Source organism: Neurospora crassa, linkage group III, assembly GCF_000182925.2.
Source record: "Neurospora crassa OR74A linkage group III, whole genome shotgun sequence".
Taxonomy (NCBI): Eukaryota; Fungi; Ascomycota; class Sordariomycetes; order Sordariales; family Sordariaceae; genus Neurospora; species Neurospora crassa.
In genome coordinates, this window is record NC_026503.1 from 2,232,027 (window position 1) to 2,299,486 (window position 67,460).

Here is a 67,460-nt window from a genome sequence, read left to right on the forward strand (position 1 = left end):
CTTTCTTTAAATAATTAATCCCGAAATACCTTCCGCCTCTAAAATAATAAATATTCCTATTCAAATCTCTACCTAGCTCCTAAATTGTTACAATATTATAGGTCTCCTCTTACTCGAATAGAAGTTTTCCCCTCTTATATAACTTCCTTATATTTTAATAGAGTATTTTTAATTAAATTATTAGTTACCCTAGGATAGGGTTCCTTCTAATCCCTCGGCGGAGGATAAGGGTACTATTTCCCTAGGGGGGGCTATAGTTATATAAGCGCTATTACCGCTACGTAATTAATTTCCCCCTACGCTTTATAAATATATATAATATTTATTTATTAGACTTTATAGGGTTATAGGCTTCGGCCGGCTAGATGGGCCGATTAATTTTTTTAACCGTCCCTTCTTTATACCTCTTCTAATATATTTCTTTAAGGTAGTAATAATATAGGAATTAGGGGGAATATTTAGTAGGACGCCTTTATTTATAATTTCTATTATCGGCTCTAATATTTTTCTAATTAAGTTCTTATAGAGGGCGAACGCCCGCGGCCTTTTAATGTATATAATAGACGCCTTTATAATTGCCTTCTAGAAAATAAAATACTTCTTATAATTATATATATAATACCCCTTCTTCCTATATAGTTTATAATAGACGAATAACTTATTATTATTAAATAGACAATTTACCTCGCTAAAATAATCTCCTTTATATTTAATTTCGCTATAGCGGGCGTAAATATTATTTTAATAGTAGAATTTTACTATATATCCAATTCTTTAATATTTAAAGTATTATTAAACGTTATTCGAAATTTAGAACAGTTCGTATAAGTATACACTACCGTCTTAAAAAAAAAAGTTATCCTAGAGGAAATATATTGCTAATACAATAATAATTTTTATAAGGAGTAAGCTTCTATTCTCTCCGTCTCTTCTCTTCTATAACCGAATTCTAATAATAAATACCTCCGGGTTCTTCTCCTTTACTATATTCGAAATAACTTCTACTATAATATAATTATTAATATTATTTTAAAATATACCCTAAATTAATATACCTATAGTACTTATAGTAATAAAAGTATTAAGGCCGAAAATTTCTTTAACTTATATTTAATTTCGCTAATACTAAGTATATATAGGCTCGTCGAATATAATTATATAATTTCTAATTGTTAGTATCTTAATAACTATATAAATTACTAAGCCGGGTTTCTTTTTACCTAAGTAAATAATTAAGGTTATTTTCGTATTTTCGTTCGAACGGTTTATAAACTCGGCGGTAATTGTCGCTCCCTTAATAGTAAATTATTATTCAAGGTTAGAGGGAATAAACTTTTTAATAATAATAGGTAATTATTAAAGGGTAATATTAATCTTACTTAGGCTAATTTTTACTATAATATTAATTTAATACTTTAGTACTTCTTAAATACCCTTCTTAATCTCTTTTAAAATATCCTTCTTTAAGTCGTCGAAATCCTTCTTAGTAATAAATTGGTCGGTTCCAATTTTATTAACCTTAGGTCGCGTAGACCTACTTTTTCCGACGTATACCTTTATAAATTCGAGAAGTAGTTCTCGAACCTAACGACAATCCTTAATTGAGATAATATCGTAGTCTATAAATTTATTCGCTCTAGCAATAAATTTCTTCAATATTTTATTATCTTCTTCCGTTTTATCTAAAGTCTTTGTATTAAGTACGGTTTCGGGATCGTTACATACTGAGATTTCTGCGAGCGGGTTGTAGACGCTGTTTTTGAGTCTACGAGTACCGCTATTAATAGCCATCGGTAATAACGATACAATACCGTCGCTACGCTCATCGTAGGATATTGTGAGGGACGTAAACGACCCTCCTAAATCGATTGCCGTTGTCAGTTTTCGTTTTAGAGCACTCCTCGACTAGAAATCGGCGTTTCCGGTTTTAAAGCAGTTTTAATATTATATATAGAGTTCTTATTATATTTAATATTAAGGGTAAAAGAGCGATTAATATACTCTAATATTAAATCGATCTCCTTCTATTTACTACTAATTGTAATATACTATACTAATTTAAACTTTAGGATAGCCTCGGACAATTTAAAATTTATTATATTTATATATAATAACTATAAGAAGTATAATATTTCGGGCCTATAATTTATACTTTTTTTATTATAGAAGAAGAAGGGTAGAAAATTAACAATCTTTCGAAGAATATTGTAATTACTAAATTTAATTATACGGGTAAGAATAATTAGTACCTATACGATATATAGGTATCGATAAATACTATAGAATTATATATTTATACTATTACTAGGACTATCCGGGTATTTTCTAATATATTTTGCTAAAGTAAATATTTCGTTATATATAGAATTAAACTGCGTAAAAAGATAAAAGAGGCTATTAACCCGAAAAGTATCTATAATTACTATTTTTATAGTTTTCTTATTTAAGAGACTAGGATTTAGGAACCCCCTATTAATAAGGTTCTATATTAGGAAGGCGAAAATCCTAGAATAAAATATATTATAAAGAAATTATAATGCGTAGTAAAACTTAGTTTTTTGCGGCTTGATGTTCTTAGTTCTACTAAGGCTATAAATATCCTATTTAATAAAGTATTAGAAATATTAAAAGATTAAATTAATAAAATTGAATTTAATATAGAAAAATACTAGGACGGATACTATTTATTCTTTCTAATTATATACGGCCTACGCTTTTAATTGAGTAAAAATAATTTTATAGATATACGATATTGTTTTTTAATTATTGTAAATAAAAAAAAGCCTATTACTAAATTATTTTTAGCTTATTCCTAATAGGCCAAGGAATAATTTATTATAAAAATAATAAATATTAATTAGTTTACCCTTATTTTTATTAATAATAGGGGTTTAGAGAATAAAGCTTCGGAATATTTGATAACGCTTAACTTTAAGGAAGGTATATATTAGAAGACCGTCCTAATTACTAATAACCGGGAATAGGGATTGTAATTTCTCTATAATAAGCGAATTGACGGTAGGACGGAACGTACGTAGTATTAGGGCAAGGGAAGGAATGACCTAGAACTTTTGGAATAGAACGGTAGGTTAGAATTAGGATAGTCAGAATAGTCTAGAGATATTAGGATTATTTATTAGTAAATAAGTTGTAAGGTTGTATATAGTATCCTTTTGACTAATATTGGGGCTTTGGACGGTATTAAGATAATTATAATTATTATAAATAATAATAAGACTAGGATTAGATATAATGCATTTAAAATTTTATTAAAATTGTTAATTTAATTATAGAATATCTACGAACCGAATTAACTATTATAATAGTTATAAGTATTTTAATAATAGTACTTATCCTACTATACGAAATATATATACTTAATTTAACTAATATATCTTAAATACGCTTTGCTACACCGTTGGTACGTATGTAAAGACTTATAATTTAAGGAAAAAAATCCGATTTACGGGGAACGCAAATATTTATAAGAATTATAAATATTATATAAATATAAAGTAACGTGAGTTCGATATAACGAGCGCAGCGTTTATACTTCGGTTATTAGGTATATTAATAGGATATTAATACTTTAAGGAGTAAATATAATTAAGGGGCGCGCTATTAAAATTATATTATACTTTACCGTACAATATTTAAAATCTACCGGGTACTATACAAATCTTCGATATTATAGGGCGTATTGCCCCCCCTAATTATAGAGGAAGTATTAAACTTTACGAATAATAAAAATAAATTAAAGTTAATAGGCTCTTCAATTTCGGCGATTTTAGGGTTAAAATAATAAAGTTCGGAGTCTTTATTTCGAGAGCCGTTGGATTTAGTAGGTTCGGACTATCGGAGGCTGGGTTTTTTATTATTTTTAGTATTTTTAAATTGGCATTACAATAGAAATATTAATTCCTCCTTAAGTATTTAATTAAAAGCTTCTATATCGAACGAACTACTTTTATCTTTAAATTGTATAATAATACTTTAACGAAGGAGGGCTTCGCATATATTTTTATTATATAAGAATATAATAAATTCCTTTATATAGGCTTTAAATAACCGATTATCGCTTTAGGTTACTTTAACCCAACTATAAATAAATTACTTAAAGTTTTCCTTCTTAAAATAAAGGCTATATTAATATTATTTAGTATTATAAGTTAATAATTTATTAAAGTTATACGGTTATATTAGCACTTTAGGAATAATTAATAAAATATATAAAATGGGGGTAGGAGTTGGGTTTGAGGTATTATAGTTCGAAATAAGTATAGAATAATTAAGAATAAGCGTAGTTAGAAGTAGGTTTAGTTCGGACGTAAAGTCGGGCGAATTAGGTGTAAATATAGAGTAATTATTATATAAAGGCGGAAGCGGCGTTTTGTAAAACGAATATTCTATTAAATTTAATAGATCGATTAAATTAAATATTATACCCTACTACGCTTTATTCTAATTAGAATTTCGTATTAAAATTGTTTGTTCGGCGAGTAGTTAATTGTAACGGCGGGGGTTAATTTATTCTAATTGTAGTAAATAAATTACTTTAACTATAGTAAAATCCTACTAAAAGTGTTTGTTATTTTGCAGCCGACGGCTAAAAAACGCAAAACCCGCTCAGACCTACTACTGCAAAAACGGGTGGGGTGGGGTGGTTTTGGAGGTGTGTGGGTTATTGAGAACTGAGAAACGGGTGGGGTGGGGTGGTTTTGGAGGTGTGTGGGTCATTGAGAATTGAGACTACAATATATACCGGGCATTGCTTGAGCTGAGGATCCAGCATCGCACCGGTGTCTGAGAACTATTTTACGACATTAACAGCAGGGCTGAGATGGATAGTAGTATCTGTATAGCTATCCAAGACGGTAACCACGGCATCATTTGACAAGACGTAGAAAAGAAGATATCGCCAAGGCCGCAAAACCCGAATGGCACACCCACCCACTCACTGACCCAGTTGCCGAGCCGAAGCTAACGCAACTTGACAGCCTCCGACGACACCCTTAACCGTCCATCGTACATACATGTGTACAGCACATCTCCGTGAATGCTTGGCTTGCGTCTTTTTGAATGATGGGAGGCCTCCCGTAGCCTAGTCGGTCGTTCGACGTTAATGAAGATGAGGTGGATACTAGATCACTATCTCTCGGTCCGACTTGTGGAAACTTTTACAATGACCAGAACTAAGAGGTGGTTGACGTTGGAATATACGAAGGTAGGTGAATGGTGTATGTAGTAGGTTGACTTCCTTACGTATCTACCTAGTGACAGCTGACAGTAGTCTTGTAGCAAAAACGAAAAGCGGGAAAAGCTAAATAAATGGTTATTGTGGCCTTTCATACTTGGTTGCCTATCTATCGAAGGGGTTTGCTGTTTTGGCCAGTGTTCAGACGAACATACTCAGGCGGTCAAGAACTTGAAGAGCAGGAGGAGTGTTAACACTCTTACTCTACCTCTAGGTATAAGCATGTGATGACTGATTGTCTGCCAAGCCGACTTTGAGATGTTGCCGGCACATATATTGCTCGGTAGATATGGTGTCACATAAGCGAATGGTGACAATGACGTATGGGAAACGAGGAAGATGAAGCATGCTTGAAGTCTATGCGCTGGATCTCTTTAGGGCTACACAGGTTGTTACCGTGGGTATGATTTTCTTCTCAGCAAATAGGTTCAAGATAAGTAGGTTTAATGTGAGTGCTCAGACGAGTGAGTATTCGATTACTTCATGGATGAAGATATGAATGTGAGGTTGGTCTTCTATGAATCCGCTCTTATAACGGCTGGGAATGTCCTGGCATGTATCGTGTAACATATCGATAGCCAAGCCAGCTTGCTGTGGTCTCTGTATCTGATGTATCTGCACATGACTTGAGCCTTCTACGGTATGTTGATAGGTCTTTGTTTGATAGGTCTTGGTACTACCGTCCTTCATCATACTTCGCTATATAGGATCATCTAGTTCATCCCCTTGGAAAGAGACGTACCGCATATTTGCACTCGATATCGTTTCACTCAACTAGGCATAGCGCCGGGTATATCTGGCTTCGAGCAATCTGCTAAATGAGTTGATTCGGCTCGCAAGGTTACCTCGACGAGGTTAATTGGGAATGATGCAGGCAAAAGATTGAGTGAGAAAGAGCGGTAGTGTCGTCCAATTCAAAATGTAACATCCAATGCAATGCTCGCTGTCTGATCTGCGGCGTTTGGTAGGATTCCGGCAGCGGCCGTTCGTCTTTGACAATCTTCACTGGACAATCCCCCTCCCATCTCCCATCGGACACATCCTTCCGTGACATTCTCATAGCGTCATTCCAGGTTCCAGGCCCTCCAATCACTCCATTGACAGGGCTTCCCCAGGCAGCCAAAGCTCCCTGTATAAAGCCCAATATGGTCCGTTGCTGCGGTTGACCGCTCTCAGCTTACTCACAGCAGGATGGGCAGGACGGGCAGCGATACCCCACTGATTAGCGACTTGGCGGACAGGTGCCGAAACATTGTCGTTGCCCCTTTTGTATGTAGTGTATGTAGTCTAAGGGTTCTCAAGGGCCGTGCCAGTGTTTTTTTTTTTTTTTTTCCTCTTTTCTTTGCGAGGCTGACAATGTCATTGGGCTTGAACGACCCCTGATGCGTATGATGGAAGAGGGAGGAAATCTGCTTGTGGGTAGAAGGAAATAACGTGTGTCACGCAAGTCATGGTTTTTGGGGGTAGTGTCTGATAGTACTGTTAGTGGATGGGTGTTCAGTCGGAATACAACCCATCATATTCCATGCGCATTTTGTGGCCCTGGAGCCTACCAAGGCGTCTGCCGGAGGAGAGTGGATGGATAGTCTGGGGCCCTGCTCTCAAGGTGCATACACCTAAACCCTCCCTCGACCGCAAGATGGCCCATCCTGAGGTCACTGGTAACACCAAGGCGAGGCGGGCTATCACAGGTTTATGCTGTGGTTGGCACTGCCAAGCACTAGCTTCTTGAATCACAGGGAAAGCTTGGCCTGTCGTGTCTTGTTAGACATTCCCTTCCGCCCCGGAAGGCAGCAGGGGGGGGAAGTAATCTAGGGAATACTCGTATGCCGGGACCATGAGAACCTGGGGAAAAGACCTTTTCGAAGTGAATCTCTCCGCTTTAAGTGTCGGCAATCGAACTCAATCAACAGCCGAGGAAGAAAAAAAGACGGACTAAGGCTTCCAGAAATCATTAGCTTGATAGGGCAGTGGGGGAGGTTATCCCCTCATGCCCGTGTTACTCATCACCGAGCACGAGGCGCGGGAAAGGAAGCAATTTGGCGTAGACCGACTAAAAACAGGGAGCTAGGTATTCCCTTCGGTAGAAGTAGCAGGAGTAGCGTACATAGGACCGGCCGTAGCCCATACCTAGGTACCTCTAGGAAGCTGTAGTAGGCACTTGGCAGGCAGCAGAAGGAGGGGAGGCGGCCCTACTGGACGTTAAGTTGGTCTCTTTCACCAGTCAACAGGCCACCTCACGGGCAGTCCATCCACAGTTTAGCCCTGTTTGGTTCCATGCTCCAGTCCGACAAAGCAGAGGATCCGTCATTCGGTCAGCCCCGGTGTCACTGTCCGCTTGCAGAGTGGACGGTACCTGCCAGACTTTACCCACCAAAGCCCACTCCAAAGGGTCGCCAAGACAAAAGGAGAAAAAAAAAACGAAGCATACTCAAGACAGCCGACTCCAGTCGCTCCATTCACAAGGGGTCTGGACCACCCTGGAAGCTCGACTCCAGGTTGGGCGGTGATATTTATTTAAATCACTGGCGTTGCCAACCACGCTCGGGGCCGGTCTTGTTCACAAGGGCACGCTTCCGTCTCCCAGGGTTTATAGAGAGAGGCAGCCTGACGTCGGTGTGTTGGTTTCTGAATCCATCTCCCAACAGAGCAAGGCCAAGCAGCGGAATGCAGAGCCCTTCCATAAAGCTTGGATTCGACACATGACGCTATAGCCAGACACGCTCACACGGTACATACATAAACACACTCACATACATACATGCACGCACCGCAACTCACAAACGTCACCTACAGAGTCTCTACCGCTCCCTACTTTTACACCTACACCCCCCGGCCGGCACTGGCACCTTCCATCTCCCATCCCGCCTTTGTCCCGTCTTACACCTCTACCTCGAGGCACGTCGACATCCAGGGAGCTACCTCTATCTTTCCTCCTATCCAGATAGCCGCAATCAACCTTTTCGCATACCTCATCACGGGCAGAGCTAGTCTGCTCGTACAACCTATCCCTGCGCATTCCATACCTAAAATCAGGCGAGATTCCATCCAATATCCGGATCTCTTCCCGATAGCCCACCTGGATCTGGACACCGAGACTCATCTCCTCCGACCGCGACGACTCTTCACATCTTTGTAGCAGCAGCCTTCAGCCTTGCCAACTATCCGCGCGCCACCCAGTCCAGGCAAACATCGTCGTCACCACATCCAGCACTTGCGGGTTTGCTCAAATCCCACCCTTTTAGCTTCCCTTTCCTGGTCACGACCCGGCCGAATACACTCGCCAAACTCCACGCTGGCGGCGTTGTTTCCAACCCCTATCGCCTGAAAGCTGCGTGAACGGACCCTTCACGCCAGCTTCTCCCCGAACATCTTGCCATCCCTCATCCACCTCTGATGCTGGTTGAAGCCAGATAACCCTTGCTGGCCTTCCATCGAGGCCGATCAGTCGCCCGGATAATAGGCTTTGGACTCGTTAACCCTTGGCCCCATTATTGTGCCCCCCCAACCAGCACCATCATCGCGATGGCAAAAAGCCTTTCCGACATGGTGGAGCTGATATCCTCACCCACGGCCGTGAAGAGCCTCGACTCGGATGTGTCACCTAGGACCCAGAACTCATCGAAGCCCAAGGACTATTTCTCGCCGCAACCAAGGGCCCATTCCAGCGACTCCGAAAACCAGACGCCCGCGGCCGATTACCGAGCAGCAACCACATCCCCTACGAGTGGGACCAGCGCCTCGAGGCGCGTCAGCATCGTCTCCCCTCTTTCCTTGGCCGATAGCTTTCAGGATGAGTCTCGGCGGACGTCACAGAGCGGCGGAAGCAGTAGCGAACGCCCTCCTGTCGGATCTAGAAAATCCTCCGCCGTATCCATATCCTTCCAGGCTCCACGCCATCCCGCACTGCCGCAAGGCAAGCCCCGAAAGACCGACAACAGACGGCTGCGTGCGTCATCGCCTTCCCCTGTGAGGTAAGTTATCTCTCTCCGGAGAGTTGTTTGTTTCTGGTTTTTACCACGCCCAACATCGCACCATATATATCCTTCTGTATCACCCCTCCCGCCCAGATCCGTCCGATGTTCGGCGCCAGTGGTGCCTTGTTTCGAACGAGGATAGCCCGTGCTCGACACCTTCCTCATCCCTGGCGTGATTTTAAGCTTTTGCCCCATGGTTTGTCGCCGGGAAAGCTTGCCCCATGGCCTCCCCCATCCCGTGGACCCTGTCATGGCTCGTTCTCCCCTTTTCAGCGATGGACAATCGGCACCTCAGTTGGCCGTGCTTCGCAAAGAGTCAATTGTCGTGGCAGCATTGGAGTATGTCACAAGCGCAACAAAACGAGCCCGACTAGGTGTCGTCTATGCAGTCGACATGTTGCGCCGCATTGGGGATTGTCTGGGCTGAGGTAAACAGCCTCGAATCATGACGATCGTGGTGCCAGTGGAAAGTACAATATGGAATTACATACATCAACAGCCCAGACACCGGAGCAGTGCACTGGCTGATGAGCCTCCATCGAGTTCCGTTCTCCCGCGGGAACTGGAACCCGCATCACACGCCAAAGAACCTAAAAAAGCTCAGGCTCGGGCCCGGCATCGTTCTGGCCTCATCCCTCCATCAGAAGATCCCATTCGCCAGCGGTCCGCTTAGGTAGCTTGCACCCCGCTAGAGGTACCTACCCCACCGGCGCCGGTCGTGGTTACCGTTTCCAGCACCTCTACGGATGCCAAGGGCGGCCAAGGGGGGGGGGGGGGGGGGGGCGCCCACGGTGACCCCTCCCGTCCTCTGGACTCCAGGTCTTTTGGGGGGATGCCCAAGGTAGCTCTGGGCCGGGCGATGGCTCGTGGGAATTTTGCGCTCATGCAGTCGGGTGCTCTGGTGGGGGGAATGACGGGCGCGGCAGTCCAGGTCGAGACCCTTTCAAATCTGCACATCCACATGCACAATTGGATCCCCGTCATGACGCTCTGTCCCCCCTTTCGATCATCCACGCATTGCTCCCCGTACATCACTCTGAACTTTTGATGTCTCAAACAAAAAGTTCAGCATTTATCCCAGCACATGGCCATCCTTGCTACATATCCAATTTGCTTCCAGTCACACTTGCAACACATCTCATCATCTTGCAATTCAGCTTGCCACCTGCATAGTCGCCGTCGCTTTTGGTGTCATGTCGTCGTCGTTAACAAAAAGTTCTAATTCGGCTCCCAGGTTCCGACAACACGTTGGTTTTGACAACCTACCCGCCGGCGATTCGACCAAGAACAACACATCCTCCTTTACGCTCCATGTAAAACACCAGGGGTACCAGCCATCCCGAAGGTCTCGTACCTTTATGGTGGGTGTGGACGAGCATGCCTATTCCGATTATGCGCTGGTTTGGCTGCTCAACAACATGGTCGATGATGGAGATCAGGTAGTGTGTGTGCGCGTCATTGAGAATCCCATTCGTCCAGGGGAAAAGTCCTACCAGGAGGAAGCGAAGAAGCTGTTGCAGACCATTCAATCCAAGAACGAGCAGAATAGAGCTATCAGCATTATTCTCGAGTGGGCCGTTGGAAAACTGCATTCTACTTTTCAGAAATTAGTACGTCCTCGTTCTGACCACTGACCCGGTCCGTCTTGCTTTTACTAACACACGAGCGTAAATGTAGCTTCATCTCCACCAACCCTCGATGCTCGTTGTCGGCACAAAGGGCAGGTCCCTTGGCGGAATCCAGGGCCTGATGAACACGCGCAACTCCTTTTCAAAATACTGCCTCCAATACAGCCCTGTCCCCGTGGTCGTTGTTCGACCAGACGATAAGCGGCTCAAAAAGAAGGAGAAACGTACCCACGACCCGAACCGACAGAGCTATGCTGCCATGCTGGCATACAACGACGGAAAACACGAAGCCAACAGTGACGCAAGCAGTCTCTACGAGATGGAAAAGAATATTTCTCCGGATGAAGAGGCACACCGAGTGGCTGCCGCAATTGGGTTGCCAGCAGCATTCGATCCGACCATTAAGCCGTACGAGCCCAACAAGCCTCGCAACCGACGAACATCTCTACCCTCCGCTCCTTCTCCCACAGCAGCCGGGACAAGCTCCGTGTCTCTGTCGCGATCGACGCAAGCAAACGAGAGTGGCGACGAAGATACGGCCGAGGAAGAAGACGAGTACGAGATTGAAGCGGTCTCGGGCGACCAACTTCTAGCAGCAGATGGACGGAAGAAATTAGCACTTGAAAGAGAACAGAAGAAGCGACTCCACGCTATGGAAGTGGGAGAAGCCGCTGCCCTGCTCAAGTCAGGGCAGTCAGGAAAATCGCGGGATTCGGACGATGAAGATGAGGAGGATGATACCCTGGGGCGAACGAGCGACAAAACCAAGCAATGAGGACCGGTTATTCGAGCCATGAAGGAAGCTACAGAGCATAACTGAGATATGAACAAGCGGGTATCTTCCCAGATGATACCAACTTAGTTGGCAGCGGTGCTGAATTTTGACGACGGTATTATTTTGGCGCATGCCGGGCATTCAGCATAAATCAGCCGGTATCGTTATCAAGGTGCGAAGGTGGCCCATTTGACGGATATTTACAACACCAGTGAGCATGCGACAAGTCGTTTTTGCTATACCGCGCCATTGGGAGTTAGAGATATGTTCCTAGACTGCATGGAGCCGGAGTACAAGGGGGAAAAAAAACAGTACCGAACTCTTGACCTGCCCGTAGTACAATGGGCAGAGGCTTAGAGGTTCTGTCGAGTAATCATCAGCTTAGCCAAAATAAATCTCCACACAATAAGTTAAATAGTCACCACTTGTTCCCTGCCTTGTACTTACTTCTCGGATTCTTTTCCCCTGATGATCTCCAATGTGATTCAGAAGACCGGGAATCTAGTCTTAGTGTACACTACAGAATGTGAGATCTGATCTTGATGGGGGTGGGGGTGCACTGCCGCTCGTGGAGGGCCTCCAATTGCCGTCCAACGGTGTCCGCTCCTGGGGGTGTGGGGAAAGAGACAAGAGGTGCCTTTGGCGGGCGTGCAAAGAACGGCAAATAGGGGTGCACCCCGCTGTCGCATTTTTGAAGCCGGGGAAAACTGGGGTGGTGCCTGGCTGCGTTTTAGCGCATGTACCTTTTCCGTAGGTAGGTAGAGGTAATTCGTCATCTACAGTACAATACTGAGTTCCAGTTGTTTGTGTGTTAGCTGTATACACCATGTAAGACGCATGCAAAACCACCCTGAACGCGGCTTTTAGTACTTTGAAATGTACAGACTATGATCAAAGATGGATGATTAGTATGTGGTCCGACATATTTATGCTTATGTTAGCCCGTATCGTCGAAGGAAACGTACTTACTCGTTGTTTAAACACTTGGACAAGTTGACTTGAGGTCTCGAACTAACAAACAAGCCAGTGTCGGACTGTATGGAATCCCTTTCTAAACGTCACAGCGACCCTGCCTCTCCTTCACAATGCACACTTTCCAAACTCCGTTTGACCTATCAACCAACCTCGACACAGCTGAGGATCCTACCAGCCCGACGAGTAGCGAGACTCGAGGGGCGGATAAATCAATCTTTTCATCTCTGGCCTGGATCTCTACGACCGTATTGCGAAACAGGCCGAAACACACAACTTAAACACACGATGCTGATCGAGCCTGGCGTCGACCTCTTGATCCGCTTTGTGACTACGGCTACTTTGTCATAAGACGATCGAGATACCATCTGGCGACGGCAAGAGAGGAGGAAAATAAAGAGGGAGGAAGTCTAGTACGACAAGTGCCTGGTCACATATCGAAGTTTACTATCTCAACATCACCACTGCATCTACACATACCAATCGCACTTTCAATGTCCTGTGGCGTCGACTCCTGCGGAGCGCCAATTCCGACTTCGCCCATCGGCACCCTATTCTCCCTCTCGCCATTCATCGCTACCTTTGCCATTGTCAGCTCGGTAGTAGCCGGTAAGGTGTTCCCGAAGCTTTCCCGCGTACAAGACGACCGCGATGATGGCGAAGGCCACTATCTGCCCCCCTCAGCGCCTCTGAGCCTGCAACAAGCACACGCCGAGCGCGGGGCCCGATCAATGCGCCGCCGAGTAGCCGCCGTGACGTTCTCCGCTACGATAGGCCTGGCCGCCGTACTTGGAGAGCTCATCCTGGCCGAGATCTCGGATCTTGTCAGTGCCCACGCCCGCGCCGTCGCCCTGCGGTTCACGGTGCCGACGCTCCTCTTCATGCTCGTGGTCCTCATTCCGTTCCTGGAGCTGCAGTCTGTCGTGCGCACAGCCAAGGGGCGCGTCCCACGCATCGCCTGGACCTTGCAACTCCTCGGCTTCGGCGCATGGCTCTTTCTGTTCTGGTCTATAGGCAAGGCGGTGCCCCGTCCTGACGGGACCGAGTACCTCTGGGGGATAGCAAGCAGCGATGGGGCCGCCTTCGACAGCACCGCGCTGACCATCGGCCGGGCCGAGGCCAAAGCCGAGTCCGTAGGCGACGTTCTCTTGGGCGGTAGGCTCGCCCGCGCGTGCCTCGAGCGTATCGGCGTAATCGGCATCCTGTTGATGGCTTTGCTTTCCGGCTTTGCCAGCGTTTCGAGCCCCTGGCACACCTTCGCCGACAACCGGGCCTTCCGCAAGCGGCCCATCACCGATATGGACATTACGCGCAAGCAAGCTGGGCTGGACGCAACGAGTGAGATGTTGGCCACCAAGCGACACCGCCTGCGCTCTCTTCAGGACAAGCTAGCCTGGCGGGCCGAAGCTTCCAGCCACAACACTGCGGGCAACGGCAACGGCAGCAGTACTCTAGTCGGCAAAATGCTCGGCTCCCTCAAAGGCCTAGCCACGGGCTCATCAGCCGAAGCAGCCGAGATCAAGTCCCTTCAAATGGAAATCTCCGGTCTCGAAACTTTGGAATCCAACCTGTCCTCCTCGCTCTCCATCCTACGCTCACGGCAAGCCGCGCACGCCCGCGACGGTACACCCCTAGGCCGTCTCCTGTCCTTGCCATCCTACATCTTCAGCATCTACTGCATCTACCGCGTGCTCGCCACGACATTAACCACCCTTCGAAACCACCGCTCCTTCTTCTCCCTCCTTTTCTTCTCTTCTACCACCCCCTCCTCCTCCTCAGGAGGGTTCACGGGAGGAAGCACATTCTCCTCCACGGACCCCATCAACCGCTTCCTCTCCCTTCTCGCCAAGCACTGGGATCCAAAACTCGACCAAGTCGCTTGGGCACGGCAAATCTCCTTTCTCCTCTCCGGAGTCATCCTGTTAGGTTCCGCCAACTCGGTCATTGTCACCTTCCGCATCTTTGCCAAGTGGATGCCAGGTCTACTGTACCAAGCGCAGGCGAACCTGGCCCTGTTGACGGCCCAAATCGCCGCCACGTACGTGATCAGCTCGGCGCTGTTGTTGCGGAGTAATTTGCCAAAGGAGGTGGGGAGGAGTGTGGGAGATGCGCTGGAAAGCGCCTTGGAGCCGGGATTTGTGATAAGTTGGTATGAAGCGTGGTATACGGTTGCCAGTGGACTTACGGTGTTGGGGATTTGGGTGGGGCGGAAGATGGGTGCGGGCACTTATAATTCTGCTGGAGGAGGAGGGGGCTGGTCAGGGCTGGATGAGTGGGAGGAGATTGGCGGGGAGGAGATGGGTGTTGGGGCTAAGAGGTCGTAATGGTCAAATGTTATGTGATGAAGTGTATTGGGTATGTTTTCCTTTGTAACGATAATTAATGGTATGAAGGGTCAGTCGGGTCAACGGGAGGCGCTGGAGGAGTATTTTGCTTGTATCAGATAACCTGGTGTTCAAGGGATGATTTATATATCCTTCTGGCTTGGGGTATACCAGGTACCAATGGACTGCTCCAATAAGCCGTGGTTTAGAATACAACTAAGCTTCGCGATCTCCCGAGAACACTGTTACTGTTTGTATTGTTTTGGATTCCTTACCATTATTTTGATATGTTGTGTTGCCCTCTGACGAATTGATATCAGCCCTCAAAACATAGAGGACAAAGATCTTCGTCTTGCTCTCGCCATGCATGGCTTGCTACATACCACTCACAGTTCACAGCCTCAAGAGACTACACAATGTGGTCAACACTACACATTATCGCCATTGCAGGCAAGACCTTTTGCTTCCCATCCTCGACTAAAAATCTATCCGATACCAATATTCCCATAACTCGAAACGCGCATCTCCAACTATAGATACAGCGCTCCAAGGAACAGAGTGCCAAAGGCAGCTTCAAACCCCGATATGGAGAGCCTTTGCTGACCACTTCTAACACCAGCAGGAAGGTCATAAGGACTTCCGCCACCGCCCCTTATCGGACGGTTTCCGGTAGTTGTCCGGACGGAGCTTGTAGTTGTACCGGTCACGGCATCACTTGTTGTATGAAGGGGTATCTCCGTGGTTGCTGAGAGTGGTATAGTTGTAGAAACGTACTCGGACTCCGATGTCACAGTCGGTTCAGGGGCATTGGGCGATTTTCCACCTTCCGAGGGCACGGAACCTTCAGAAGTTGTCGACTCGGTAAGTCTTTCCGTTGTCGAGGTTCTCATGATAAGTGTTGGCCAAGCCTTAGCTGTAGTCGTCATTTCTGGCTAGACCGAAGAGAGTGTCAATGTTGTCCCCTCGGAGGTGAAAGAAGTGGGTAGAATCTGAGGCTCGTCCGAGCACAAGAAATCGAGCAGCTGGTCTCCCAATGCCATTGCGAGAAGTGAGTTTGTAGGGGCGGTGTCATCGCGGCAAGAGAGTTGGAGGAGGTCCTCAATCCGGAGGACGCCCTGCGCACAGCCCCTAGAGCAGTCATTTCCATCGAAGTCATCCGAGTCACAGCCCTCGAGAGGTTTTCGGTAAGTGAGGAGGCAGTTGCGAGAAATTGACAGGGAGGTGATGGGTTGGATGTCGTCAAGTGTGATAGCGGCAGAGGCCGTTAAGATCATGATGAGCAGAGTAAACCACTGCAAAGGCCCAGCAGCCCGAAGATTCGCCATGCCGATTGTGATGTTTGGTGATAGTTTTGGGTCAGCTATGGTGTGCTGATTGGGTGGATGAACCGGAGGAGAGTACCGGTGAATGGGTCGAGTTCAAGCTTCGCGTCCAGGCAATTGTGGTCGCCACTTCTCCCGGTATGCTTTCTCCAAGGTAAAGGCCCAAGGGCGAGCAAAAAATCGATAGTGGCAGAACCCCAGGACCGGATGACGCAAACTTCGAATGGGTGCGAGTGATGCGATCAGTTTCTGGCTACTTTTTTGGCAATCGGTTGACACTCGAGTAGTGGGGGAATAATCGATGACCTTTTGCTGTGTAAAGTATGTTGACAGAGGGAATCCGAGTGTTGACGATCCTATCGAATCAGTTGATGTGATTGTGAGGCCAATGGGGCGAGGTCATACGCGGAGTAGCGAGCAAAAGGTTTCGAGAAAGCGGACAGGTAGGGTAGGTGGTGACAAGAAGAGAAAGAAGGGAAGGTGGACGAGTGAGTCGAACAAACTGCTAAAGATTCACAAAGGTCTGACGGGTTCGTATGACGGCATGCGTTTCAAGGAGACCGCATAATTGAAGAACATGGGAAGTAGCGGAGGAGGGAAGGAGGGGAACAGAAAAGAGGTGAAAGCGCAAATAGAAGATGCAGAAAAAAGAGACGGAAGGAGCTTCGGTCTCAACCCGGATTCGTGTCACACCCTGATGCCAACAGCCCAACCTGGAAAAAAAAAAAAAAAAAAAAGAGAAAGGAACAGAAAGAGCACTGGGAGCTTGACTGGGGCATCATCATGTGTCCTCTTATGCATTCACGGGGGTCATTTTAACTGTGAGCATTACCATTGGCTGTTTGAACTCTTCAACCACCTAGGGGAGGTAATTAGATACAAAAGCACCAAGGCTTGGTCGTGCAGGCTGTGAATTTCACGAAGAATCCTGCTTCATGATCCACCGCCGAGTTTACTTTTCACCTCCATCACGCATGACAAGCGCTTCACCCATCCAACATCTCAACACCATCGCCAAAAAAAAGAACAAAGAGGAAGAGAAGGTGTGCAAAACAAAGGAAATCCGTGTCAGTTCTGACTGTGATGGTAACAAACAATACTGAGAAAGGTATATAAAGGACCGCAGATCCTCTGAACTCCCGCCGAGGTCGACTGCTTTTCCGGTTGGGCAGTTGTTGCATGATATTGCCCGATTCTTTTAATCGAACACAGGTGCTGAAAACCTGACGTACCCACCGACCCTTCCCTGACGCCGTCTCTCAGACGCCTAGCCGAACAAGTTTGAGCAGATTGAAACACCGCCGTTTATAGGCGGGAAGAAATGGACAACATGACAAAGTAGGGAAGGGAAAAGGAGGAGCGAAAGAATCGAGCATACAGAGTCGTAAAAGCATGAATCCATCTTCAGTCACGCTCAAGGTAGGCAGGACGGCCTTCGCCGGGGTCCTCAAGGAACAATAACAGGAGCAAGATGAGACGTTCAAACAGCGCCCCTCAACCTCTGCTTGCGAGCAAGCCAGTCACCGAGCATATTATCAAGTTGCTGTATGAACGGCATATTAGGGACGGCACACTCTTGAAGAGGGTCAGGTGAAAACAAAAGCTTACCGTCGTGATTTCCGCCAACTTGGCATTCTGCTCCTTGAACAAGGAGCCGGCAATCGGGTGATCTGGCCCAACAGGTTCGACATCCGACTTATCATAGACCACAACAAGCATATCCCGAATTTCAGATCCCGAGTCGAAGAAGGCACGAAGACTGGCATCATTCCAGGTGGGCGTACTAGTCGAAACTGGTGAAGGAGGAGACATGTCTTTATCATCCGCTCCGTCATCTTCATGCTCAATCATTTCCGGTGACGGCGTAAGTCTGGGTGAGGATCGATCCTCTTGGCTGGATGAGTCAGCCATCAGAGGGGGCGTCGGCGAAGTCCGGTGATCGGCTTGAATAGGTGAAACATGTACAGGAGACTCGGACAAGCGCTCAGCGTGCTGCTGATGTGACGGCGCCACACTAGAAGCCGCAGGCTGTGCGGTAGCGAACGGGTTGCGAGAAGCTTGTGCAGATCGCCCTTGCAGCCTCTGGGGTTCAGGGTCTTGGGCCGTTGCCGGTGGCTGTTGTGTAGAACCCGTGGTGTCATCTTCATCGGAATCGAAATCCATCTCTGAGCGGGGTTGAGCCTGAGGGATTTGCTGAGCTCCGGCATCCCGAGATTGCACCACGTTCTCTTGCTTCCTGGAAGTTTCTGGCGACCGTTCCCTTTGCCCTCTTTGCTCTTGCGGGCCTCCTTCTGTCATGTCGTTTGGTTCCGGTTCGACCAGGCGCATTGTAGAAGGAGGAGTGTTTGAGACATTGTTGATCCTTCCAGCAGACATGTAGTTTGACGTATCCATGCTGGTATCCTTGAGTATTCCGGCAATGGGCTTCGCATTGGTGGGCTGTGACTTTTGCAACTTGCTTGGATTTCGTTGCGGGCCTGGTGCTCTCTCCGGCGATGAAAGAATATTCTGCTCGTCCTCTTCATGTTCTCTTTCGTGGCCGTCGGCATCCTGTGTCGATTTTCCGTGGGTCTCGTCATCTTCCTGTCCTTTCCTCTTGTCTTTTCGGGAGAAGAAACTTCGAATAGCACTAGGCTTCTTTGTGTTCTCCTTCTCCTTCTTTTTCTTGTCATCTTTGCTGGTAGGGCTGTCTTTCTCGAGCTTATCCAAGCTTGGACGCTGCTTCGACTGATTTGAATCACTAGATGTCCTCGCGGCGGAATCATCGCGCAGAAGGTTAGGAGTAAGGGTGATCTTCTTGGTTTCAACATCGTCCTTGAAGAAGGAGTCCCGAACATTGCCGTCGCTTGACTTCTTAGGTCCTTCGCTCGATTTCGACTCAAAGATTTCCTCGCTGTTTCGAATTCCAAGTCGGCCTGCGCTGTCTTCACCCGTTTTGTTGTCCTTCGTTTGAAGTGGCCTGGGCTTTAGAGGTTCAACCTTTGCTGCCTCGTCCTCGGGATCTGTGTCGGATTCTATCTGCTGAACATTCGACTGCTGCGTCTTCTGCGACTGCTGCGTTTTCTGTGCCTGTTGCTGCTGACCGAAATATTCTGCATCTGGATCTTCTTCATCCGAAGAGTAATCGATATCAGAGTAATCGACGTATGTAGGAGCAGCGAACTGGACGGTCTTTCGCTTCGTTCGTTTCATCGCAGACACTATGGGGTTTCGAGACTTATCGGCTTGATCCCCAAGCATAGTGGCGGATAGCTAGGCGCTGTTAGCACATCGATTCTGGTTCGCGAAGAACACTAGAGGGTTGGTCATTACGTCTATGTTTCGGTGTTTGTTCAAGCGTGCCAATCTCTCTGTTGGCGTTTCGATATGTTCGGCGGGCAGGTAGCCTACAAAACATATCAGATTAGATCACTACAACCGAAAGCTCGTTGTCCACTTAGGGAAGACATACCGATGCTGCTGTCTTTTACGACGCGCACTAGCCACCAGTAGCTGTTGCTGTCGTCGAGCAAAACCATGGTGTCGCCTTTTGTCGCGTTGGCTTGCCCTTCAACAGTAGCGACAAAGGTGTGGAGGGCGTAAACAAACTCGAAATCGATGTCCTCTGTATCTTGTAAGCACTCTCCACCCCAGCCCGATTCGAGGAAGTCTTCATCGTGAACGCATGAAAAGTCGCCATCATCATCATCATCATCTGGGTCGGACTCGTATGGTACCGTCAACCTAGGACTGTCGCTTTCCGATCCTGAGCCTCTCGCTGATCTGCAAATTGCTGCCACTCCTGGCGTGTTCCCCATTGACGCAACGACGCTGAGATTGCTACCATTCAGCCTAGACAAGTGATGCAAAAGCAACCAGCGGGAGTTCTAGTCCTCTTCTCGTGGCTCGGTCGTTGTCTCTTTGTGGCTTACACACACCTCTTCCTCCAAGAAGGTGTACGCTTCGGCTCCTGGGTTCGGACCATCCGTTAGGTCGAAGTTCCCATACTTACCCTCAAGATGATGATGGCGACGAAGTATGCTAGGGGAGCTCTCGCCTATGGCTTGGGTCGCACAACCAGGAGGCAAGTAGTCAGGACAGTTGAGGTACGGAGACGAAGACCTCGGGTCGCTGACTGGAGACGAAGCCAACGAACTTTCGGGTGAGCTTCGTGGGAGGGCAGAACCAGCACAACTGTGTGACGGCAAGAGTGGAAGGGTAAAGGAGGACCCACCATCTTCTATCGAGGGCGAGCTGGAGATCTTGTCCATTCCATCATCATCGTCATCAATCTCGTTATCGCCGTCGAGGTCCCCATCATCAATGTCGGAATGCCCGCCATTCTGCGCAACGGCCAAGGCGTCCTGGTGCGAGCGCGAAGCCATGTTGTTTCCACCGCCGCTATAGAGTTGATTTTGTAGGTTGTCGTGAGCCTGGTCAACGCCTGTTTCGTGATCGTGTGCGTAGCGATGGAGGCCACCAGCCTCGCCTCCAGACCAAGAGACTTGAGGGCTATGAATCGATTCCTCAGCCGCCTCCGCCGCAACTTCACGAAGGGTCTCAGCCTGGTGCGGAGCCAGGGGTCCGTTGGATGTCGAGCTATGGAAACCTTGGGTAGAGTGCGCGCCGCGGCTTTGGAGGTCGATCGTGTCTGGATGGAATAGGAGGATTAGTGTCTAGAGAAGATGGATAAGGTGTGTATGCAACCAAGGTAAGTGTAGGTCTGAAAAGAAACGCCAGGCCCTTGCAGCCACGAGAAGCCAGGGCCTGGCCGGTTTACGACTAGGGGACTGGGGGGTGTGTGTGAGCGAGATGAAGAAAACGGGGCATACCGGCACGAATAATTTCGGGTCTTGTCATGTTGATGCAAGCGGCTCTGCAAGCGCCCCTTCAATAGTTGCACGTTGATTTTCCTGTTAAGCTCACAGCAGTGGCTTGGGCCCGGGTGGCTCAAGATATGAGACAGGAAGTCTTGCGTAGTTACACCGTCGGTCTGAATGGATCACGAAGCTGCTAGATCTCAACCGCTGTGCCTTGTAGCCCCAGACGTCTAATATTTGGCCAGTCTGGCGCGCGGTCCGCGTCAAGCGCATGCAAACACACAAGACTGTTGAATGTTAAATGCGATGTTGGTTCTGCCGTCGCGGCTAGGACCTATTTCCTCAGGTAGTCTACAAAGAATCGATATGTAGGTTCTGCGCAATGGCTTGATGTCGAACGGATGGGAGCAGATGCTTCAAGCTTGGATTGATGATGCCGCCAAGACCGATGTGATGGATATGATCATAAAAGGAGAGCCAGCGAGTGGATGGACTAGTGTAGATTGTCGAGAAATGAAGGACAAGGGTGACTGCTGAAACAGGTAAGATGACGGACACGCGACAGCCTCGAGCCTCAGCTGGCGGACACGATGCTGGATGTACCGACAAGAAAACGAGTGCCGTTATGCGAAAAATGCAGAAAAGCGAACAGCAATGCGTGTTGCGCAGGCGGTCGCCAAAAGAAGGCCCTAGTCCTGGTGGGAAGAAAGGAGGCGGTGATAAAAGAAGTACTGAATGATGGATGAGAAAAAGTGAAGTCGTTGTTTGGATTGACAATTTCAAAGTCGCCCGTTGCTGTAAAGCTAGGACAAAATCGGATTTGGCTCCAGGGGGAGAAAACCGGATGCTCCTCTATATCGATGTAAGGTACCCTGCTGTGCCGAGTGGATAACGAAATAAAAAGTGACGATGGAACGGGGATGTAGCCTGACCGGGACAGCTGAGGTCGAGGAGTAAAATTAAGCTTTGGATGCAAAGACCGATTGCGGAGTGCGATGAAGACGTAGGGAGACGCCTCAGGAGGAAGCCGCCATAATATATATTGTCGCTCCTGCTACATTTCTCTTGAATTTCTAAAGATCGTCAGGGTGCGGAACGAAGGTGTAAACACAGCACATGTCACTTCCCTTCATTGTTGCTGTCACGGAAATGGCCATGATTGGAAAAGTACAAGGCTGTGTACCGCGCGAGAATCAAGATAACTCCCGTTGCTGGGGCCACGCCGCGCCAGGGCAGGCCCAGATGGGGTTCCGTAGGTCAGCACCTGCAGTGCAGCACAGACAGCTGGGAGGCCTGGAGTCGCTGGGGACTTGGACCTGAAACAGCACATTTGCGCCAGGGGCTTCCTGGTTCCCGTCAAATGCTGCCCTGCCCTCCACTCCCCCCGCCGTGCCGTGTGGTTCCATCGAAACTTCGGCCCCGTCTGCCCGACGTCCCAACTCCCAAACATATCGTGGCCGGGACGTCAACCGAGATCAGGAACGTCTCGCTACCATCTTCGCGGAGTATCACGTACCATGCCTTGTCAGTGAAGTCTCGAATGCTTCAATCTTTGTACTGATGTCAGATCTCTACCAGTGCCGATATCCTCCATGTAGACTTGCTCTAGAGTCAGCCTGTTAGCAGGTCGCTCTCATCCACCCTCTTGCGCTCGACTCTCTGACCAAGTTCGGCGCCCGGCAGAACTCTTACCAATGAGAGGAACAAGACATGATCTATAGAGGGATGAATCATCTTCTATTTTTACTCATACCCCCATTATACAAGCCATCGGCCTTACCCATGTGTTTGTTCTATGACCATGGCCAACTTCGCAATTTACCCCGCAAGAAATCCGGATAGCTTTGAGAACTTGAATATCTCTAGTTGTACATCAAAACAACTAACACAATGCGGATGGATGACGCCTTCGCCAGCAGCAATTCTTCATGACCCTGGAAATCTAGTAAGTCGTCCAGGATGTCATAATTCCACACTTGTGTCTTAGGTTCTGCTTTGAACCAAACACAATGGATCATGGCACAGCCTAGACCTTTCATATGTTGTTTGTGGAACATCGATCTACGCGTCAAACGGGCTACGCACTTGTCTCAACCACTTGTTTCCGGGACTTGATGAATCTCGCCATGCTTAAAGGCAATACCTCTATCACCAGGCAGAGTGGTTAGCACGCCACGCGGCCTGGTCTGTAGTGTTATATAGTTGATCTCAGTCCATGAGGTTATCCTGAGGTTGTTCCGATTACCTATGCCTGCTACGGCCTGGCTGATGCCTTGGCCCTTGGACTATAGAAAGAATCGGCACATTCGTGCCGACGGGGAGCCTTAACGTCAGCATAGCATCACCACGACACGCTGTCGTGCCTGACTGACAGCCTGCAACCTTATTCCCGCCGGGACGGTGCGCTAGCTTCAATCCCGTGGCCCGAACATTCCGGCCTGATGGTGACTGGCCTGCCGGGAGCCAAGACTCTGTTCCACGAGGGACAAGCTATCGCCAAGCAATCGCTCAACCAGCTTGATGCATAAGAAGAAGATTGGCCTTACTCCAATCTCTGACTTTTGATCTAATTGATGGGGTAAACTTTTCTTAGGTGTAGGAGATCAGATAAGATCTGAGATCAGGCTCAGAGGATTTGGTACACCTTTGTAAAATTCGGGGCCTTAAACTATGTAGACTAGCAGATCTCTTGCGGGTGCGGGGTAGAAATCCAAGCTATTTCTCTAGACTTTCCAAAATGGTTTATGTGGGCGTATCGAGTTTGACAAAGGTGTACGATTTCTGGTTGTCAAGTGGTGTGTGTCTGGTTGATGGGTCTGGATCCGCCCCGCAAATCGTGATCGCGGATTGACTCGAGTCCGATCAGAAAGAAACACAGTGTGAAGAGCCAGAGTCGCGAAGACAAGAATAGAAAGGAGGAGGACTGAGCTCTTGAGTTTGATTCAGTTCTCTGCCACACCACATCGATAGGCCTTGAAAGGAGAGGTGTTGCAGTGCCTACACTCTAGAGGTAGTGTACTCAACGGGCAGTTCAAGTGTCTCTACATCTAATCTATCACGATAACTGATCATTTCATCTTGTTCCAGCCCTGACAGATCGTGGGAAGTCTGAGGTTTCTTAAGATCGGCAAGTTCCGTATTCGACTACGACGATTGAAGTAGTGACTCTGCACTAGACCAGGTATGGAAGACTAAGGTAAACTTAAGGAGTCGAGCTCCGGCCGGGAACTGGATCTGGAACGCCCATGTTCGAGCTACCGATATATCCTTGCTACATACCTCTACCTCTAGACAGCCTCGATCGCACATTCAGCCAAAACATTTTCATCTCTGCATTTCGAGTTGATCCACCGAGTAATATATATTCGGGACATGAAAAGATGACGTCCACTGAGAGGGCGTCATGAATCAACCCATAGCCTGACACAGATGCGGCACGGGACCCACGATACCGACTCCTGAGCAGGAGATGGAGTTGCGGATAAGTTCTCTCTCAAGTGGAAGCTCGCACTTGATTCCTAGTGGCGGCCCCATCCACTGATTTGGGAACTCTACGGCCCGTCTCTGCAAAAGTGAGCCGAGATGAACAGTGCATCCGGGATTGGAACACGGTACACTTCCCCCGCTTAGTTTACAGGAGGAGTACTAGGTACTACATTGTTCTGCGCCTACAAGTATATGCTGAAGGTGCCATTCCAACCTAACCGCAAGTCCCCGGCCGTCGTCGAATGCGATTTATCCTGCCGACGACTGGAAACCCGACGTTCCCTCGACCACTTCCCATCCGCACATCCCATCTTGCCGAGCAAGATACGAACGTCAAATCTTCAGCGCCAGAACTACCTAGGTATCCTTCATCATCTGCTGTGCTAGATCCACGCCGCGGCGCAATATTCCCGTCGCCTCTTCTCCACCTGCAGATTGCGACTCGAGCCCTGTTTTTTTTTTTTCTTTCAGCAGTTCAGGCCATAGAGGTATACAATCACGATTTCTCGGCGCCCAGCCTCTGAAGCTCAGGGCCTTCAGAACACCTTCACGCCCTACTTTGCTACCTACCTATCTTGACATCATACCTCCTGTCTCAAACCTCAAGAGCGATCGCATCGCGTGCTGGGAAAGTGATCGCGAATCTTCCGAAGGAAAGCTATTGGGGTAGATCGGAGAGGGGCTATTGTGAGGGCAATTGAACGACACACCTTGGACACACACTGGATTTTGGCAATAGGGCCACATTTGCGACATCAATCCCGACGACAGTGGACAGCGAACCTCGACCACAACCACGATCACGGCGCTGTACGCGCGCCAGATGCGACACCGGAGAGACCAAACCTTATGGCGATTGAGGCATAGACAGCAGGAGGCAGAAGGATTGCCAAAGCGCATTCCCAGCGGTCTTTTGCCGTCACTTGCGACCGATTTAGCATGGAACCACGACAGCTCTTCAGCGACCCGACGGCCGATCCGATATCTACCGCCGGGGCCGCCAGCAATGCTCTCAGCTGCGCTTCTTTCAACCTCCCCGAAGGAGGCATTCTCCAACTCCCCAATGGCGAGATCATTACGCTTAGCGCTCCGGCCGCCTTCAAACCGCCATCATGCAATCTCGCCCTTCGTTCCGTTCCCAACATTATTGCTTCTGGCGGAGTCGTAGGGGGGACTGCAAGTGGCACCATGGGACTGAAAGCAGATGACGACTCCCACTTTTCGGACTGGCGTGATCCGTTCTATGCGTCGACGTTTCCGCAATGCTACGCTCTTGCGGCGACGACCATTATCGCATACACTTTGGTTATCATGCTCTTCATCACGCCGAGGTCATTTCTTGATGGCGGAGTGGTTGTTCTGGGACGCAAAGGGTTCACAAATGGCGGCGGCGGCACCAGCATCGGAGGGCGTCCTTGGTTGCAGAAAGTTGCAGCTCTCTCGGTCGCCATTTCACTGACCATCGCCAACGCAGCCACGTTTCGCGCCGCCGAGCAACAGTATTCCTGGGGGGTTCAAAACGCCAAACAACTACAAGAAGATGTTCTTGGTGGGGCCGAACTCAAAATTATCCGCATTATATCCGACACCTTTCTATGGCTCGCCCAAGCGCAAACTCTGATTCGTCTGTTTCCGCGCCAGAGAGAAAAGGTGATTATCAAATGGACGGCTTTTGCGCTCATCACGTTGGACGTCATTTTCCAATCACTCAACAGCTTCAAATATGGTGGTTCCGACCTTACACGGCCCAAGTTCACCGAGGCTGTGCCGGCCCTTAGTTATCTGTTCGCCCTCGCCCTGGGGGTTCTCTATGCTGCTTGGGTGTTATACTACTCAATTATGAAGAAGCGGTACGCGTTTTACCACCCCTTGATGAAGAATATGATCCTCGTGGCTGTCCTGTCCGTGGTCTCCATTCTCGTTCCTGTTGTGTTCTTCATCCTCGATATATCGAAACCTGACTTCGCGGGCTGGGGAGACTATGTCAGATGGGTGGGGGCTGCTGCTGCTAGTGTCATTGTCTGGGAATGGGTAGAGAGAATCGAAGCATTGGAAAGGGAAGAAAAGAAGGATGGAATATTGGGAAGAGAAGTGTTCGATGGAGACGAGATGCTCGAGGCATCACAATCGGAACATGCCTGGCCAAAGATGAAGAGAAAGGGTTCGGGCGGTTCGGACTCGCAGGATACGGAAAGTGGTGGAGGTGGCAAAGACGGCGGGCCAAGCCTGTCGAGGTTTGGTGCTTGGTCGAAGATTAGCACCTTGACGTCAAAGCACCGTACCGAGCCCAGCTCTAGAAACGAGCCTAACGAGGGGAGCTCGCCGGTGGCGGAAACTACAAATGACGACGAGAGGCCACGGTTCTTATCACCGCCGTTATGGCCCGCACGACCAACTCCGGCAGCTACGCCAGTGAGCCGGACGGACACCACTAGCGCCGCGAGCACCATGTACGCCGTCAGGTACCATACCATGACAGAGCTGACATCGTATGGTACGCCACCACCGACACGCAATATGGGGCGCTTGTCGGGGAGCGAGAGTCGTGGTTCCAGTCGACATAGAGACTATGGGAGCGCGAGTCCCGGCTCAGCGCCTGCTCAGGATGCTCGCTCAACACAAAACTCCCATGTGGGGGCAAAAGCCTCATCAGCAGGAAGCAGATGGCACGCACTTACACCAACAGTTTCGAGCAGGGATTTCGTAACGCGTTCGGAGCCACGAAGCAGCAAGATGCAGCGCGACGAGAATTCGCGATGGGATCTCCGCGCTAGAGTTGAGGAGTTCGCAGCAACCCAAGCTGAGAATCTACGCGAGAAGTTCCGCCCAACTCTGGATACCAACAACTTGCCCGTCACCGTTATCCCCGCGCCACCGCGCAGAGGCGCCGCCATTGCCCAGCTCTGTGAGGAGGAAGAGCTTAATCATTCATCAAGGGAGGGAACGGTTAGGGAAGAGAGCCGGAATAGCAACGCTTCGGGAACGGTGATTGCGGTAGGGGGGGCCCAGACGCCGATACAAACTTCTTTTTCTCCTCCACCACGAGCGGCAAACAGCAGCATGAGCACAGCGCAAATGCCCCGGCCACAACTGAGTCCTATCGTTACCCAGGGCTCATTTACCAACAACAGGTATAACCACCTGCCTGTGACGGTAATACCAGCTCCACCACGGCAAGACCCAGCCAGAGCACCGTCGCAGCCGCAGTCACCGTCGCTAGTTGCTCTGGGTAAGCAACCAGCGAGAAGCGACTCCTCAACGACACCGTCTCCTTGACACGGCTGGCACGCCTTTTCTATCTATCATCCTTGGGTATTTTTGGGATTGTTTCTACCATTTTTCTATAGGAGATACCACATGTTACTGCATTGTTTCGGCGTCTAGCGAGGATCAAAAAAGGGCGTTTAGGATGGAAGGTCGTAGGTGAGGTAGTCATCATCACCGTCGGAATGTCCGGGGCCCGCGGAAGGAAGAAGTGAGAGGCTATATGGTATATGTGTGGTTGTACATTCAATGGCAACTTCCTTGGATGTTCACTATGCTTTCTCACTGATTGATGGCATTTTTGAGGTACCTACAGTACCCTCTATGAAGGATTCATGAATTTTGGTTGAAGTTGCCCTGCCAAGTTCTGTCTGCAATTCGTTTGCGCGCTTGGGTCATATCAAAGGATGGAGTTGTTCTTGGCGGCTGGTCGCAATATGACCTGACGTTGGTGGAAACGTCCTCTGCAATCCCTTGTGAAGTGTGAGCCCCCTTTTCTGCTAACAAACTGCCTCCACAGAATGGTCGTAGCCAGTCAGCAGGGTTCCGCGGACTCGGCAGCCCTTGGAGTTGCACTCCCCATCGGGACACCTGCCGACTCCAAAGAGTGGTGCCGTCCAATCCAGCCTCGGCTCGTGAATGGCAGACTTATGCGCACCGCTAACCTGTTTTACCACCTATTTCCCGCAGCCTTGGCGAACATCATCACTTTTGATCACGTTGATGAAAATGCATTCTCTTCACGGCCACGTACTCAAGATATCGAGAGAGTGCATGGTCTTGGAAAAAGCGCTGATTGCTCATGAATTTGCAGGAAGAACAAAGTTCTTTGGTGAAGTACTTGATGGCCGAGCTTTTGACTCTCAAAATCTGTAGTGGCCTCTGCGCGCGGTGCGCATAAGTAATTTTGACATGAGCAAGTAGAAGCTCGGGTCTCTTGAAGACAAACCCCCCTGATCCTCGCCATCGGCCTCTCCAGTATCCCCGTAGTGTAGAATAGGCCGATGAAGATTGGTTTTGGCAAGACTAATAGGGAGTGCGCTTGGCGATTTAACCTGATGGGGAAGTGGGGGAAGAGAAGGGACGAAAAATAGAGACGGGAGCTTTGCGACTTAGGTTGTCCACAGGATGAAGAGACGGCAGTGGTGAACACCCGGACCGGTTGACACTTCACCTTTTTGCGCCATTCTTCACCTCGTCACTGGCTTCTCACCTCAACCTTCTTCCTCCAGAGGTGTTGTTTGGGTCACGGCGGTGGAAACAAGGGTCCAATTAAGCGGTCTGTGGGGTCGGTCGCGGCGGAAGACCCGAACAGGGGAAAATTGGGTGTTTGTCGGGACCATGAAGCGTGTTAGCGTCATGCCAGCCCCCTAGTCCTGCGTACTTAGGTAAGTACACTATGGAGTCCATTCTGGGCGCTGAGGTGAGGACGAGGTGTGGTGCCGTGGTCCCTACCGCCTTCCGTCCCGCGGCTGAGCGACACGCCGTGGAGAGAGCGCCCCAGTCTCTCACTTGAGGCCACTCCCCCTCCAACACGAAAAGACGGGACCATCTTCAAAATCGGAACTGCCCCCCTTGCAACGGCTCTTCTTGCTCTGCTTCCAAACCTTTTCACGAGAAATTCTTTTTTGTTTTTTTGTTCTGTTTCCTTTACGGTGCAAGGGGCGCACTAGAAGCAGCATCAGCAGCTTACTCTTATCATTGTTTTAATTCCCCTCCGAGTTTCACAGGATTCGGTCACGCCCCTCCTTTTTTTTCTCTAGCTTATCTGCCCGTGGAACGAGCGCACGCGTACTCCTACTCCTTCGGCGTTTTATCGTGATCTGGTTCGGCGCAAACGAAGAGACGGTCGGGGTCTAACTGCGGCTTTGAAGGAAACAAAAAGAGCAGCAACGACCTTTGGATACTGGGAATCCCTCGCGTCCGTCTTGCGCTTCTACGTCTTCCATCCCGGAGGCTGTCCGACTGACCGGCCATCCACCACCACCACCACCACCACCCACCGCCCACCATGGCACCCTCGACAAAATCAGAACCGTTTCCGGAGCTCAGCTCGGCGGCAGACCGCCAATTACACTCCGAGGCTACCGCAGCCCGTCGCCGAAGAAAGTCGAGCGGCCTTGGACAAGCATTGCGCGTCGGTGACACTGGCGCACCCGCCTTGGCCACCAGTCTTGCCCTCTCACAGAAGGTAAGGCATCGTCCCATCTTGAACACCAGGCTATGGACAGGGCAACAAGAAGAGAAGCTGACTGCAGTTGTCATACAGGATTCCAAAGATGTCGCTGCGCCACCAGGCAAGAAATATTCCAAGCGGCGCAAGGCGCGCTCCCTCCTCCGCCGCGCCAAAAACTATGCCATCAAACACACGTGGGCCTTGCCCTTGGCCATCCTGATGGCATTCCTATCTCTCTACGCCATCAACCCGACCGAGAGCAACCCGATCCACCACTTTATCTTCCTCTCATATAAGCTGCCGACTTCGAGTTCCGATGAGATCCCGCAATACGGCAAAGGCCTCTGGGACATTGCCTTTGTATCCTTCTACACCATCGTCTTGTCCTTCACCCGCGAGTTCATCATGCAGGAGGTTCTGCGCCCCATGGCGCGCTGGGCCGGCCTCAAGTCGCGCGGAAAGCAGGCTCGGTATATGGAGCAAATGTACACGGCTCTCTACTTTGGAATCATGGGACCCGTTGGTATGTTCGTTATGAGCCGCACGCCCGTCTGGTACTTCAACACCGTCGGCATGTACGAGAACTTCCCGCACAAGACCCATGTGGCTGTGTTCAAGTTTTACTACCTTTTCCAGGCTGCCTACTGGGCGCAGCAGGCCATCGTGCTTCTCCTGGGAATGGAAAAGCCCCGGAAGGATTTCAGGGAGTTGGTCTGCCATCATATTGTCAGCTTGGCTTTGATTGGCTTGAGCTACCGCTTCCACTTCACCTACATCGGTCTTGCGGTCTACATCACCCATGACATCAGTGATTTCTTCTTGGCGGTAAGTCCCCGCCCAGCATCCCTAAGTCAGGGCATGGCGCGTTTGCTAACTTGCCCAATTTCCAGACATCCAAGACTCTCAACTACCTCGACCACGCGCTCACCGGCCCCTACTACTTCACCTTCATGTGTGTATGGATCTACCTGCGCCACTACCTCAACTTGCGCATCATTTGGAGTCTGTTCACCGAGTTCAAGACCGTCGGCCCTTACGAGCTCAACTGGGAGACTCAGCAGTACAAGTGCAGCCTCTCCTTCGTCATCACGCTCGCTTTGCTCGGCTCCCTTCAGGCACTCAACCTCTTTTGGCTGTTCTTCATCATCCGCATCGCTTACCGCTTCGTTGTCCATAAAGTTGCCAAGGATGACCGCAGCGATGATGAGTCCGAGTTGGAAGATGATGTTACCGAGGAGAAGCCTACCGTTAACGGCTCTACCACCAAGAGGTAGATTGGGGGGAGTAACAGCATCTTTCTGTTATCATTATCGCTTGTATTAGAGTCACTATAATTGGGGGGTTTCCGGTGATGATGTATGATGTGCATCTATATCTATCTATCTGCACACAACTTCGGCACATTAAACGTCCCTCCCACCATGTTTGCATATGAAAAAAGAGGGAGTGGGAATGAATCGACGGTGTACATCATTTGTAACTGCATGGAAATGAATCACACACCATACGACCATTTGGGATGAATCGGGAAAGGGATTAGAAAAGGGTTCAGGAGAAGAAGTAATGAAAGGAAGAAAGGATACTTGCACAACTCCTGTGCATGAAAAATCTACATGATTACCTATCACACACTCGCTCAAACGGCGACTCGAAAACATGCAGTGATGCAAAGGATAAATAGGGATAAGTAAACAAAGTAAAAGGGGGATCACGAACTATTTGGCCACGTCAAACTTCTCGGTCCTGCTGTCAAGATTAATTATCAATCATACGGGCTTCCTCAAAAGCCATTACCATATGGCCAATCATCGAATTGATCCAAGACTGGGGTGACAGATATCATCCGATCTTGGTAACTTCGTGGCAGTCAAGGGCAGTCTGTCTGTGCGGGTAACGATACAACGAATCTTCTTACCGACTTTTAGATCCGTCCACGCCTCTCTACCGATGACGGTCAATGTCCTGTATTTTGACTCCGATTCGGAGTTTTAACAACGTCACGATAATTCCCAGCTACCAAGGGTCTCCTCCTCTGAATACCACGAAAGACGGCCAAGTAAACAACGAGATAGCATCGGAATGGTGATACATGCTCCCTATGCTTCACCAAGGACGGGAAGAAAAGCGTCAGTCGCACGAAAAGCATGGCAACAAAAAGCACGTACGTTTGTGTCAATTAAATGGCTTATTCGAAAGAAAGATCAAGTACGGTCACAAAGCCAGTATCATCGATCCTCAACCCAGGAGCCAGCCAGTACGAACCTCATCTCGGAATCAGCAACCAGGAAAGAAAAAATTGAAAATAAGTGCAAGAATGAGGAAGTAGTGATGGATGATAGATAGGGGAAAGACGATAGCTGGACTATCTAGACAGGATTGCATCGATATACAGAGTAAAATTTACGAAGGACAGACGGCTGGCTCGTTTGATTTGCTACGTACGCCTAGAACTCGGGCTCTCTAAAGAAGTAGAGGTACCCAGGGACAACTGATCCGAATCATGACAATTTATATGTTTTTTTTATTTCTAATTGATACCATTCTTCCTCCGCTCTTCCTTTTTTTTTCCCCTTCGTTTATCCCTCTTGACCTCTTTCCCCTTCCCCTTCCTCCTCTCCCATATTTACTTCCCTCCACTTCTTCTTCAAGTACCGCTTTTTAGCCCCCCTTCCCAAGCCCGAGTTTAAATGAATTCTACGAGGTATTCCGCCCTACGCTACTTCTTCATGAGACCTACCATCATCATTTACCACTACCACTACCCCAACCCCAAGACTTCTTCTTCTTCTTCTCCTCGGCTTCCTTCCTCTCATGCTCAATCGGCACCGCCATCAACTCGAAATGCTTGCTGTGGTCAACCACGCTAGGCATATTCTTCCACTCGCTGTACTCAAAGTGCTCGGTGAATCTGGATTCCCTTCTTGGCTGGACGGAGCTATTTGGGAAGGGAGATTTGTATGATGATGTTGCTGTTGTTGTTGTGGGTTTGGGTGTGCTAAGGTATGAGGGGGTAGTGGTGGTGGTGCTGGTCCTGGTGGACGCGATGTTGTGGGAGAAGGAACTGGTTCCTGTCCTTGACTCTGTCCCTGGCCATGAGGAGGTGGAGGATGCTAGTCGGAAAAGGGGGATGGGTGAGTATGGTGTTTTGGTGCAAAATTGAAGGGGAGAAAAGAGGAAGAAGGATAAAAAGAAAACAAAAGGGAGACAGGGGTGCGGAAAGAAAAGCAAGTGGCTGAAAAAGTAAACTTTCACTTACAGCCCCCCGTGGTTGAGGAGGATGTTGTGTTGTTATTGTTGATTGTTGAGTTAGAACTGGACATGGTGAGTATTTGTGGGTTGATAAACAAAAACAATACTGGCTCGATAATGTTGATTCTTCTCTTCTGACGACACTAATGGTTATGCTGGAGGCAGAGATGCTCCTGCTATACTCAACGAAACTTAGATATTGACTACTAGCAGGCATCCTACTTTTCAGTTGGACGCATCCTCGGACATGATTATATATCGCGAGGCTGGAACACTCGGAATGCGCAAATTACCTCTCCCAAATTTCTACATGACGAGGTGTCAAAAACCCTGCGTTTGATGTTAGCCATCACTAATCGATATCTGGAACTGAATGCTGCTTCACAAAGTCGACATTGCCACATATGGGAGATGGATGACAGGCAAACCTCTGAACTCCGAAACACTCGACCTGTTGGATGACCAACAAACTCGTTTTCTTCTTCTTACGGGAAGTGCCTGTGAAAGATATCGAGCCATGACTTTTCTTAGACCTTTGTGAGTTGCATCATGCAAAAAAGGTTAAGAGGTCATACTGGCCTTCTGAGCAGGCCTGAGTCAGATCATCGTGATGACATCTCGAAGCCTCACTTTCTATAGAATGTGTTTGACGTCTGGAAAGTTGATTTGTTTTCAACCACATGTATTGAAGGAGAGGTCTGTTCAGTCTAGTAAGGGCGGGAAGTCTCCGGACATACGTGGGTGAAGCTAACGAGGCTTGAGTCGAGGCAAGAGCCACTCATGGGACTGCCCGTGATCCAGCTACCTACTTGTAAGAGCGAACAGCACTTTCCAAGTTTTTGTTCGTTGGCCAAGTTGTTCTTGCTATTTCTGACATTTGAACCCATCATACCTTTTTTTTTTTTTTTTTTTTCCCCTCGTGGCCACTCCTTCTCCGACCCGAAGACACGGACTCATCCATGACAGAAATGATGAGACCTTTGCAGTCCGATACCGCTCGCTGTAGGTTAAGAAAGGCCGTTGCAAAACTATAATGGGGATTACGGCAATTCGAAAACACATCGGCTAAAGTCCTTTGGGATATTTCGATTCGGGATTTGCCTAGAAATTAAGCGCAAAGGTGCAGTAAAGACGCTTGGATGCGTGGTAAGAGTATGCCCAAGGTATAATGTCAAAAGGTTTGTTATGTTTGTCCAGGACGAGACGGAGTAGGTACAGCACACAGCATTCATTGTCGCTCCCCTAATACATCTCCTCACAAGTCTCACTTCCGAGCACAATGGATCAAGGCATGATCCAGCAGCAATCATAACACACACCCTCTTTCCTTCAACTGAAGATAGTTCATCTCAAGTATTACAAACTACAAACGCACTGCACGCTAAGCTCACTGGGTATTTACCTCCGCTCTGAAGCATCATCCTTTTTCGAGCTGACAGAGTGAACCATTTTCACTCAGCAGCCAACACCAGACCCATGCACCAACACCATCGATCTGGGTATCTTGCTCCACCACTTCCACCCCTCCCACAAACCAGTCATAACGCAAATAGCCGCCCTTCAAAAACATTTAATGACAACTCGCTCATATACTAAGCATTGCTTACTCGCTTGCTCGCCAAACGTTGCTCGCTTGCTCGCACATGCTTAGTGACCAGGAACAGATAGACCAAAAATGAAGACGGAAAAAAAAGGTCTCGCTCACATCGAAAAAGCGGGTAGGGAAAATACGGGAAAATAGAACAGATGCGAGAGGAAGATGGGGTGATAGTGTCATCGATGGGCCATCAGCCATCGACCGGATGAATTAGTGTCTCTTATGAGTGTTTTGGAAAACCCCATCACAAACTGATAAGTCCTTCGTTTCCCACGGACTGTAAGGTCGTGACCCCAAATCACTTGATAAACCACTTGCATGGTGATAGATAACTCCGGGCTCCGGGTATTTCCCCCCCTTCTTTTCTTCCTTTCCCCCTTCTCCACATGCTCTGTTCACCGTTTCTCCTCCGTCTACCCTGTCCGATGCCGCGCTGTAAAAAGCAAAGTGTGAAAAGGCAAACCAGAGTGTAACACCATGACACACGGCTCCCAATGCACGAAGAAAAATCAAAAACATTAATGGAAGCGACATATCAAGAAACCAAGGAAGGGGCGTACAGTATGTCACTGGACCAGAGCAACAAGTTCTTTTAAAAGGTGGCCCTAAGAATTTCGAGTGTAAAGGGACAAAAAATATGGCCCATATTGCATTAAAGGAATCCCCACCAACGCCAGCTATGCTTGGGAATCTTATCTCATGGTTCGCGTCTCTCGTTAAGCGGCATGTTTGAATAAGAAAAGGAAAACAAAAAGAGATTTTGTAGACAGAAGGAAATGCGAAGTGGGTGATTATTACGGTCCCGCCACGGGGACCAGTCGATGCTTCGCTGAGAACGAAAACGAGACCAAAACATGCAATATGTCCAGCATGGCATCGACGAGGGAGGTTGACTTGGCTTGTCGCCCATGGTGACCGATTATTAGGTGTGGCTATGTCGCAAATGTATAAAACTCTCGCTTAACACTGATGCATCGTTGACTGAGTCGTTCGGGAGCCCTCATGTACTGGCTCGTACCCTACGTGGCAAAGAGCAACTTGAGGACAGTCCAGAACGCGAGACATATGAGGCTGAAAGCGGTTGACCATTGTCTCTGCGTCCAGCAATTGGTTGTATCGCCGCGATTCGCGGGTCGTAGGCACTGTTGTGGTTGTCCTCCTCGTGAGAATCATCGCTCGCTTCGTCATGAAGAGTTCCCTCTGATCCACTGACCGAAGCGCTGCTGTCATCATCCGAGTGTGAGCTAGTACCCCTATGAGATGTGGTGTCTGACTCATTGTCCGGCGTCGAGGTACCAGCAGTTGGGCTTTTCAGCCCTGTCTGCAGAATAGCGGATGAGGCCATGCTATCTCCATCTGAGTGATCGTCATCTCGTGAGAGGTTGGCTCGACTCAACAGTTTTTGAGCCTTCAGGGTGGCTCTCAGGGCGTGCTCTGCCGCGCGTTCAGCACGGCAATGCTTCTCCCACATGGAAGCATAGCGGCCACCCAGAGCTAGGAGCTCCTGATGCGTACCTTTTTCGACCATGGTGCCAGCGTGAAGGACGATAATTTGATCCGCATGCGTAATAGTTGACAATCGATGCCTGTAATACATATTATCGTCAGCAACTATTCAGTGATGATCAGTACATAAGTCACTTACGCAATGATCAGGAGCGTACGGCCCTCGCCAAAATTGCCGCTGATTAGCTTGGACTGGATCTTCTGCTCTGTCTCACCATCCAAGGCTGATGTCGCCTCGTCCAACATGATGATTTGTGGGTTTTTGAGAATTGTGCGCGCGATAGCGACACGTTGCTTCTCACCACCGCTCAAGCGAAGGCCACGCTCGCCAACTTTGGTGGCGTAGCCGTCCGGGAAACTCAGAATACGATCGTGAATCGCAGCCGCCCGGCAAGCATCATACACATCTTCCTCGGTTGCGTTCGGGTTCGCATATTTCAGGTTGTACATGAGGGTCTCGTTGAACAGGATAGTATCTTGCGGAACAACACCGATGAATCGGCGCACTGAGTCGATGGTCAAGTCTTTCACGTCATGGCCGTCCATCTGTATGCTTCCCTCCTGGCAGTTGTAATACCGGAACATCAAACGGAAAACGGTGGATTTGCCACCTCCAGACTCGCCGACAAACGCGGTGGTAGTTCCGGGCTTGCACTCGAAAGACAGGTCATGCAGGGCAGGCCTGCGCTTGTCGTACGAGAACCCGACGTTGTTCCATTTCAAATGGCCGCTGCAGCTTGCCAAGTCTTGGACATCAGGGCCGTCGATGACAGAAGGCTGGATTTTGAAGAGTTCAAGGAGTCTCTCTCCGGAGATCATGGCTTGCTGGATGGTCCGGTAAAAAGTACCAAAGAAGTTGAGTGGTCCTTGCAGTTGGCCGAGATAAGTGATCAACGACACAAACTCACCAAGGGTCCGAGTGCCTTGGCTGACCTGATACGCGCAGGTCATCATGATGACAAGAAAGCCGCACATGAAGACCATGGACTGACACATGTTCATGTGATTCATGCCAAAGGTCACCTTGGCCTCGGCTGCCTGGAAGTTGAGGATCGCATTGCGGTAGCGCGCAAACTCGTATTTTTCGGCGTTGAAGTACTTGACCGTTTCGTAAGACGTGATCGAATCGTTCTTAACCGCCTCTTCCTCTCTATCCGCGTTGACCATATCGCGTCGCTGGTCAGCCCTGGTTGCCGCCATACGGATCGTCAAAAACAAATAATAAAAGGTGATGACCGAGACGAACAAGGCGTACATGGGCCCGAACTTGACATAGAAGAAGATGATGGCTATGAAAAGGTCGATGAGCATAGGAGCCACTTGGAAGGTTGTCTGCTCCAGGAACTGGTTGATAGAGGCTCCCTTGTTGAGAGCGGAAAGGACCTCTCCAGTGCGTTTGCCAAGGTGGAAATCCAGTGACAAGGAATGCACATGCTCAAATGCAGCTGTCGTCAATGCTCGGTAGGTATGCTGCGATACGGGAATCCAGAGGATCGACCTCAAAGACCCCAGCAATCCAGAAGGCCCTTGAAGCAGCTTGTATAATACGAGGAGTCCAACCTGCATCCACGGCATTTTGAAAACCCCGTCCTTCGGCTCTAATGCATCGGTAACTCTCCCCATCTGAGCGGGAACCGCAATGTTGACAAAGCGCTGAAGAAGGACCAAAACAAAGCACACAAGTATGATGCCCTGGAGCTTGAGAGAATTTGCTGGCCAAAGATATGGGAAGAAGACCGAATAACCGCGGCAGTATTCGAACCAGGTCTTGTGAGGGAGTTTCTGAGGTCGGTAAAATGCCGCTTCCGCATCACGCTGTTGACAACCCGCTTCCCCAGCGCCATTTTCGCTCCCAAATCCAGAGTCGGTCCGTGGAAGTCTGCGATCATTGCCTCTGTTGGAGCCGGTATGATAGTTCGGGTGACTTCCGTTTAGCAAAGGACTTGACTCGTCACTATCGGAGTGGCTTGCTTCTTCGTCATATCGCTGTTTTTCCTTGATACACTTCCTAGTCGTTAGAGCCGCATAGGTGAACACCATAATCGATACGATTAGTATACGGACGGCACCAATGCTGAGATCCACAAGGTCCCATCCGTCCAAGCCATCAGTTTGTTTCGGTATCGGGTCCTGAGCGCCGAAGTTGGAGTAGTGGCTCCCGGTAACAATGAGGGCGAATGATAACAGGACGACAATTTCGCCGCCGAGGCCGAGAACCCATGTAATGAAGTGGACGATATTCGGGCTGTGTTCCCAGTCAAACAACGTGATGAGAACGTATACGTAGAAGAAAGCTGACCCAGCAACGTAAACCTTTAAGCGGAGTTGTAAGTACATCAAGCCAATAGTTTGACAGCCCATTAGGACCAGATACTTGGAAGTGGGAACGACTTACGATGCGCTGTTCATCGCACCACCAATCGCCCACCTCCCCTTTCACTCCGCGAGCTGACACGGCGTGGAGGGCGATAGCAGCACCGTTGGCAACAAATGATAGTACAAGACCAGCCGAGAGGTACTGAAACACGGTCTTGGCCACGTCGCCGTTGTGAACAAAGGGTGCTTGAATGTCATGATGCTCACGCCTTCTCTTGGTAAAGGGTAGAGGTTTGCCGCCGGGGCCCTTGATGGTTGGGGCAACTACTTCCTCCTCGGTCTTGGAAGTGACGATACTATGGATGCCGGCTGAGATGATGAAGGCGAATAATAGAATGACTGGATAGAATAGCTGAGAATTCCTAAAGACGACTTCAGCGAGGCTGGGCTGAAAGCCTCGTCCACTCTTGAGTGCGTCCATGTTGGGCCTGCACACAACTGAGGGTTAGAAGAGAGCCCGGTAAAGTGGTTGGGTGGTTGACTGAGAGGAGTTGAAAAGGTGAAATAGAAATAAGATGAGCTTGGGAAGGAGAGATGTGGGAGCCAAGGCGGGGAGGCAAGGAGTACCTCTTTTGGAGGACAGGGGATGGAAAGGCAGAAGCAGATGAATGATCAGAAGGTGGCACTGCATGCTAGCTCGACGAGCCCAGGCAATGCTTGACGGGAGCTGACATACAGAAAGAGGCAGGATTTAGAGAAGAGAGGAGAAGACGACGACGAGGCAGAGGCAAGGCCGCCAGATCATGACCCTCGGGACCCTCGAGATGGCCTTGGCGATTTTGAGTGGTGGTTGGCCGAGTTCAAGTGAAAGTTGCGGTTGAGGTTCCGGCTGCGCGCAGTGGCGGCAAACTGCAACCGAACTGGCAAACTGGATGAGGACGGCGGCAGAAGAAGCGAGCGTATGTTTTGAATAGAGAGACCGAGCCTGGAAGACCCAGGAGATAGGCAGACGGTAACGTTGGGGTAGGAGAAGTAGTATGAAGCTGCAGACGGCTGCCGAGGTGATGGCGTAGCAGGGTCGGCGGGAGTGTATATTAAAGACGGGACGGTGTAGATGAGATGCCGTACTCGCCCACTATCGCGCTGCGTGTGCGTGTGCGTGTCTCTGGGTAAACCCTCGAGACCGCTCTTGTCCGGCTGCTGAATGCTGTTGGGTCGATGGGTTGTCGTCGAATGGCAAGGTCTCTAGCAAGGTGCGTCACGGTTCAAGTTCCCGTCAACTTGTTGAGCACCGAGACCGAGTCCAGTAAAAGTAGGTACTGTAGAGAAGTACCTCGATCGAGTCGGCGGCCTGTAGACGGATGGTGGGGCAGCCAGCGCCGCAGGCGGGAGCAGGTGACGGGTTTGGTGGTGCGGCGGCTTTTGCCACTTGAAAGATCGATCCTGTCTGGGGCTGAAGCGAGTCAAGAGATGTCGTTGCTGCTGATGAGGTCCAGCTGAGAGGCGAGCCGCCTGGTTTGATGTTCAAAACCCTGGGGCCGCTTGAACCGTCGATAACCTGGATGGATGGAAGCCTGTGGATTTCTAAGCCTCCGAGGGGAGTCCACTTCCACTTGGTAATCAGGGTAAGTGCGACTCAATGGCAGAAGTGATCGATGTTTTGTCGGCTGTATCGTTACTGCCAAAAGAGAAGCTCGAGAAGCCAGAGGATTTGTACTTGGGTCCGGACGGGATGCAAGCCTAGTACAAGAGGCAAGTCGTAGGCAGGTGTACTGCACCTAGCTAGTACCCGAAGCACAAGATGCACAGCGGAGATCAAGGACAGGCAGGGCAGCCCTATGGAGATGATGGTCAAGGACCCAGAGGGGAGAGGAGGGAAGGGGAGGGGAGGGGGAGAGGAGAGCGGAAAACCAGAACAAAAACGAGTGTGGTGAGATGGAAGATGGAAGTTGAAAAGGAGTTGAGGTTGTTGGGAAGTCGGAGATGGAGAGTAGGTAGGTAGCTTTCAGACGAAAGAAGCCGCGGGACGGCAGACAGATGCCCATGCTACATGCATCCGCCTCACAAACTGGACGACGGAGGGGTCGACGTCCTTCTTGGGTTGAGCTAGAGAGGATCCTCGTCTCAGGTCTCGAAGCCCGTTCGGTGCATGGAGGCCCTGGAGTATGAATGTACCTTCGAGGTAAGGTACAAAACCGGGCAGCTGAAGGAGCCGGGCCGGACTTGTGTCGTCAGGTCTTGCTTGGGTTGTTCTTACCCGTAGGGTACCTACACAATGTACAGGCAACCTGCCCGCCATTAAACATGACTTGGTGTAAATACAAAATCAGAGATGCCACGTTAGACGCCCAATTGTGACATTATCGGTTCTTTTCACCATGGCCACAACAAAAGGCACACATGGTTTGTCGTTTACGATTACTTGCGACTCCGTCGCTGTCTGTCATTGGAGATGCGACACTCTACATACAGACGCAGTACTAGCCATATTGGCGACATTCCACAGTGGCTGTCTGGGCTCCGGCTGCAGTGCTTGTCCCCAAAGACAAGTGGAGAGCTTCTCCACACACACACACACTTACAGCAACATCGCCTTCAAGCTAAACGCAGTGCCTGCATTGATCAGCCAATGAAACCGTCAAAGCGGCCCTGACAAGGGCGAGCGCAATGGGGAGGTTGGCCCAGGCCCGCGGCTGGCCCCTCCGAAAAGTCGGAGTCAAATCGATGTGTCTTTCTGGCTGGATCAAGACATCATGTTCGCCTTCCATTTTGAGCGTTACATACTTTCTTTGTTTCGCAGCACCAGAATCTGGGGCTTGTATCACGGATATGGAACCTGAATATCAGCACGACATATCATGCGTCTGGGCTCATGGAGATGACGCTGTACCTAATGTATGTAGTATATACACTAACAAGTTGACATGTAGTGCAATCGGTACCTTACAGAGCTTATAACGTACCTGACGTCCTGATCGATCCCCACAATGTCCTCCCCGGTGCACATCATCATGTCTAATGCCATGCTCGCCTGGCATGGACTAGCAATAGCTTTTCCAATACAAATGTGCCTGTACCTCGCGTGTGTCATCACTGTCGTTAGGTTTTCTTTCTTTCTGACCACGACAACCATACTGTGTCCATGCTGTCCTGATCACGAATGACAGACAATTGAGGTGGTGGGAGAAAACCAACTTATATTTAAAGGCCCCACTACATTGGGTGAGTGGTGAGTGGTCATCGTATGTTTAGTTGGAATGAAACACGGCATGGTGATTGGTTGTTTGGTTGGCCCTTGAGCTGCATCACTGCACCAGTTCCCGCTCATAGGGGATCGATGTAACCGATGTTTCCTGTTGTCCTCCCACATGGGAGAAGACCCGAGTGTTGGAGTAGCTGACAAGGGTGGTTATTCTCGTACAGCGCAGGAAAGTGGACTTGCGATGTGGATGAGGACATTCTCGTACAGTCTTTGATGCTGTAAGCTCATGGCTGGAGGGGTGAAAGTCAAGACTCGAGAGACCAGAGATTATCTCGGGGAGTTGCGTGAAGCCTAAAAACTATGGACCTGTGGACGACCCGGCAAGCAATGCCTTTCGTCCGGCGCGATGGACCAGCGACTTTTTTTTTTCTCTCTCTTTCAGTTCTATTCCTTGTCCGCAGTCCTCTCATCCTCGGCTGTCGCTTTTCGGGCTCCCGCGGTCTGCATTTGACAAGAGGTAAGCAGACAGGGTACTCACTTTGACCACTTCCACATGGGACGACGGGGATGGTCGGGGGCTGGCTGGGGATACGTATATGGGGTTGACGGGACGAGTTGCTGCCCGGGATTGCAGATGTCCATAGAAGGATGGAAGTCTTCATGGAAGCAAAACTCCTCCCATACAAGCCCTGCCCGACCCGTGGCAGCAGCACCATAGCGGGACGGTGATGACCGACGTGAGGACGGACTACGCGCTCATCAATCTCACCATGCTGGTCGTCCGGGAGTTATTGCAGTAAAGGGAAAGGATTGGGCCGTGATGGAACCGTGATGGAACCTTGATCGAAGGAGCGGACTCGGGCCTTTCCTTCCTTGCCCTTTCCTAACCTGACGATGTGAAACTGACCGGGGATGAGGAATCCAAAACGACAGTGCGTCGCCCCGCTCATTCTGCATTGCACCCTGCCGTGTACGTGCCTCGAGCCATGTTGAAGTTGTACTCTCGTCATCGTCGGTCGGGAAACCCAGGCGTTCTCGCGGAATCAGGGCAGCGTGCCTGGATGTGTTACGTGTCTCGATTTTGCCGGGCCCGGCCTGCCCTGTCTGCCGGTAGTGCGCCTGCTGGTGCGGGTCCGTTTCCATGGCCTCTTGAGGATCGGAGCGAGACGAGGTTCGAGGTTCATGTTGCCAAGGCTATCCGGCCCAGCCCGACGGGACGGCAGGTCGGACATTGGAGGATCGATGCGACATTTGCGCTTCGATGATGAGAACTCGGCTGTAACACTAGTAAAGTCTATTTGGTGGATTAAGAGCCGAAATATGATGCTGCCTGGGATCCTAAATGGCTCGGACGAAGGCAGAAAATTCTTTGTTTTGCTTACGTTGCGGAAGGATGCCCGGATGTTGAGGTCGGGCAAGATAGTTTGAAGGTGAGACCGACCTACCGAGAGCAGCTCCGCAGTTCTCCGTCGAGGTATCGGTGCCGAACAACAGGCTTAAGCACCATGCCGGTGTCCACCCACCTTTGCCCGAATTATTTGCAAAAGCAGGGGTCTTTTTTATATATAATTTTTTTTTTTTTTCTCTACATGTAGGTCATTGCGTCTTCACTGCATGTCAGTAGTAGATAGTATGAAACTTGAACTTTTGTAGTCGTGAAACCCCAACGACTCCGTGTCGCGGAGGATATCAACATTACTGACGATAACCGCGGTAAGGGAAAAGAAGAAGAAAAAACAAGAAAGAAGAAAATGTCAAACAGGACAGAGGTGGATAAAGAGCTAAACATTCTTCAAATAGAAAAGAAAAGGTAGGTAGGTAGTGTACATATCGGTCTAGAGGCATGCATACACGTCTTAAAGTGTAGTGTAGTGCAGTGTAAGTGTATGTGTCTCGTGCTCCACCGTGCTGTCTAAAACTTGACGTGATTGGTTCAGAATGCCTCATTATTCATCATTCTTCCTCAATCGGCCTCTCCCACTGGCTTCACACGCTAAGAACTGAACTTGGCCGTTGTTGTGACCAACAAGGTACATACAACACCAAACTAGTGTAAAAAGCTAACTACGCAGCCAGCCTGCACACCCTTTTCATTACAATTCCCTTCACCGCCTTGCCGCTACTTCTGGTGATGAGACCGCGACCCGCTTCATGCATGCATGCCACATCGGACCGCATACAGCGGGACTACACTAGGCACGACTACCTAGCTAGCTTGAGGCAGCAGCAGTAGGTAATGCTACGCCATCTTTTCTGCTGCCACAATGCTAGCTTCTGGAAACACATCGACAAGTCTTTGCCAGACGATTCAATAAAGAAAACAACTCAGAAGCAAGACTACCTTAGTGCCTGGCTTGGGCTCAGCATATAAACTCACCGGCAGGAAACCGGCAATTAGTATAGGTTTGCTTTCGCGGAAACCGTCGCCTTTTTGTCGTGCGTAACGCGCGTACGCACTATATCGGGCAGCATGTGGTACTATGTGACCGATGGCTGTCTGGGAAGAGCATGGGACTTCATCTGGGTGTGAAATGCTTCTGCCCGTTCGTCCGTATGCTACAACGGCAAACTGGGGAGACGCGGGCATGAGAAAATTCGGACGGCGGGACAAACGGGAGAAGACGGGAGAAGGTGACTGGGCCTTCCGCCGACGGAGCCATACGGGCCGGTCACCGGGAGATCCATGTGGTCTCCTCGTTCGAAACACGACATGAAGCTCCCAGAAGCTCTTTGCCAGCACGGCTGCCACCGTCTTGAAATACTGAATTTCCTTCTCAGCCGCTGTTCAACAAGAGTCAGGCTTATAGGTACCAAAGCTCCTTATCTCAAGAGGCTGGCAAACTGGAAGGAACTACGGGGTGTTATGTGCCAAGGAGAAGGAGGGCCTCACTCGACTTTCGTGTAATTTGACTGTGATCTCGGTCAATGTCCTTGCTAAATCATGCCGTAAGTTTCTCCGGTGTCATCTTTTCAGGTTCTATGGTGAACCGACTATGCGTTTCCGGAACGTAGCTTTACCCCATCAGTAACATTGGCCTGGAATTCGTGATGAATTAGCGAGCCTAAGGCCAAGGAGGGAAAGGTAAGAAGGGGAGCTCAGACATAGGTGGGCCACTGCTACTGGTAGTTCAAGGAGAAAACGTACCTCGACGACGACAGGAAAGAAGATAAAATGAAATCTGTAATAAAAAAAAAAAAAGAAAAAAAAATACCATCACAGGATCATGCCCGAGCGAGGATTTTCTCAAGCGGCTAGGCCCAGCAATCAACTGAAATGGGCCGACATCGTCGTCCTGCTCATGATTACCCAAAACACCCAAGGCCTGCTGGCAGGAAACCCAGGGTAACATGTAGGGTATAATGCTCACACATGCTGACTGTCCGTCTTCCAGTCCGCCGTCAGCAAGTCCGTCAAAATTCCATCTTGTTTCGAAACCCAACCATTTTTGGCGTCGTGTGCAAAAACCACGTCGAAATGATACTTTCCCATCGCTACGTTCTCTGCCTTTGCCGACTCTTCAAAATCCCGAACCAATAGGCGGCATGGCACTAACGTAGGTCAAACCAGACTAGACACTGCGCATAATTGGCCTCTCTGGAGGATCCCCGTCTTTCCCACAAGCTTTTACTAATTACCCTACGGTTGGAAGGGAAAGAAAAAATTTAACTGCCGAATCCGCCATGACACTCAAATGTTGAGAAGCTGCAAGAAAGCTTCCAGTGTCTTGACTTCAAAGAGCTGCTTCACCGACAATATACGATTATGCATAGCGACGCAAGGCTAAAGCAACCGGTCAGAGTGTGGACCCTTGCGAGCCTGGAACGTGATCCTCAGTCGAAGCTGTGGGAAACCATTCAGATGTGCTTTCATTTCCGTCTCTTGACCACAAACACGTATCAGATCCTCGGCTACCGCCCTGTCCGGTATTATCGAACGAAATTTTCTCCGATGGCATCGACCCGACGGAAATGTAGCACGGCGATAAGTTTGTAACATCGAAGCTCGGGTTCGGAGTCTGAATTGCTACCTACCTTACACCTTACTACACGTCGAGATAATGTCTAACGAATCCACTGGTTCTCTACAACACCGCAACCGTACTTATCCAGCCGCGTATCACCCTCTGCGCATCTTTGCTGTAAAGTACTTGTTTGCTGGGTAGTTACGCACTCTATTCCTGCATCAGAAGGTGCAGAAAACCATATTTTGTTCTCCCCTCGTCTCAAATCCATCCATGTGCTGACCGGTGGCCCATGAAAATCCGGGTTTCAAGAGGATTTGGGAGGAGGAGGAGACGAAGTTTTCCATGGTGCATAGGGTCACGATAAGGACTCAACGGAGTCTCTTCCCGGCCCGTCAACCCTTATCCTGCTCTCATTCGTTGCCCTGGAATTTTTCAATTTGGGTATGGGTGCATCAATGTACAGCTCACTTGAACCTACCACGCCTCGTCACCGACCCTGCCGAACCTAGATGGGGTTAGGAGGATTTATATCTACGATGTGGAAGTCGGCTTATTCTTTTGCCGAAGACTCCAGTCCCTTCTGATGTTTTTCTGAAGGATCGACAGGGCATACTGCTCCGGAAATCAGTCTGATGGTCCTGGCCTAAGTTGTTAAAATATGTAGGGACAACACGTGTTCGTGGTACAGTTCAATGCTGGTTTGTTTATTAGCGCGGTTCTTACGACAGAGGTATGTACGCAACATTGCTCGGAAAACGACGGGACAACCAGATTCGAAGCTGATGATTGAATAAAGTATACAGAGCGTTCAAAACGTATCTGCTAGATATCAGCTTCATATATTAAATGTGGCGGGATGGTGGTTGAGTTGCCTAGAGTGCATGTTGAAGTCTCGCATTAAAGAACAAGCCAAAGAACAAACTAGAGGCGAACCGTAAAGGTACAATTGATGTTCTGTTGACCTAATGCAACCCATTTACCATATATAACACGTAAGGGTGTACACCGTCATCTGAACCTCGACAACGCAATGGACGGATATCGTCCATGTAGCAAGTAGCCTTATTGTATGTCTAAGTATATCAGACCTTGATTTTGAATGCGACATGTCACCCAATGAGCGTATAGCTGAATGCATGTGAACTACATGTACATATGATACTACTACCGCCAATACACAGGAACCACGAGCGAACGAGAGAACAAAGGAACCCGAAAATCATTGTGCTGTCGGTTAGTAGATCCACCTTCAACGGTTCCCGTTGTCTCAAAGACGCATGGCCGGAAACCATCTGACAGGAAGAACAAACCGCAAGCCTCATTATAGAAGTCGATGGACAGGTAGGCCGTTGACAGACTCGCACCCGGCAGCAACGCTTTGCAAGTACTTTTTCATGGTGTACAACTAAATCCACATCAGTTACAGTTACTGTACACTACCTTAATTATCTTGCCCGAGATCGAGCTTGTCCGAAAGACAAATTGAAGCCTAGTTAGGTAACATCCAGCAAAAGAACCAGTTCACGTTGGGACCCCCTCCGGGAGACCTATTTGTTCTGTCAACATAGCAATCCCTACCTCTAACTTTACTTTTCCATATTCTCCCTCCATCCATACAACTATCTTCTGCTGAGCAGGTGATAGAAGTACGTAAATATACATGTAGCAACAAATCAGCCCAACAGAGTATCTCGATCGAACAGGTCCATACAAGAAGCTCAATGGGACTTTCCATTCAAATCCTCCTGTTCTCCCTGCCTCTCCTTTTGCAAGTCCCGTGATGATCCCCCGCAACAGAATCATAGTCGTTAGCGGCTACTGGCACCTCTGGGAGGGAAACAGCCGCAGAAAGCAACCACACAACAAACCTTGCGAAGGAAGCATATATCCGCCCCATCAGTACCATCATCACCACCAACTTTCTGTTGTTGGCACAAATGCTCAACCCTCCCTCTAGATCACCATCTAGTGAAGCAAGTTCGGATGCATGGTTGTTTACAATGACTGCTCTCCCTTTTCATCTCGGTTTTCCATGTCCACGTTTGAGACTCGCATGCATATGCAGATGTTTAGGTACACATGCTATCACAAGCATACCCAAGTACTAGTTTCGGCCGAGTATACCATCTGGGAGATAACACCCATACACCGTACATGGCACTAGTAAGAATCCCGGGCATGTTTTCCATATTAGCAACCCCCACCTCCCCCAGTATACCTTTCCGAGTCAGGATCACGATTTGTATCACATCTCATCATACTACACCCGTCCGGACGACGGCAGCTGCCGCTTTGCTTCTTCCTTTACCCGGGTGTCAGGGGTACGTTACAGCAACAAGAATCCTCTTGGCTTGGGCTCTTCTTCCCACCCTTCATGTTCCCCGTGCCAGCTTCCTTGGCTAAATACCCATCTGTGTTTATATCAATATGACCCTTGGCCTATCAACGTAAACCACGGAGAAATCAGATCCTTGTTGATTACCCCATACCGCCCATTGTTCTCCTTGTCCAGCGTGGGGGTCTGCTCACATGTGAGCGCGTGGGTAGGCTGGTATACCTGCGCGTTGTCGGTTACCTACCTATCTCCTCTGCCTTGTGATGACCTTGGGAAACATACCTTGCCCCTGTGCTTTTGAGATTATCCAAAAACCATCCATATCTCTGAAGCGAATTGCGTGTATATGGATAATAGAGAAAATCAACTCGAATATAGCAATGTGTTGATTTAAGTCAATAGCCCGTTAGCTGTTCCTTTCTTCAGACTTCAACACGACTCAACACTCACCGAGTACCTTGAACTTTTCCTGTTCCCGTGATGTAGCCTGCTTCCCTCGCTACCGACCCCCCGGGATGGCCTCTCCCTGCCACTCGGGGATGTTGTAATTTTCCGACATTTGTTCTTACTATGCCACCTGCAAGCGCCTCGTTCCTGATTGAGTGACCTGTAGCCGAATCACGTCTTGATCACTTGCTGCCACTTTTTGATGCCTTTTGAGGGGAAGAAACAACAGATCTATCACGATATATTCCCCATAAACATGCATATGATACCAGTGTCTACCTACCTACGTATACCGCTTCCACATCTCGCACAGAAATTATTTGTTATTGCCGATATCATTGCTGTTGCCGCTCTGCTGCCGTTGTCAGTGGTTAGTTGCTTACTGGCTTGGCCAATCTGATGATGAGACTTACATATGAGAATTGAATGTAAATGTGATAAATGACTGAATGGTAGGAGCCATACCGGTGCGAAAGTGGTAACTCTGATTGGACACTTCAAATTTATGGTGGTCGTTGTACAACGGCAAGGTACAATCGTGCGGATAGGTGGGTGAAGGAGTGAAACAAAGATCAACAACGTCATTTCCTTTGTTGGACATATTTTCTGTCTCTTTTCCTGCTGGAGCCCTGGCAGGCAGGCACGTCTACTGCATCTAGTGAAACGCAGGTTTGGCACGTTGGCAACGGAAAGGCTGGTCTGGCCAACCGATTATTCAACTTGTGAGAATATCATTTTGGCAATGAATTATTCCGGGTGGACAGTTCACGCATCCGGTCCCGAATCTATTTATGCCGGATGGTGATGGCCAAGAAGCTTGATGGGAAATCCAGACCCAATAAAAACAACTGATCCGGACCAGAGAGCCCGAAAACGAAGAGCGGTCATCAAATCACCATTGTTGATTGTAAATTCGTTGTACTCTTCGATCGATCTCGTATTCCTTCAAGCTTCCCCGGTCTTATCTCACTTGTGACCGTTGCTTGTCTTGCTTATCAACCACTAGTGTAGTCCAGTCAATTGCCTGTTCGAGTGTCAATCTGTCAATCTCACCTAACCCTACACCCATACCCGTCCTGTGATGTTCGGTGATTCTGATATTAGTATGCAGATCACCCGCGCGTTCCTGCGGTAGTACCGACCAAACTTGTAGTGTATCGGACTATGACGACACAACACCGTGATTGATCAACGACTTTGTCATCGCCATAAAGAAAGGAGGGTAGGCCTTCTGCATGTCCGTTGATGAACAACGGAACTGGAAGATTTTGGTGGTTTTCGGCTTCTCACGGGTTTTGGCGCTCGTATAGCTTCGAACCAGAGGGTGAGAAGAAGACAAGTAATACAGCAACATCAATATAGTCGGCCAATATGTGGTGAAAGCGATACGGTTTTCACGCCGCAGGGACTGTTCCAGTGTTCGTTGTGTGTTGAGGGTAAAGCAATCCTGCTTCACTGCCAAATAATCAGAAACCTCAAGCGCAGCGCGAGTCCCCCGAATCCAGAAGAGACGGTCTGCGAATTCAACCTTCTCCGAATTTGCCCTGGTTGGCTTTTCTGGTGTACCCAGTTCTGAAACATTAACTACCTTTAAAAACTTACATGCATTCCCTGATCTTCCTGGTATCCGAAAGACTCTCAGATGCTCGTGTTAGTTCCAAAATCTTACCAGACGACCGTATAACATATACGTATATATATTTAATCAAAGCGATGAGCCTAAGAAGGTGCTTTCCCAGGTGAAGAAGAGTTGAATTGCATTTGGACCCATAACATCGCGAGTTCTTCGTGCACAACGGGAATGATTCAAGCCATATAACACTTCCTTCCATTTTACACCCTTCCATGTCCATGGCCATCGAACGCCAGTTCCATCACCTCCAATAAAGCACATGCTACCTAAGCACTTGTTTCTGAGCACCGCCCCTCGCACTTTGCACTGAGGGACAACATACCTCAAGTTACCTTCCACCTTTCCCCTCCACTCTCGGGTCATGCCCCTTAACTGCCCAGGAAAAGCAACCAACGCTAGGTATTCGAGGTGAAGCCTTCGCAACAAACCTTTGCCGTGAACCAGCACATCTGGTAGAACAATCCGACCATCATTTCCTCGAGTAGCTTAGCCATGATGACGGTCAGCATAAGGGTTCTGAAAACCCTGAAACCGGCGACGTCCACCAGGTTCACCTGGTCTGGGTCTATTCTGGTTGCCAAATTGCCCCTGCTGCTGAGTGCCATTGTTGAACTCTTGAGCATCTTGAGCACTTTGAACACAATGCCTGGTTCTCATGTTGTTGTGGTTGTTGCTCTTGTTGTTATTGACACCCGGCAGCCCAGAGTTTTAGTTTTGGTTTTGGTTCTACCACCAAAGAGGCCACCATTGTTCTGACCTTGAGAGATTTCTTAGGATGTTGCCGCCAGCAGGACCTTGGTGTCAGTCACCATAGCCGCCTCCCAAGGCCGAAGCCACTTGGCCCAAAGCCACCGGACCTAAAACCTTGTTGCCCCTGATTGCCAAGTTGCTGATTACCCTGGTGTCGACCACCAAAGGCACCTTGCTGACCAGCACCACCACCACCACCAGCCAGCACCTTGAGCACCTCGACCACCTCGACCATCTTGACCACCATTAGCACCCTGACCACCGGCGCCCTGCTGGTTACCAAGCTGCTTCTTTTTCAGCCCTTGATTCTTGACGCCTTGATTCTTGACGCCTTGCTAATTGTCATTGCCATTGCCATTGCCATTGCCGTTGCCATTGCCACGCATCTGGTTCTGGCTGTTACTCTGGCGTTGGTTGTTCCCTCCTGGCACAGAATGATGGGCATTTTATTTTCTTTGAACGCTTCGGGCCATGGTGGTGGAAATGTGAGTGTCTTTATGGGGTACGCCCATGCAACGCAGAAGGAACACCGCGTACTATCAAGGTATGAGACTCAGGAAGAGGGGGATAGCGAAATCCACGATGGTGAGGGCGAAGAGCACGGAGGAAGGCCGGAGGAGCCATGTATATGCCCATACTGCGGGCATACAATGGCACGTCGAGCAGCATTGCGCGAGCAGTGGTAGGACATAACGATAGTATGATACTCCAACGGATTGTGCGTGATAGCAGAGTACGCAGCTATTCCCTTCATGCGAAATGTACGACACTGCCGGTCGACCTTGTTTGCTAGAGAAAGTGAGCACCATATCTGGGCAAGAAGCTGGAACAGACTTAGTTGAAATGATGTTAGCATGGTCTGGCATGATATCATAAACCATAAACAATAACGCCTTTAGAAGGGTGGAGCGATGAAGTCCCAGCAACAACATCGACAGTCATCGAAATGATGTGCTACCGGTCTGCGCAGTAATTCTAGGCGGGTTCACGGGCAGAGACTCGAGCTTCTCACCGAACTGGGGGGAAGCAGGGCAAGGAGAGGTCCTCAGGGGAAAAAAAAAAAAAAAAAGACAAAAGAAAAAACCAAAAAAAAAAAAAAAAAAAAAAAAAAAATACAAGGCAAGCTGCAGCTCGCCTCATCTCGACTCCGGATGGCAGATGCTCGCGAAAGTGCTTTTGATGAAAAAAAAAAGCCCATGGTTGGCAGCGGTAATATGGTAGGTACGCAGTATACCAAGTACAGTCGGCGTAGGTGGTAAGTGCTGGAAGACAGATGGGACGACAAAGTTGAAGTTCCATGAAAAGCCCTGTTGCACCCAAATGGAGGTTCCTCTGCAAGTGGGAGCATGCACAGACCAGGCATATGTAAATAGTGACAACCTTGGTCGGGCAGCCTAAGAATTGGCTTGGTGATTACCTACACCATAGGGAGTGGTACCCTATCCGTTTGCGAATGCTGCTGCTGCACATGGCTTAAACAGACAGGCTGTACCCAGGTACATGTCCAGTAAGTAACTAGAGGTACCTCAGAACCCTGGCTGCACCCATTCCTCACAGCCTACATGTAAGGTTCCTGTAGGTCATCTTGATAATCCGCCGCGTTTTCCAACTTCGCTTTCTATCTCCAGCTCCTCTTGGACCCCTCTTCAACCTGCACCATCTTTTACCATCCTGCCATACTTTGGCTGCTAACCGTTCCGTTGCTTGACTTGGGATTTGCAACCACCGCCATCACCCGATTGAGCCGACTCCCGGCCGTGCCCTTCCGTCAACCCTCTCCGGCGCAATCCATCCTTCGACGCACTGCCTTCTAGCCTCGCGCCTCGCTCCTCGCTCTTGAACCTACAAAACCTTAGCTATCTGCCCACGCCTCACTTCGCCTCTCTGCTGTCATGGCAAGCAAGAATTCGGCGGCGACCGTCAAGGTTTCTGGCTCGGCTGCCAATTACACGCCTGCCACCTTGGATCCCGAGTTGCGATCGGCCATTAATTCGGTCTTGATCGAAGAGGGCCATGTCGGCAAGTACGTACTCTGTCCCCATGTTCCTTAAGAGATGAGCCCTGTTGACCCGGTCACCGTGTTATTTCTTCGTCGGAAACAGGATTCAAGACCATCTTCTGCACTCGCTGCATGCCCACTCGTCCAACTGGCCCACGACAGTCCAGAATCACGCCCTGGCTCTCCTCCGCTCCGGCGAAATCAGTACCTTCGGCGCCCTTCTACGACGAGTCGTGGAAGATGTGCGCCACGATACAGCCAATGCTCCCTCCGGCGACGCCAACGGAGGTGATGTAAACGGAAAGAAGCTATCCAACGGCGCCGACACTACCAACGCCTCCAATGGCAACGTGCCGGCGGCGACAACGACAGCACCGAGCCTAGCGGTTCCGCAGGCCGTTATCAATGACGCGCTCAAAGTCACGCGCGAAAGCCTGGAGATGGTGTGTGAGATTGAGGCGAACGGGGCAACGTGACATGTTTGATTCCCCCCAACAAGAAATCTTGAACCAGGCCACACACACAAAGCACCCATCCAGTTTTGATTATCTTTTTATCACACACAAATCCTCAGATTTCATGTCACCTGCGGCGATGTACAAGAGAAAAGGGCCAGTACCGTTGCTGACCTCGGCTTTGGTATTTCGTTATAGGGGTCTGGCGCCGGCGCCAAAAGTAAGCAGCCAGTAGGGCTGAGAAATGATGGAAGCAATAAGCGGAGAAAGCTGTCGTCAAGAGACGATCGAGTCTACTGTCAAGTTGACAGTTTTCCCAGTCATGTGGAGGATGGACACAGTCAGGGTCTTAACGGCGGGGGGGAGAAGGAGGAGGAAAGAGATGGTCGCAACCAAGGCGTTGCCTCAGGTTCGACAATAGCAACTGCGGCCGCAGAGGATGATCCGTCGATATCCGATGATGACCAACGAGAAATTGTCAGAAGGCATCACCCAAGGGTAACCAACGCCCTGCCGGATGCTCTTCGGAGAGCCGGCCTGTTGACCCAGAGGTTTCATGATAGTCGGCCTCAGGAGCAGGGGCAACACGAAAGCCAACTCCAACATCCACAACAAATTCAACATCAAACCACACGTCATCCTCTGCCTGGATCTCCCACCCGAACATATCTTCAACAACCACAGCCACACTTTGAGCCCCAGCCTGGCGCATCACATGCCGGAGTGGGCAATGCGCAGGAAGCACTTCAAAGTCAAGACACCGTAGGGACAGCTGCCCAAGCAGACTCCTCAGAGCAACCGAGCTAGATGGGCATGGAAGACTACTTGGGCCACGGAGGAATCATTCAGCATGGTCAATATGGCATGTACATAGCTGGAACTTGTTTTGACCAGTTGCAACGAGGAAGAAGCCGGTGAATCTGTAGCCCTGGTATACATATATGCCAAAAAAAAAACATGTATGAATCTGAACGAATTGTCGGGATAAAGACACATCTTCAAGGGAAGGGGAAACTATAGGTGTAACGCAGCGTCAAACCTCTGTGATTTTCATCCATCAGGACTCTCATTCTGTCTTTTCATATTACCAAACTCCCCGGCCTAATAAGTGAGAACGCCTCCGTAAAACTGAATCCATTGAGGGACACAGTAGCCAGTCCAACCCACAGGAAAACCCGGCCAAGACACTGAACACAAACCTCCTCATACAAGGACTTTTAAAACCCATCTACCGGCGAAGATGTGATAATCTCATACTAAGCCTTACCGTTCTTCTTCACTTTAACACTACCAGTCCCTTGCCCTGGTCCACCATACTGCTCCTCCAACACCTCCACCGCCCTCTTCAAATCCGGCACCTCACTCGCATCCGCCGGCACGCCCACCCACCTCACAAACCCCATCCTATCGACTGCAAACGCTCCTCCCATCTGCCAGACCGATCCAGAACTATACGTACCTCCCGTCCTCTCATGCACAGTCATCTCTTTCCCCTCACCATGTCCATGTCCATCCCCAGCACTCGAATTGGACCCAACACTGGCCGCCCTCGGTTTCTCTTTCCGTCCCCAAATCCCTTCAGCAACCCCAAGCTTATACGTGTTCCATAGTGCCCACGGCTTGTAGGCGTACCAGGTGGAGGTGGTGCCGAGGCCCCACTTGGCGTACAGCGCGCGGGACTCGTCGACGATCACGTCGGCTTCCCACTCGCCGCCGACGTCGATCACCCAGGCGTCGGTGTCGGAAGGGGAGGAGTGCGAGACGGCGAGGAAGTGCAGGTTGGGGTGCGACACGGAGAGGGCGGTGAGCAGGCGGAAGGCTTTTTCTGCGACTGGATTTTTTTTAAAAAAAAATTTGGTGGTGTAAGTCATTAAATTGAAGAAGAAGAAGAAGAAGAAGAAGAAGAAGAAGAACAAGAAGAAGGAAAAAAAAAAAAAAAACGAAAACAAAAAAGAGAGAGAGGGAGAGGGGAGATGATGAGAACTGAAGGACGAAAGGGAGGAGAGGAGAGATAACTTACAAGGACATCCACAATGCCTCAAAAACAACACCACTGTCGGCTTGGCGCTGGGAAATCGGATCTGCTCCGACTGAGGCGCCCTGCCACCCACCAGGGGAACGGGGGATACCTCGTGTGGCTGCTTTTCTGGGTCGTGCTGCCGGTTGGGTTGGCTTTGAGCTTGGGGAGGGTTGATGTTGATGGGTGGGAAAGTGGTGGTGTCGTATGAAGCCGATGACGGGGTGTAGAGCTGTGGTGAGCCGTCTTCACCGGCGTAGACGGGCATTTTGATCCTTGAGGCTGCTTGGGAAACTAGTTGAATGATGATAGGCTGAATGTTTATGCAACGCTTTGGTGTAGAGCTGAAAAAAAGAAAAGGTTGTGTAGGTGTGATGAGTAGTCGAAAGATTATGTCGGTCAGTAGAGATGTATGTACATATATATGGGTGGCGTGGTATCGATTGGAACCTTTTTTCGGTGAGGGTCGGTTTGTATAAGTGCCCCTGCACTGGTGGGGGAGGAAGCTCTGGGTGCGCTAGCTAGGAAATAAACGGAACAGGTTATGGTAACATGATGGACTGAGGGTTGAAGCTCTTAAATAAAGTTCAATTGAGGTCATTGCTGTGCAATGATAATATGTAGAAACCGTTGGCCCGCGCTTCCCGAGCTCACAGCTATGCTCGACCGCCCATTGTGGTGGTGTATACTTTACCCCTCAAGATTATTTGGAGATTCTAGGCGAGTCTGCGGGTCGACCAACACCGCGTAGCCAGGGTACGTGTTCCGGGGGGGTTTAGTGCCTAGAACTACAGAACAAAGAACCGGCCTTGGGAAATCGTCATGCAAGTTCAATCGACTTTCACGTAGTTTTGATTGTCACCTTTCTCACAAAATGAGTATGTGAGTCTTGGATTCATCTCTAGCTTGGGCCCTTTGGACATGTGCGAATATTGATTACAGTACAAACCAAAGGCCGTAGAACAGCGAGGTCATATTGCAAGTCCCAATACTCTGTACACCGTAAGCCCCTTGACCACTTGTTGCCAGACGGTGAACAGAGATCTCAATCGTCTTGATTAACATCTTAGCGGAATTTAGGGGGGTGTGGTGTACCGTGTAATGATGGCTCGAAATAAGTGAGCCGTGTCTGCATGGCTCATTCAATGTACCGTGCCATTTTGCAAGCGCTCGCAAGACTGACCGCTTACTAAGAAACGCCGTGCACACACGGTTCGTTTAGCTAGTGTTTTAGTCATTTTAAATATTTAGAGTATATCAACCGTATACAAATCGCTACCTCTTTCAAACTGTTAGCGTATAGTTTAATTTATATACGCTTTGGTTTTACGAATATTTATATGTTTAGACCGTTGGTATATTGCAAAATAACGGTTCGCACTATAAGTTGTTTAAATTATGAGTAGTTTAAATTATTAGCGGTTTAAGGTTATAGAGTAGTAAGCTAGTAGTTCTTTCCTTGAATATTTATAGAATAAATAGTTTAAAATAGGTGAGTAGTTTATTATTATAATTATAAAAGGAAATAGTAGTTTACGAGTAAAAATTAAATTTACCCCGCTTATATTAATTAATATATAAATTTAATAAACTTAGTAATTTCTTATCCGGGCCGTCTCTACGATTAATTAATATCCGTCTACTACTATGCTGTATTTCCTCGCTACTCTATCCGAACTTTAATAATGCTACTATCTTACGATTATAGTTTCCTAGTACCCTCTTAACCCTTTTAATAATAATAATACCTTCCCCCCTCCCGCTAACTAAGAGTAGGCTTTAGAAATTAAGGAATTATAGAAAAAGTTCGAAGAGTTGAAGAAGTAATAGTAATAAAAGTAATAATAATAGTAATAATAGAAGCAATAGTAGTAGAAATAGAAATAGAAGGAGTAGGATAATATTGCTACTACTACCCTCCTCCGGGCTTAAGTCGCTAAGTTTAAGAATACTATTTTGCTTAGGTTTAATAATAAAATAAATAAGTAGTAGGACGAACCTAGGGATAAAATATTCGTCTAATAATAGTAGAAGCAATAGGAGGAGGAAGAGGAAAATAAGGATAAACTAAATTTAGGGAAGGAGAGGGAGGCTAATAATAATTCCAAGTTAGTAAATATTTCTCCAATCTACCTACTATCTATTATTATATTCCCTATTATCAATATTATATTTATTATTTATATTATACTAACGGTAGTATAGATATAGCGCTAGCGAATTTTAGTTAGTAAACAGTCTATGGATATACGTAAGAAGTATAAGTGTAAGCGCCCTAAAGATAAAGAGGAAGAGAATATTAAGTTTACTACTAAGTTTGCGGCCGATAATAAGAATAAGCGGACCCTTAGTACCGTAAGCGCCTAGTAGATTTTTTTATATTACTAGCGTATCCCTTCTCTAAATAAGAAAGTAAATTAACTAAGATTTCTTAATACGATATTTTTTACTTAGCGAGGAGTTTACTAATGTTAGAAATATAATTAAAATAGTAGATTAAATAAGTATACGGCGATAATATTAATCCCCGTAGTACTAATTAGTTTAATACTAAATAGCGGTTTATAAACGACTAAAAGAACTTCAAGTAGCGAGTTCTTAGCTAGATGGAGGTATATTAAATATATAATAATTAAAATAATATAGTACTAACTAGAATTATAATTATAGAAGTTGATTAGGAAGTATGTTGAGCGGCCCAACTATATCAATATATTCAACCTCAAAATCACCATCAAACCGGACTATATAAAGGAGATAGCACATACAGCGTAGTCCCCCAATAACTTCTTTAAAGTCTGGTCGTATATAAGTAGTATAGTAGACTATAAAAATAGTTATACCCTCGGCCAATACTATATGCGTAGTAAGTATAATATTTGGGTTGAATTTAAGCCGCTAAATATAAGTATTAATACTAATATTTCGTTATTAATTATATTTAAAGGCCTAGTATTGGAGGTAGCCTAGTATATCTAGAATAAGATGGTCGATAAATAGAATCGCGAGCCTAAGAAAAGCTGGGGTGCTCGGACCTAGTAAGATTTACTAGATTTTTATAATATAATGCCTAGTAAGCCCGCCTTTTGAGATATCAATAAGCGATATTTCAAAGAAATTTTTGAGAGGCAGCGCTATTAGAAGAAGCCTAAGGTGAAGGAAATAGAGCGGGAGGCGTACTTACTAAATAGATTTATTATTAATAAAGCGCCGCCTTCGGCGGACTAAATTAGCGCAGTAGGATATTTATTTTTTTTTTCTTTTTTTCCTAATTAGATTATTTTCGCTTTTTTACTATTTTAATATTAATTACTATTATTTATAGTTAGAATTTAAAACTAAACTAAAATATAAATTTACTTGTAAATTCCGGCTTAATAATTATTATTGTAGGCAGTGGAAAAGGGGTTCGTATATAAATAAGATGGATATACAAAGGTAGATAGAGATTTACTACTAATACGCAACCCGTATTTACGCTAGGGCGATAATTAGCGAATAAATTGCAGTACTTTTTTTCCTAGCAATTCGTCAAACGAGCTACAACTATCGGTTACCTCCTTCCTCAATTTCTATTCACTTAATATACCGCCTACTACTAGTTAAATAATGGAAATCTTTTATATCTAACGTCGTCGCTTTAAACGCCCCGCTTTTAACTTCCCTTTAATTACGTATCCTTACGACTACTATTTATTGCTATTAATTATTACTATCGATTATTGCTATTATAGTTCGTAGAGTATATTGTTGGTATAAGGTTGTAATTGTCCGTAATAAGCTGAATTAAAAGCGACAATACGAAGAAGAGGAGGAAGAATAAGAAGTTTTGGCTGCCCTCGAAGATATTATTAAAGAGTAGTATACTATCGATCTAATAACCCCTCCTCCTACGCAATGTATTTAAGTTAATCGGCCGATTTATAACCCTAGTTTATAACCCTTCTACTATAATGAACTTAAAGCGGTTGCGTACTAGGCTAAGAATATTGAGCCTGCTCTATCACCGAACTTTCAAAATTTGAATAGTAGGCTCAATAATAATAATTAGGAGCTTATTACTACTACTACCGACTTCGACGTTGTCGATCTAATAAGGACTCTTATTGAGGTAACTATTGAAGAAGACTATTATGTAATTCTAGACCTAGATACTAAGAAAGATAAGTTGGTAATTAATAATATATTTACTTAAGAGGAATTTTATAAGCTAGTTGAATATTAGAATAATATTATATTTAATAATTACGAAAATAAGGCCGATAGTATTAATAATATCGATAATGAATTAGTAATATTCGATAAGGATATTGTTAGTAGTAATCGGCGTAACGATTTGGAAGACTAGGACCTATTTAAAAAATTTAAACCTATTAATTAATTCTGCGCAAAGAATATTAATTAGATTTCAAACTTCGTCCTTAGATAGGGTTTATATTACTTAATCTATAATATTATACGTAAATAATATATTATTTAATTGTAATTCTTCAAACTATTAGGACTTGTGTTAAAGATTAATAAATTACTGGCTAGCCTTAGTACCCTAAAGCGTAAAGTCCAAGAATATTTATTGTATATTGACCTGTGTAGGATAAAGGACCTACCCTTCAACCTATAGAAATTATTGTCGTTTCGAAAGAAAAAGGCGATAGTAATAGGTAAGAAGCCGACCCAAAACTTATTCTTTCTCAACCTAGTCGACTTTATACAACGCATCTATATATTTCAACTAGCCGACAATATATACTTCGGCATAGTTAAACTTATTAATAATCCTACTAAGGTATAGCATTTAATATAATAGGCGGGCTCCATCTGTATAACGAATAATAAATTTATATTTTACCCGTCTACTAAACTAATCTTCCCTAACGATATTATTAATTTCGAATATAATTTTAATAGCTACCCTACTTATTATACCGGAAGAAAATCGTATACCGGGTAGGTTAAGGCTATATATTGGGACTATTGTATAAAATGTATCCTTAGTCTACTTAACGGTGGTAGCTAGGGTGTTTAATAGATTTAGTTAAATAATATTATCCTTATTATTGTATGCGTACTTCCCGGCAGAACTATTCTTAATAATTTAATTACTAAGATTACTATTAATCCGACTAGTAAAACGCTAAGTACTAAAGAATAGGTACTTGCCGAAGACCTACTGGAGCTTATTACTCCCAAGAATGTTCGTCGATACAAATACGACACATACTTCAATTTTACCTTCGGTAGTAAAATATCCTTTCCTAATAATTTAAACCTATATACTACCGGCCGCTACTATATTATACAAATATATACCAAAGAATTAACTTCTCTAATACTGCCGTTCTTCGTATCCCTTATTTTTACAATCCTCGAAATTAAAGAATTTACTTAGCAAATACTTATTAACAAATTTATTCTTAGTAAAATAGGGGAGGTTTGTAGCTTCCCGTATTTTAATTTTAATAACAGATTTAGCCTATATTATATAATAATAAAGTTGATTATAGGTAGTTACTTACAGTTTATTTATTAACCCCGGAGCGAATATACCTACTAGGTTAATATTTTACTGGTAATATTTAACCCGTACAAATCTAACTTTTATAATATTATAGAGGCCTTATCGCTATTAAAAGCGCTAGATAGGGGTATAACTATTAATAATATATTCTATAAATCCGAATTTAATAAGAAAATATTATTATACGCCCCTATTCTAATATTCATTGGGGATATACTACAATAATAATAGAATGCCGGCTGCTTAGGCACTACCGCCACCTTTTTGTACCGTAATTATATAATTATTAATACTGAACGCAGAAATCTAAACTTTAATATTATTGGTAAAGGCCGCGGCCATATAGAACTGGTTCGTCTCTATAGGGTTATTGATGAGAAGTGCTTTAAGAATTATAAAAAGGAATTCGTGTAATAATAGGGCATATCCTTCGAATTAGCTACTGTATTGCTAATTGTACTGGCCTTAGATCTCGTTATTAATCGACTTAGTAACGCGGTATATTCTGAATTTAATAGTATTAATAAAATAATATATTAGTTCCTACTTAATGTAATAAATAAGAGATATTTGAGGGAGAACCGTTAATTAATATACTTTATTCAATAGGTTATAAAACCCAAAACCGTTATCAAATATACTAAGGTTCTCCGACAAATGCCGTTTCCCCCGGGCTGGGATTGTATATAATCCCTGTATAATATTTTAAAATACAATCTCTAAAAAAATATTTAATAATTGGTATTAATAATAATAATTTGCCTCCTTTAGTTAAAAGAGGAGGATTTTAAAAAACTATTTATCCGTACTATAAAGGGGGTATTTATGCAATTGCAACTAAACAAACAACCCGGACTAGACTGCGATATTTGCTTTGTTGACGAATAAATTATTCGGAGGGTGGCTAGTAAATCGGTATTGGAGATTCTAATACTCGCGTTAACTACTATCGTAAGAATTAACGTTAATTTATTAATTAGCGAATTGCTACTAGGTATTAATAAGTATAGTATTATATAAATAATATATATTAGCCGCCGGATATTTTAATTAATTGTAGAGGTATTATCGCAAGCGATATTTCTAGTTAAAGGCGTAGTAGTTTAGAAGGCTATAATCTAAACCGCTAATATAATTGGTTTGATATTAGTAGCGATAGTTATTATAAATGCGATAATTACCTGTAGTTGTAGTTGCGGTTGTAGTTGCGGTGCCCGGGGTTGTAGTAGTAGGGCGCGCGGTAGTGTTTAAAGTCGCGCCGGTTCGCGTATTGCGTTACCGGCTTTAAATACTCCCAAATCTAACCGATAGTCCGATATATCAATAGCTGACGATGATGACGCCGCTACTATCTCTATAATTGTTGAAGACGAAGAAACTATCGCCGATAATATTAATATTAGTTAGCTTTTTAAAACCTAGAAGGTAATAAAATACTGAGAGTGGGTAATATAACTGAATGTATACGTTAGATTATATTATAGAGTAGTATATTATTGATATAGATTAGTGGCTCTATTGATAGTATTGGTTGGGGAGTTTAAGTATAAATAAGTTACTATAATAGTAATTATAATAATAGAAGGAGAAGAGTAATGTCCCGTTCTATTACTATAGGGCCTATAGAAGTCCCTTAATTAGATTAGGGTTTCGGTATAAAGTACCCCAATCCCTACTCGCTACTATTATACTACTTTCAATTTAAGCGCTTGCTACTGTATTAATGCGCTTAGTATTCTACTAAGTAAGAGTTACTATATTTGGATAGTAAATACTAATAATTTCTATACGCGTTAATAGGGTATAGAAGAATATCGTTATAAAGTAGAATTATATTAACCTTAAGAAAGATTGCTTAATATACGAAAGCCTAATTTAAGTCGTCCGCTTAACCCTACTCAATAATTTCCCAAACGAACCCATTATAACCGAGAAATTTAAGGCTCTATCCAAAGTCGCGCCGTTGCTATTTACTATATTGGTCCCGTGTAATAAATTGATTAAATAAGAGGCCGAGGATAAGAATAACCCGGCCGTAGCCTTATATATAGTGTCCAACGATAAACACCTATTATCCAAGGCCGTAGTGCGCGTAAAGGTTAATGTGTATTAGAGTATAGGATTCCCTGTACGCGAGAAGTAAATACGCCCGGTGTTTATTGAAGCCTTATACTAAGTATACTAATAAAACTACAAAAGGAATATCTTTATTACTACTAACCGGCATATAAAGTAGTAGAAGAAGGTATTATTTAATAATTAGTACGTTGCAATATCCTTATTTGAATATACCTAGTAGTACTAATATTATTAATTATTATATAATAAGAAGCCGCTTGGCTCTCGCCACCTAATCTTTCAGCGGGGCCAGTATGTAACGTACTATACTAATGAAACCTAGCTTGGTCGCTTAGACTATATATTTACGTATAAAACTTCCTATAGTTAGTCTTTTTTCTAATATTATTCTATTGCGCGCTATATATCTATATATTTCTATTAATACTATGTAATACTACAAACAGGCTTGGGTATAACCTCTATTGTTACTATCTTCTTAGTTATTATACTTTTAATTATTACCTAAAGTAAGGAATAATTAACCGATTTATTGATTATAAAAGCCGCCGCGGTATATAATGCTACCGGAGTACGCGAATATATTAGTATCGTAATATTACCTAAAGATTGTATTTAAACGATTATCGGCCTCTCTATTTTATATTGTAATAAGTACTACTTCGTATCTTACTATTTATACGGTATTGGACCGGATAAGCGACGTTTAATAATAACTAAAAACGAATACGAGTTCGAGATTACTAATGATATAGAATTCTTATATATTAATTAGAATATTTACTTCGCTTAATAGCAAAAAGGTTAGGTATAGCGGGTTGGTGGGAGATGAGTGGATTTAAGTTTAGTTTATTACAGTACAGGCGGGTATAGTATTTATACAAAAAGGGGGGTGGGGATTAGAGCGCAAATTGTATTGTAATCCGTACGCACCCAAATGCCCGTTGTAAGCCTGGATCTAGTACTGGGGAGTACTTAATTTAAGCTGCTATAAACTACTCAAATACCTTAAACTGTTTAATTTAATAAGCCGCTCAGTATACTACAAGCTGTTGGTCCACGGCTCATTATATATCTAGCCGCTCAATATATAGTACAGCTTAGACCCTGTAAGCCGCTTAACTTTCTGTCCCGTTCAGTACCCATCAACCGGCTTGTTATTTAATCCGTTGCTTCTGGTGCGCCGGGACGTATGCGCGCAACACAGTTAGACGTTGTATTCAAATGAGCGATAATAATCTGGTGTATCAACAGCTCATTACCCCCCCCTTCCACCCGCTATGATTCTCTTGAGGAATCTACAGATTGATAATTGATTGGAGTTATTCTGCGTCAAAACATCTACAATACCCCACACCGTCCGTCCATGCATGTGCTTCTCTTCTGTTCTAGTCCCCTTCTCTGTCTCCAGCACTTCCACCTTCCCAATGTTTACAAGTGAAGGCTCCTCTTCCCAAGAGCCCAAGACCAAAATGCGCCTGGAATGTATGCATTCACAATAACCACCCAACCCATTCCATTTTGTACCCCCACGGGAACCGCCCCACCTCTTCATAGCTGTCCTTTCCAGCGCCCTAGGTAACATCTACCTCTGATCAACATTTATCTAACAGTCAGATACTCCGTCTGAACATCCCACTCCCCCTCCAACCCCCTCAGCTTTCTGAGTAAAACCACCTTATTGCTACTCCTCCTCCTCGAGCCCGTCCCTTCTTCTTTTCCGTCGTCACAGTCCGACATCAGTGCTGCTGTGTGTACCCGGAAGTGTTCCGGGACATCGTAAGGGGCGTCGGGACTGCGCATACGTCGGGCTTGCGCTGGCACTGCTGGCGGTGGATGGCTGGGACCGAAGGATATACCGGATGATTGTTTCCGTGAACATGATTGTGATTGTGGTTGTGGTGGAGAATATGAGTGATGGGCGGTTGCTGCGAGGCTACTGTTCCAGTTCAGATGTTGTTGGTGTTGGTTTTGAACCAGCGGGGCGGTCCACGCGGGGGATGTTGTTAATGTTGCTGTGGTTGTTCTTGCGGCAGTCACTGCTGCCACTTCGGCTGATAATGTCATCGGGACCGTTACAGGCGTGTTGTTCATATCCACGCCCATGTATATCGTATCGCTCAACTCAGCAGTGGCATCCATATCGTACGATGACGCAGCCGAGTAGGAACAATCGCTGTGTGAGTGCACCGAGTGCTGATCTTCGGCGAGCAGAAGAGATGGGTCGACGGGCAGATCATGCTGGCTCATGCTGAGCTTCGACTGGGCGAAATCGATCGTTCCTTCGCCTACCAGTCCAGATCCTGATCCCAAAGAAGAAACTATGGTTGCGGTACCATCGGCGTCGCTATAACCAAATGGTGTGTTTTGGAGCTCGCCGGACCACATCTCGCCTGGGGCAAGAGGGTACGAGAACGGCGTGCTCGTTGCGCCAGGTGGAGATGCTGAGTGCGATGGGGTATATTCAGAGTACAGATGCCTCTCCTCGAGCTTGATGGTGTATTCAGCTATCGAAGCCATGATGTCGGCGCGCCAAACATTCTCGCGGCGGGCGGGGTTGCGACGAAGAAGGTCGAGGGCAGCGCGGCGGACTTCGGGATGGCGGCATTTGATGGCGACGAAGAACAAGGGGGCTATGACGTGAGTTTCGAAACTGAACATGGCCGAGAAGCGTCGAGCATCTCTAAGTGATGCCGCTGTGCCTGTTACTGTCGCGGCTTTGCTTGTCTGACTTCCGCGCGTTGTGGGGTTGGAGAGTGTTTCCATGAAAGCGGCTGCGCGGGGAATGATGGCGGAAAAGAAGGAGATGTGGTCATCAAAGGCGGTTTCCTTGGTGCTTAACGCTGTTGATATCCAAATGTGAATGGTCTTAGTATGTATTTCGATCAAGTCAACACACCCCGATGGGAGAAGCTTCTGGTTTTTTGACAGGAAGAGTGCGAATGCGACGTTAAACCTAGACAGCTTCCTCATCAAAAGATCCTGATCCCCTTCCAGTGCCCGCAGTTCTTCTGGTGATACTTTTTGATACTTTGCCGGCTTCGACCTTTTTGTGAACCTGAGACACTCTTCCATAAAGTCGTGTAGCGCGTACCGAACTTGGTCAATTGTTTCAAAGGTCATTGGAACGTCGGTCAACGTCTTCAACGGTACTGGTATAGCAGTAGGATCTCCACCAATCATCAACATCGTCAGACTGATTCGAGTGTACATGGGAACGATGTGATTCCGTATGATCTCAAATTCGGGGTTCGCCCGCAGCGACGGCTTTCGTTCGAGCTGACTTAACAGCTGGTGCCCTTGTTGTAGGTGGATAAGTGATTCGACATCCTTAACTTGCATAAACTCAAGAAAGACGAAGAGGATACAGGTGAGAAGTGGTACAAGGGGCCTTGAGTCGACGTCTGGCATCCGGTCCAAAAGACAAGAAATGGCTTTGTTGTATTGGAATAGCGCAAAAGACTGCTTGTCGGCAATGTCGACGTAGGGCGCCACGGCGCCGCGTACCATTGCTTCGTGCAGGCTGCTAACAGCCAACACGGCGTGCTTCACTGCTGGTTCGGATTCACAGATCTGAAGCACAAGCACACGCCAAAAAGCACCGTCAAAGTCACCGGAAAGGCAAGGTGCCGTGACATCCTGGAAGAAGTGAAAGGAACGTCTCTCGTCCTCGGATGCCCACTGGTAAAAGACAGATAGCGAGCCGCGAGGGTTGTTGGCAACGGTCTGGGACATGCCGCCGGATCTTCGGGGTCTCCTGCTAATCAAGGTTTTTGCGTCAAGGTATCCATCGCATCTTCGACCAGTCTTTGTGCAACGGACACAAAACGGTTTTGCCTCATCGCACTTGACTTTGCGGATTCTATATGCGAGTGTCAGGTACAATTTCAAGTTGATCGAGGGCGTCAAGTAGAGATTCGGGTGTTGATGTACTCATAAACCCTTGTCTTTTGTGAGACCAGGCGGCTGGGATGGCGAACTCGGACTTACTTGCAGGTTAGACAGCCGGTTCTTACTTTCTTCGACCCTTTCCTTCCTGACTGAGCAGGCCGAGGTGTAGAAGAAAATGTATCTGAGGGGTCTGGACGGGGACCCATGATCGCCATGGCCTCCCTGGTACCCTTAGCTCGGTGATGACTCGTCCCTATTTGCTGTTGCATCTTGTCTGTGGAAAGTTGATAGTAAGTCTAGTTCGGACTCAGAGATCGTTCATGGAAATCCGAGCAGTACTGACTCGGATTCGCGAACTGGACTAAGAGAAGAGAAGCAGACAGAATAAAGTCTGCTTTCACTATGGACCTTGGAAAGAGAGCGAGCCGAGATGTAAGGTGTGGGACATGGATGGGTGAGATTTTAAGTTGACCGAGAGTAAGCTTCGTGGATCAAGGGTAGAGGGCCGAGTTAGTTGTACCCTC

The 67,460-nt window shown here is 47.4% G+C and overlaps 14 protein-coding genes across 15 annotated transcripts; 6 read left to right on the top strand and 8 right to left on the bottom strand.

Moving 5' to 3' along the window:
* Positions 1-7,916: 7,916 nt before the first annotated feature.
* On the top strand, positions 7,917-9,658 carry NCU00003 (hypothetical protein; the record flags this gene model as incomplete). Its single annotated transcript, XM_951897.2, has 3 exons — positions 7,917-7,985; positions 8,051-9,228; positions 9,445-9,658. The coding sequence occupies exons 2-3, from the start codon at positions 8,780-8,782 to the stop codon at positions 9,656-9,658; spliced, it is 663 nt and encodes a 220-aa protein (XP_956990.2). The 5' UTR covers positions 7,917-7,985; positions 8,051-8,779.
* Positions 9,659-10,218: 560 nt separating this feature from the next.
* On the top strand, positions 10,219-12,075 carry NCU00004 (universal stress protein family domain-containing protein). Its single transcript, XM_951898.2, has 2 exons — positions 10,219-10,841; positions 10,909-12,075. The coding sequence occupies exons 1-2, from the start codon at positions 10,425-10,427 to the stop codon at positions 11,632-11,634; spliced, it is 1,143 nt and encodes a 380-aa protein (XP_956991.2). The 5' UTR covers positions 10,219-10,424; the 3' UTR covers positions 11,635-12,075.
* A 660-nt stretch (positions 12,076-12,735) lies between these two features.
* On the top strand, positions 12,736-15,169 carry NCU00005 (hypothetical protein). Its single transcript, XM_951899.3, has one exon. The coding sequence runs from the start codon at positions 13,101-13,103 to the stop codon at positions 14,928-14,930; it is 1,830 nt and encodes a 609-aa protein (XP_956992.1). The 5' UTR covers positions 12,736-13,100; the 3' UTR covers positions 14,931-15,169.
* NCU16648 (hypothetical protein) lies at positions 15,164-16,544 on the bottom strand. Its single transcript, XM_011395733.1, has one exon. It carries the CDS (start codon positions 16,253-16,255, stop codon positions 15,863-15,865), a length of 393 nt encoding a protein of 130 aa, XP_011394035.1. The 5' UTR covers positions 16,256-16,544; the 3' UTR covers positions 15,164-15,862.
* Positions 16,545-17,060: 516 nt separating this feature from the next.
* Positions 17,061-22,028, bottom strand: NCU00006. Of its 2 annotated transcripts, XM_011395417.1 has the most exons (6): positions 21,064-22,028; positions 20,466-20,882; positions 19,704-19,856; positions 19,565-19,638; positions 17,861-19,504; positions 17,061-17,795 (listed from the first exon to the last, which is right to left on the bottom strand). In XM_011395417.1, exons 1-6 carry the CDS (start codon positions 21,089-21,091, stop codon positions 17,733-17,735), a joined length of 2,379 nt encoding a protein of 792 aa, XP_011393719.1. In that variant the 5' UTR covers positions 21,092-22,028; the 3' UTR covers positions 17,061-17,732. The 2 variants fall into 2 exon arrangements, with proteins under 2 accessions (XP_011393719.1, XP_011393720.1); XM_011395418.1 differs by lacking the exon at positions 21,064-22,028 and having other exon boundaries at positions 17,064-17,795; positions 19,704-20,201; positions 20,466-20,947.
* Positions 22,029-24,763: 2,735 nt separating this feature from the next.
* On the top strand, positions 24,764-28,212 carry NCU00007 (pH-response regulator protein palH/rim-21). The gene has a single exon (XM_951901.2). It carries the CDS (start codon positions 25,477-25,479, stop codon positions 27,811-27,813), a length of 2,337 nt encoding a protein of 778 aa, XP_956994.1. The 5' UTR covers positions 24,764-25,476; the 3' UTR covers positions 27,814-28,212.
* Positions 28,213-29,254: 1,042 nt separating this feature from the next.
* Positions 29,255-31,978, top strand: NCU00008 (longevity-assurance protein 1). Its single transcript, XM_951902.2, has 3 exons — positions 29,255-29,992; positions 30,071-30,802; positions 30,868-31,978. The coding sequence occupies exons 1-3, from the start codon at positions 29,813-29,815 to the stop codon at positions 31,249-31,251; spliced, it is 1,296 nt and encodes a 431-aa protein (XP_956995.1). The 5' UTR covers positions 29,255-29,812; the 3' UTR covers positions 31,252-31,978.
* Positions 31,979-32,719: 741 nt separating this feature from the next.
* NCU00009 (hypothetical protein) lies at positions 32,720-33,297 on the bottom strand (the record flags this gene model as incomplete). The annotated part of the gene is made up of 2 exons (XM_951903.1): positions 32,720-32,946; positions 33,234-33,297. The coding sequence occupies 2 exons, from the start codon at positions 33,295-33,297 to the stop codon at positions 32,720-32,722; spliced, it is 291 nt and encodes a 96-aa protein (XP_956996.1).
* Positions 33,298-34,527: 1,230 nt separating this feature from the next.
* NCU00010 (heavy metal tolerance protein) lies at positions 34,528-40,830 on the bottom strand. Its single transcript, XM_951904.3, has 4 exons — positions 39,382-40,830; positions 38,725-39,133; positions 36,469-38,642; positions 34,528-36,409 (listed from the first exon to the last, which is right to left on the bottom strand). The coding sequence occupies exons 2-4, from the start codon at positions 39,124-39,126 to the stop codon at positions 35,824-35,826; spliced, it is 3,162 nt and encodes a 1,053-aa protein (XP_956997.3). The 5' UTR covers positions 39,127-39,133; positions 39,382-40,830; the 3' UTR covers positions 34,528-35,823.
* A 2,060-nt stretch (positions 40,831-42,890) lies between these two features.
* NCU00011 (hypothetical protein) lies at positions 42,891-43,354 on the bottom strand (the record flags this gene model as incomplete). Its single annotated transcript, XM_951905.1, has 2 exons — positions 42,891-43,131; positions 43,293-43,354. 2 exons carry the CDS (start codon positions 43,352-43,354, stop codon positions 42,891-42,893), a joined length of 303 nt encoding a protein of 100 aa, XP_956998.1.
* Positions 43,355-50,622: 7,268 nt separating this feature from the next.
* Positions 50,623-51,212, bottom strand: NCU00013 (hypothetical protein; the record flags this gene model as incomplete). The annotated part of the gene is made up of 2 exons (XM_951907.3): positions 50,623-50,879; positions 51,125-51,212. The coding sequence occupies 2 exons, from the start codon at positions 51,210-51,212 to the stop codon at positions 50,623-50,625; spliced, it is 345 nt and encodes a 114-aa protein (XP_957000.3).
* A 1,306-nt stretch (positions 51,213-52,518) lies between these two features.
* NCU00014 (hypothetical protein) lies at positions 52,519-54,491 on the top strand. Its single transcript, XM_951908.3, has 2 exons — positions 52,519-53,000; positions 53,080-54,491. Exons 1-2 carry the CDS (start codon positions 52,870-52,872, stop codon positions 53,450-53,452), a joined length of 504 nt encoding a protein of 167 aa, XP_957001.3. The 5' UTR covers positions 52,519-52,869; the 3' UTR covers positions 53,453-54,491.
* On the bottom strand, positions 54,300-56,120 carry NCU00015 (hypothetical protein). The gene is made up of 2 exons (XM_951909.3): positions 55,452-56,120; positions 54,300-55,262 (listed from the first exon to the last, which is right to left on the bottom strand). Exons 1-2 carry the CDS (start codon positions 55,714-55,716, stop codon positions 54,688-54,690), a joined length of 840 nt encoding a protein of 279 aa, XP_957002.1. The 5' UTR covers positions 55,717-56,120; the 3' UTR covers positions 54,300-54,687.
* Positions 56,121-64,445: 8,325 nt separating this feature from the next.
* On the bottom strand, positions 64,446-67,339 carry NCU00017 (hypothetical protein). Its single transcript, XM_951911.2, has 2 exons — positions 67,036-67,339; positions 64,446-66,907 (listed from the first exon to the last, which is right to left on the bottom strand). Exons 1-2 carry the CDS (start codon positions 67,203-67,205, stop codon positions 64,648-64,650), a joined length of 2,430 nt encoding a protein of 809 aa, XP_957004.1. The 5' UTR covers positions 67,206-67,339; the 3' UTR covers positions 64,446-64,647.
* Between the last annotated feature and the right edge of the window lie 121 nt (positions 67,340-67,460).

What these genes read in the sequence shown, in the direction of transcription:
- NCU00006 (XM_011395417.1), bottom strand. Translation starts at nt 21,091, where the DNA reads ATGACAAGACCCGAAATTATTCGTGCCG. An exon ending in CTCGCCCTCGATAGAAGATG is followed by an intron (nt 19,857 to 20,465) that starts GTGGGTCCTCCT and finishes TACAAGATACAG; the next exon opens with AGGACATCGATTTCGAGTTT. An exon ending in CGTAAAAGACAGCAGCATCG is followed by an intron (nt 19,639 to 19,703) that starts GTATGTCTTCCC and finishes TATGTTTTGTAG; the next exon opens with GCTACCTGCCCGCCGAACAT.
- NCU00005 (XM_951899.3), top strand. Translation starts at nt 13,101, where the DNA reads ATGTCCTGTGGCGTCGACTCCTGCGGAGCGCCAATTCCGACTTCGCCC.
- NCU00007 (XM_951901.2), top strand. Translation starts at nt 25,477, where the DNA reads ATGGAACCACGACAGCTCTTCAGCGACCCGACGGCCGATCCGATATCT.
- NCU00004 (XM_951898.2), top strand. Translation starts at nt 10,425, where the DNA reads ATGTCGTCGTCGTTAACAAAAAGTTCTAATTCGGCTCCCAGGTTCCGA. An exon ending in ATTCTACTTTTCAGAAATTA is followed by an intron (nt 10,842 to 10,908) that starts GTACGTCCTCGT and finishes GCGTAAATGTAG; the next exon opens with CTTCATCTCCACCAACCCTC.
- NCU00014 (XM_951908.3), top strand. Translation starts at nt 52,870, where the DNA reads ATGGCAAGCAAGAATTCGGCGGCGACCGTCAAGGTTTCTGGCTCGGCT. An exon ending in GAAGAGGGCCATGTCGGCAA is followed by an intron (nt 53,001 to 53,079) that starts GTACGTACTCTG and finishes CGTCGGAAACAG; the next exon opens with GATTCAAGACCATCTTCTGC.
- NCU00015 (XM_951909.3), bottom strand. Translation starts at nt 55,716, where the DNA reads ATGCCCGTCTACGCCGGTGAAGACGGCTCACCACAGCTCTACACCCCG. An exon ending in GAGGCATTGTGGATGTCCTT is followed by an intron (nt 55,263 to 55,451) that starts GTAAGTTATCTC and finishes AAAAAAATCCAG; the next exon opens with TCGCAGAAAAAGCCTTCCGC.
- NCU16648 (XM_011395733.1), bottom strand. Translation starts at nt 16,255, where the DNA reads ATGGCGAATCTTCGGGCTGCTGGGCCTTTGCAGTGGTTTACTCTGCTC.
- NCU00010 (XM_951904.3), bottom strand. Translation starts at nt 39,126, where the DNA reads ATGGACGCACTCAAGAGTGGACGAGGCTTTCAGCCCAGCCTCGCTGAA. An exon ending in GGTGCGATGAACAGCGCATC is followed by an intron (nt 38,643 to 38,724) that starts GTAAGTCGTTCC and finishes CTCCGCTTAAAG; the next exon opens with GTTTACGTTGCTGGGTCAGC. An exon ending in CGTACGCTCCTGATCATTGC is followed by an intron (nt 36,410 to 36,468) that starts GTAAGTGACTTA and finishes TATGTATTACAG; the next exon opens with GCATCGATTGTCAACTATTA.
- NCU00008 (XM_951902.2), top strand. Translation starts at nt 29,813, where the DNA reads ATGGCACCCTCGACAAAATCAGAACCGTTTCCGGAGCTCAGCTCGGCG. An exon ending in GTCTTGCCCTCTCACAGAAG is followed by an intron (nt 29,993 to 30,070) that starts GTAAGGCATCGT and finishes GTTGTCATACAG; the next exon opens with GATTCCAAAGATGTCGCTGC. An exon ending in TCAGTGATTTCTTCTTGGCG is followed by an intron (nt 30,803 to 30,867) that starts GTAAGTCCCCGC and finishes CCCAATTTCCAG; the next exon opens with ACATCCAAGACTCTCAACTA.
- NCU00017 (XM_951911.2), bottom strand. Translation starts at nt 67,205, where the DNA reads ATGCAACAGCAAATAGGGACGAGTCATCACCGAGCTAAGGGTACCAGG. An exon ending in ACCGGCTGTCTAACCTGCAA is followed by an intron (nt 66,908 to 67,035) that starts GTAAGTCCGAGT and finishes ACTCGCATATAG; the next exon opens with AATCCGCAAAGTCAAGTGCG.